This window comes from Pristiophorus japonicus, chromosome 6 (assembly GCF_044704955.1).
Source record: "Pristiophorus japonicus isolate sPriJap1 chromosome 6, sPriJap1.hap1, whole genome shotgun sequence".
NCBI classification, from domain to species: domain Eukaryota; kingdom Metazoa; phylum Chordata; class Chondrichthyes; family Pristiophoridae; genus Pristiophorus; species Pristiophorus japonicus.
Genome location: NC_091982.1, coordinates 16,782,564 through 16,854,652, shown reverse-complemented (window position 1 = coordinate 16,854,652; position 72,089 = coordinate 16,782,564). Strand labels below are relative to the sequence as shown.

The following is a 72,089-nucleotide window of genomic DNA, read 5'->3' as shown; positions in this document are numbered from 1 at the left end:
AGCACCGTTCAAGCCTGCATCCAACGGGCAAGCAGAACGTGCAGTACAAATTATCAAGTAAAGCATGAGGAGAGTAACCCAAGGGTCACTGCAGACCCACTTGTCCTGCATACTGCTGAGTTACAGGACAAGACCTCACACACTCACAGGGGTCTCTCCTGCTGAACTCATGATGAAAAGAGGTCTTAAGACCAAGCTATCTCTGGTACACCCAGATTTAAATAATCATGTTGAATACAGAAGACAAAGTCAACAAGGGTACCACGATCGCGCAACTGTGTCACGCGAGATTTCTGTTAATGATCCTGTATATAAGTTGAACTATGGTCGGGGTCCCAAATGGATCGCTGGTACGGTCATGGCCAAGGAGGGCAACAGAGTATTTGTTATTAAGTTCAAGAATGGGCAAACTTGCAGGAAACACATGGATCAGACAAAGCTGAGGCACACAGACGAGCCAGAGCAGTCGGACGAAGAAACCATCGACGACCAACCAACCTATCAGCAGCCTTCAGAGGACTCAAGGGTCATCAGTGAACCCGGAATTTCCATCACGGACTTGTTCAATAAAAATGGACTTGCAATTCCTGACTTGGCCACTGCCACCTCCAACAAGTCAGTCATCCAGCCATCAGCCACAACAGACTCCGCACACTCACCCAAGGCCGGAATCGAACTGAGACGGTCAACCCGGGAGCGTAAAGCACCGGACCGTCTCAACCTGTGAAAGACTGTGATAAGATCTCAGAGGAGGGTATTGTCTTGTATGTACATTCTGTTTGCAGCCATCAGATGGCGTCATTGTTGGAGGTCTCTGAGCAGCACGCACATGGTGCTGCTCTGGTATAAAAGGTCAGCCATGTTGTGAGTCAGGCACTTTGGGACTAAATAAAGCAGACGCAAGGTTGTACCTTGCTTAGTTAAACAGTACTCAGTTTGAACCTTTATTGCATACATAACAGATACAAAGGTGAAGTTCAGATTATATACCGGGCCCAGCACGAGTGTACCTAAGACCCTAGGACCTCCGAGGGTAGTGCCCCCTGTTGGTGGGCAGACCTTATGTACATACATTACACAAACATGGACAAAAGAGTTGAATTCCAGAGGTGAGGTGAGACTGACTGCCCTTGACATCAAGACAGCATTCGACCAAATGTGGCATCAAAGAGTCTTAGTACCATTGAAGTCAATGTGAATTAGGGGGAAAACTCTCGACTGGCTCGAGTCATATCTAGCACAAAAGAAGATGGTTGTGATTGTTGGAGGCCAATCATCTCAGCCCCAGGGCATCGCTGCAGGAGACTCTCAGGCCAGTATCCCAGGCTCAACCATCTTTAGCTGCTTCATCAATGACCTTCCCTCCATCATAAAGGTCAGAAGTGGGGATGTTCGCTGATGATTGTACAGTGTTCAGTTCCCTTTGCAAAATCTCACGAAATGAAGTAAATCCTGGACAACATTCAGGCTTGTGCTGATAAGTGGGAAGTGATATTCGTGTCAGGCAATGACCATCTCCAAAAAGAGCGAGTCTAACCACCTTCCCTTGACATTCAATGACATTACCATCATCGAATCCCACCATCAACATCCAAGGGGTCACATTGACCAGAAACTTAACTGGACCAGCCACATAAATATTGTGGCTACTAGAGCAGGTCAGAGGCTAGGTATTCTGCAGCGAGTGACTCACCTCTTGTCTCCCCAAAGCCTCTCCACCACATACAAGGCACAAGTCAGGAGTGTGATGGAATACTCTCCACTTGCCTGGATGAGTGCAGCTCCAACAACATTCAAGAAGCTCGACACCAGCCAAGACAAAGCAGCCCGCTTGTTTGGCACCTCATCCACCACTTTTCACATTCACTCCCTCTACCACCGGCGCACCGTGGCTGCAATGTGTGCCATCTACAAGATGCACTGTAGCAACTCGCCAAGGCTTCTCCGACAGAACCTCCCAAACCCACGATCTCTCCCACCTGGAAGGACAAGGGCAGTAGGTGCACGGGAGCACTACCACCTCCAAGTTCCCCTCCAAGTCACACACATTCCTGACTTGGAAATATATCGCTGTTCCTTCATCGTCACTGGGTCAAAATCCTAGAACTCCCTTCCTAACAGCACTGTGGGAGTACCTTTATCACATGGACTGCAGCGGTTCAAGAAGGTGGCTCACCACCACCTTTTGAAGGGCATTAGGGATGGGCAATAAATGCCGGCCTTGCCAGCAATGCCCACATCCTGTGAATGGATGTTGTAATTACCTGATAAGGCACCAAGGGAACCTTATTGTGCTTTATTTCCAAATTATAATCCAGAAGCAATCCCATTGTCAGAGCTTGCTTGTTCCCTTGCTATTGAGTATATACTATTTATATTGCAATGGGATAACTGCATGTGCAAGATATGCACATGTGCATTTGCTTAGAATTTACAAATATGACATTAATGCAGCATGTGCAATTATTGCAAAACTGCATTTGTATTTTCATACCTGGCCAGCACTTTTCCCAATGTCAGGACTTTGATGGTACAAGGTAGCATTGATAAAAAAAAAGCATTGCTTGAATGTACAGACAGGCTAAGTAGCCAGAACCAAGATGATGAATCCAATACCAATTCTGGAAACAGATATTATTTACCTTTCAACTGGCAGTGCGCAGTAATTTGAGGTTCCCCACCACACCTCCTTTGATGGATAGTTTCAATGCCTCCAACACCTTTACGACGGGGTTATTTGCATTATAAGGTTGCCTTTAATGGCACTCTTGCTGTGGGGTATTAAAGCTCCATTGGGCCAAGAGCCATCCCAATATAATTACTTCGCCCTCAAGAGTTAAATTCACAGGTCAACGAAGCTGAGTGACTTTAATTAAGTTTCAGATGGGGTATCTGAATCAGCATGCTGTTACAATGGAAGATAGTTTGATATTCTAGTGATCATTCACAATCATTGCTACTGCATGAACTCTATAACTATTCATTTCAACTCAGCAGGAGTCATGGACAACTTAGGCTGGTGGATTCCACTGGGGCGGAGGAGGAGGGGGAGGTGTAATCAATTTTGCTAAATGCCGACACTGGAGTTAGGCTCACTTTGCGCATTGTGGCAGGAATTTTATGAGATTTATTACCTCAAGTCTCAACTATTCAAATGCTCCCCTGGCTGGCCTCCCACCTTGCACCCTCCGTAAACCTGAGCTCATTCAAAACTCTGCTGTACATATGCTAATTTGCACTAAGTCCCGTTCTCCCATTGCTGACCAACATTGGCACCCGGTCCGGCAATGCCATGATTTAAAAATTTTCATCCTTGTTTTCAAATCCCTACATGGCCTCGACCCACCCTATCTCTGTAACCTCCTCCAGCTCTACAACTATTTTAAGTCGCACAAGTAAATCAAGTGTCCCTGGTTAAAGGGGGGCACTAAAACTAACACAATTAAACAAATTAAACTTTGGACAGTCAACTTGATCAAATTAAAATTTGCTGGTGGAAGAAAACGTCGCCAGCACACACCATCTAGGAGGGTGCTCGACATTCGGGTATCTCTGCAGGGTCTGAAGACAGAAAGTCGCAGCCTGGGTGCTAACGTACACCAACGCCTGACCGCCCTCCCTGAGCGGGTGACTCAGAACCACAGCAGAGACCCAGTGCTTCCTGTTGTTCCGGAAGAAGTCGACCAGCTTCTTCTGTATCTTGGCGACAAACGCAGGGGGAGGGGTCAAAGTGACCAGCCGGTACCACAGCATAGCGGCCATCAGCTGGTTTATGATTAGAGCTTGACCCCTATAAGACAGCACTCAGAGCAGTCCTGTCCAGTGCCCTAGGCGAGCAGCGACTTTGGCCTCCAGCTCTTGCCAGTTCGCTGGCCAGGCTTCCTCGTCAGGGGTACCTCCAGCTCTACAATCAATGTTCCGTCAATTTGTTTTTGCTGCGCGGTCCTTTTAAATTTGCTGCGCAATATGTTTTCCAGCGGCAGCAGCTGATGAGCGGTTTGCGCGTGACGTCCCGATTGGTGCGTGGCCGCGCATCTTGGGGGAACATTGCCTAAAACTATTTTGTTGCAACCAATCAAGTGCCCTCTGTTTAAAGGGGGCTCATACTCACAAGAACTTTTCAAGTGCCCTCATGTTTTTTTTTGAAGGTACTAATAACACAAATTATACAAGTGCCCCATGGCTAAAAGGTGGGGGAGCCGGGGGGGGAGGTGCGTGGTGGCGGGCACTAAACCCGACACAATAAACAAATTAAACTTTGGCAGTAATTTAAATCAAATCAAAATTTGGTTGCCGGGGATGATGATGCACTCCAGTCCCTCCGGCGCTGGTGGACACCGCGTGCTCCATCTCCAAGGATAGCCTGGCTCGGATGTAGCCGCGGAAGAGAGGCAGGAGTCAGGCTGAACGACCCCCTCGACTGCCCGCTGCCTGGACCGGCTGATGGTCCCCTTGGCCATGCCCAGGAGCAGTCCTACGAGGAGGCCTACCGACCTGCCCACTCCCCTCCGCACAGGGTGCCCAAAGTTCAGGAATGTGTGACTGAAGTGCAACCAGAATTTGAGGAGCAGCCCCTTCAGATATTGGAAGAGGGGCTGCAACCTCGCACACTCAATAAACACGTGGAACACGGACTCCTCTAGACCGCAGAAATTCCAGGCGACCTGGGAGCCCGTGAACCGACTTAAAAACTTATTGCATGGGACTGCTCCGTGCGACACCCTCCAGGTCAAGTCCCCAATAAATAGAGGGAGGACTCCCGCATAGAGAGCACTCCATTGGGGACCCTCGCCTCCTCCGGACGGCAAGATGGTGCGCCATGGCGTGTCCGGACGGCAGACGAGGATGGCAACGTGGAGAGTGTGCAAGAGCAGCCCGTACAGGAATCCTCTCCGCGCAGGACTGAAAGGCACGGAGGGGATTTCCCGGAGGAGACTCAAGTTGTGAGGCGTCGACTCCCGAGGGAGGTTTCGGGGCTTGGCACCGATGAGGAATTCCGTCCGGATGGGGGTCAGTTCGGACGGGATCGCCCACATGCTTGAGCCTCCTCGACTCACCTAACCGAGTCAAGGCCCAGCGCTGTTTTTAGTGACTCGATGACATCGGCGGCGCGCCATCCAACCCGCTCCTCCGCCATCGAGCAGGTCCCTGACCCTGGTCATCTTGCCGGTCCCTGACCCTGGTCATCTTGCCGGTCCCTGACCCTGGTCATCTTGCCAGACACAGCCCTCTCGTCCGCCTGCCACCTAAAACCGCGGTCGTGGAGGTACGGATTCCTGAGCAGCGGATCCCGAAGGACAGCCGCCACTCCGGACAGGGGGTGGGGGTGAACTGCACTTGGTGGCGACTCTGTTCCAAACCCTGATAAGTTCCTGGTAAAAGACAGGTAGCCCCTGCATGGCGGTCCTGACGCCCCCCAGGCTCACAAACAGGAGCTGCGTGTCATAATTGAGGCAGTACTGCTGGCGGAAAAAATACGTCGCCAGCACACACCATCTAGGAAGGTGCTCGACGTACAGGTATCTCTGAAATCGCAGCCTGGGCGCTAACTCAAACCACGCTGACCGCCTTCCCTAAGTGGGAGACTCAGAACCACAGCAGAAACCCAATGCTTCCTGTTGTTCCAGAAGTCGACCAGCTTCTTCTGTAGCTTGGCGACAAACGCAGGAGGAGAGGTCAAAGTGACCGGCCGGTACCACAGCATAGCGGCCACCAGCTGGTTTATGACTAGCGCTCGACCCCTGTAGGACAGCACTCGGAGCAGTCCTGTCCAGCGCCCTAGGCGAGTGGCCACTTTGGCCTCCAGCTCTTGCCAGTTTGTCGGCCAGGCTCCCTCGTCAGGGCTACCTCCAGCTCTCCAACCAATGTTCCGTCAATTTTTTTTTTGCTGTGCAGTATGTTTTCCAGCGGCAGCAGCTGATGAGCGGTTTGCGCGGGACCTTCCGATTGGTGCGTGACCGCGCACCTCAGGGGAACATTGCCGACAACCCTCTGAGATCTCAGTGGTTCTCCAATTCTGGCCACTTGCTAATCCCCAATACGCCACCATTAGTGTCCTATGCTCTGGAATTCTCTCCCTAAACTTCTCCGGCTCCTCTAAGACGCTCCTTATAACCTACCAATCCTGTCCAAATATCTCCTTATGCAACTCGGTGTCAATTTTTTTTAAAATTGTCAAATTTTATATGTTACAGGCGCTATATAAATGCATGTTGTTGAGATTCGGAGCTGCCCAGACTCTTAACAAAATGCAGACACAAAAATGTATACAAGAAATTATCCGGGCCAGGTTAAGTTTATTCGGAAGTTGGCATTCAAAAAAAGCAACTGATTGAGAGCAGTGAACGGATGGGACTTGGGAGAAAGCAGCTCACTCTCCCGACCTTCGTCTCAAGGCAGCGACACCCAGTGCGAGGGAAACAGCCCACAAACCCGGAACCACCGTCTGTGGCGGCCCGGAAGTGAACAAGCCGGAGCACGGAACTGGAGGGACCGGAAGTCCCCAGAGTTGGCGCTGGATTTGTATTAAATGTTTATTTTCCCGCAGTGATCATTTATTCGTCGCTTAATATGGTGATGGCGGCGCACAGCAGGTCGGCTTCTCTCTCTCTCTCTCTCTCTGATATTCATGCCATTTATTCTGAGGGGACTTTACTGGGGGTTTTATTGTAGAAGTCTCTCCCGAGTGTCTGAGTTTGGACAGTGGCAGCTGTCCCGCCCCTCCCCCCGGCACAGCACCACTCACACCCCCCCCCCCCCCTCCTCCCCCCGGGGCAGCACCACTCACACCCCCCCCCCCCCCTCCTCCCCCCGGGGCAGCACCACTCACACCCCCCCCCCCCCCTCCTCCCCCCGGGGCAGCACCACTCACACCCCCCCCCCCCCCCTCCTCCCCCCGGGGCAGCACCACTCACACCCCCCCCCCCCCTCCTCCCCCCGGCACAGCACCACTCACACCCCCCCCCCTCCTCCCCCCGGGGCAGCACCACTCACCCCCCCCCCCCTCCTCCCCCCGGCACAGCACCACTCACACCCCCCCCCCCCATCTCCCCCCGGGGCAGCACCACTCACCCCCCCCCCCTCCTCCCCCCGGCACAGCACCACTCACACCCCCCCCCCCCCATCTCCCCCCGGCACAGCACCACTCACACCCCCCCCCCTCCTCCTCCCCCCGGGGCAGCACAACACAACCCCCCCCCCCTCCTCCTCCTCCCCCCGGGGCAGCACAACACAACCCCCCCCCCCTCCTCCTCCTCCCCCCGGGGCAGCACAACACAACCCCCCCCCCCCCCGGGGCAGCACCACCCCCCGGGGCAGCACAACACAACCCCCCCCTCCCCCCATCTCTCCCCCGGCACAGCACCCCCCCCTCCTCCCCACCCCCTCCTCCTCTCCCCGGGGCAGCACAACGCAACCCCCCCCCCCTCCTCCCCCCGGGGCAGCACAACACAACCCCCCCCCCCGCCTCCTCCCCCCGGGGCAGCACAACACAACACAACCCCCTCCTCCCCCCGGGGCAGCACAACACAACCACCCCCCCCCTCCCCCCATCTCTCCCCCGGCACAGCACCCCCCCCCCCCTCCTCCCCCCGGGGCAGCACAACACAACCCCCCCCCCCTCCTCCCCCCGGGGCAGCACAACACAACCCCCTCCCCCGGCACAGCACCCCCCCCCCCTGTCCTCGATCGCCGCCGCCCACAGACACGTTCGGATTCGGGCCGCGGCCTGGTGACCAGAGGAGGAAACGTGGCTGTTTTTATTATTCCCTCCCTCCAGGATGCCCTGGTGAAATCTAATTACATTTAAAACAAATAATTATTGTAATACTTAATTTGTTTTTTTTTTAATGCAAGATTAAGATTTATTTGTAAAGAGCCGTGACTTTCTACAAATTCAATGGTTAAATGCGCCAGCCAAAGCAGTGCAGGCAGGTTCAAACTGTGCTGATCTCAGCTGCGGCATTACAATTAGTCTCCAATGGGGAAGGCTAGGGAAGGGGAAATTCGCCAGGATGCCTGGTCACTGTTCAAAGGTTTCTGCTGGAAAGTGCATCTCTGTGGATTTCAGATGATCAGGATTAGTTGTGATGCTTATGGTCGATCAGTCTACTGACACTCACGGTCTAGGCTCACGTGTGAAGAATGTCCACAAGAGGATGTTTCATGCCTGTTGAACCATACTCCTGCAACTTCAGGAGACCAGTGTAGGAAGGGGACAAAGTTGGAGGTCACAAGCAAAATCTATATTTATGGGTAATATTGCATCATTTAACATTCAAGATATGAGGTGCCACTGAACCTTTAAGAAATATTTTCTTGTACCATTTTTAATAATAACCCTTTTTTTTTAGATAATATTGCGGATGAATTGTAATTTTTTTTTAAAGTCAAGTTTTGAAGTGTGCAATGTTTTGGGGCTGGACGAGTGTGTTGCTGGCAGTTGAGCTGCAGTGCCATCTAATGCCAGCTATTAATACTGACCTAATTCAGCTATGGCTGTTTGATGACAGAGTAAGTTTGAAAGGATCTTGCGGAGACATCGTTGGTCGTATTTCTCCAACGACTTGAGGTATCTGCTGTACATGGTCCATGTTTCTGAGCCATACACGAGGGCAGGTATTACTACAGCCCTATAGACCATGACCTTGGTGACCGTTTTGAACACTCTGTTCCTCAGGCGGCCGAAGGCTGCACTGGCGCACTGGAGGCGGTGTTGGATCTCGTCGTCGATGCCTGCTCTTGTTGATGGGAGGCTCCCAAGATAGGGGAAGTAGTCCACTGTGTCCAGGGTTGCGCCGTGGTTCTTGATGACTGGGGGGCAGTGCTGTGCGGCGAGGACAGGCTGGTGGAGGACCTTTGTCTTACTGATGTTTAGTGTAAGGCCCATGCTTTCGTACGCCTTGATAAATACGTCGACTATGTCCTGGAGTTCAGCCTCTGTGTGTGTGCAGGCGTCGCTGGAGAAATACCATTAACGATGTCACCGCAAGATCCTACAAATCCCCTGGGAGGACAGATGCACCAACGTTAGCGTCCTCGACCAGGCCAACATCCCCAGCATTGAAGCACTGACCACACTTGATCAGCTCTGTTGGGCAGGCCACATAGTTCGCATGCCAGACACGAGACTCCCAAAGCAAGCGCTCTACTCGGAACTCCTTCACGGCAAACGAGCCAAAGGTGGGCAGTGGAAACGTTACAAGGACACCCTCAAAGCCTCCCTGATAAAGTGCAACATTCCCATTGACACCTGGGAGTCCCTGGCAAAAGACCGTCCTAAGTGCAGGAAGTGCATCTGGGAGGGCGCTGAGCTCCTCGAGTCTCGTCGCCGAGAGCATGCAGAAATCAAGCGTAGGCAGCGGAAAGAGCGTGCGGCAAACCAGCCCCACCCACCCCTTCCCTCAATGACTATCTGTCCCACCTGTGACAGAGACTGTTGTTCTCGTATTGGACTGTACCTAAGAACTCACGTTAAGAGTGGAAGCAAGTCTTCCTCAATTCCGAGGGTCTGCCTATGATGATGAAGTTTGAAATCAGAAATGCAAGAGAAAAGAATAACGTTGATAAAAATTAGGAAATTAAGATTAAAATGGGGAGGTCGATTGGTCAGGTGGCCACATAGAATTTGTTACATCTCTGACCCTATTGTTCAGTCTGTCATACAAGTCATTAGATCGCTTTTCCAGTGCAATTTTGCATCTATATGGGTGTGTAAATTGGAACATTTGTTTGTGTTACCTCTCACACATTCCCATGATAATCCCAAAGCAACTAATAGATGCAACAACACATTGTGAACTCAAAACAACCAGTAAAAGCAGTCCCTCCAAGCACGACAACCATTTCAAGCTCACCCCGATGGCCTGTGGTAGTTGCAAAGGACAAGAATGTCCCAGGTTCGATCATTGGTCCAATCTCAGCTGTGCCATAATTGGATGTTGCAATTGATCATCGATGTTGGATTAAGGACATGAAAACAATGGCCATGGTTCCTGCTCCTTATTGTTTATTGCAGTGATCATTCTGGCTAAACATTGCATTGGGGTCATATGAGAAAAAGATTGGCCTGAGCTGTGATATTTATGCTGTGTTTGGATCCAGGTTTGCTATCTAGTTAGCTGGGTTTGCTGCTGGGTCACTACAATACCTAGTGAATGCCCTGTTTGTTACCTCTGCCTGGACCAGATTTCTGGGACCCAGGCCATGAGTGCAGGAGTTGTAATTGAGTGTGGCACTAGTAATAGTGTAAAAATGTGTGGTGAAGGAAAGATGTGAAATAAATGCTGCCTTCTAGTGGTTTAATTCAAGACTCGGTTGTGTTTCAGGGTGATGAATGAGCTTTGGACTCCGATTGCGAAGCAGTACAACCCACTAAAAGCTGGAAGCATCGATGGCACTGATGAGGAGCCGCACGACCGAGCTGTCTCGAGGGCAATTGCAGCCAAGTATAGACCAAACAAGGGAGTGTTAGGAGACCCCCACCTGACACTCTTTGTTGCCAGGTTGAATCCTCAGACATCTGAGGAGAAGCTAAAAGATACTTTTTCTAGATTTGGGGACATCCGCAGACTGAGGCTCGTGCGTGACATCGTCACCGGGTTTTCCAAATGCTACGGCTTCATCGAATACAAGGACGAACGCTCATTATTAAAGGCACATCGGGACAGCAATAAATTAGTGGTGGACCAGAATGAAATATTTGTGGATTTTGAATTGGAGCGTACTTTGAAAGGATGGCTCCCACGGAGATTCGGAGGGGGATTAGGGGGTAAAAAAGAATCGGGCCAGCTAAGATTTGGTGGGCGAGATCGTCCGTTTAGGAAGCCTATCAGCCTCCCAGCACTGAAAGCGGAACTGTACACGGAGGGGCAAGTAGACAAACTGGATAGGTCAAGTTCCAGAGAGCCATCAAGGGATAGTCGTCAGTGGGAGAGAGGTCGAGACCGGGAAAGACGAAGAGAAAGAGAGGAGAGAGGCGAGGAAAGAGAAAAGCGAGAGGGAGATAGTGAGCGATACAGAAGCAGGGAAAGAGATCATAAGCGACAAAGAGAGGAAGATCGATATAAAGATGAAGATAGACACAAAGATGAAGTCAGACACCGTCGCAGGGACAGGCATAAATCCCGTCGATAGAGGCTGTTACCAGAGGTTTACCCTCCTAGGGAAGGTTCAGTAATATTTTGACAAACACTATTCCACCACAGTCTGCCAAAATATTTATGACACACTCATATTTTACTTTACATTTTTGTTGTATGAAATAATGTTCAGAATTCACTTATAAGCTGCTGTAAGTTATTAGAGCGGGAAGGTTGTGTCAGTTGGATGAAAGTAATATTAAAAAAGATCATATACAAAAAATAGTTTCTCAACAGTTTGTGCCCTCTCCTCACTCCTAGAGTACCCTCTAGCAGCTCGCTCAACTGTCCATTTTTGTAGGACCCCAGGGAGTGGGAAGATGGTACTATCCTTGCTTAGCATCCACACATGGGCAACCTTCCAGCAGGGGTTACTAGACATGATCAAAAGCAGGAATGCTGCCCCCCGCCCGTCCGCCCCCCCACCCTCCCAACCCAAGGGAAATGAAGCCAATTGTGACACCTCAGCTGTTGCTGCAGGTGAACTAACGGTACCTATCGAGAAGGATCCAGGAAACTTCCTCATCTGTGTGGCTCAGTACTAGATTGTTTATCTACCCAGCGAGTCATTGTATGGAAGTTGTGGTCGGTTTTTTTCTTCCACATATTCATGCATTTCTCACTGAAACAGCAGATTAATGGCTCCTGTACTCACTTAAAAATGCTGATTTGTTTTTTTACACAGACCTACAAGGTTTATCGTATTGTACACTGTCCACTTGAAAAAAAGATCCTGTTTCTGTTCAGATTGAACAACTGTGAAGTGAGGTGTTAGAAATAGCCAAGTTTAAGGCTATCTCTGGTCACTTTAATAATCCAGATTGACTATAAACCAATCTGGTGGGTATATTGTGTTTAATCAAAGTTTAAGACAGAATATAACACATTAGTTACACAGCAAAAACATATGACCGTGATAAGTAGTTGATACCAATCCGATCGGACAAGCGACTGGCGCATGTCAGCAGTTCTCCTCTGGCTTGCAGCCTCTTTCTCTTCATCTAGAGCTTTCTTTGGTAAAGCAAGGGATCACTCGAAGAGTGTTCGACCAGCCCAACTTCTGTTTTGCTCCTCCCTCACACCATTTGTGTGGCCAACCATGAAGAGGCTACATTTATTCTCTTTTTAGGAGTGGGTCTGACATGTGATATTGACCAGACCTTTTGACCTATAGAGGTTCCTTTTAAACCTTAATACCGTATGAGGCTTCTAGTTCTTTGTCCTGATTCTTATGTCAAAGCCCGCCCTAAAGATTTTGGCCACATGTCTTGTTTATACTTTCCCGAAGATGCCTTAATTTGAAATTAATGTCTTACTTCTTTTGTTCCTATCCTGCCTTTGATCCCATGAGACCAAACCAGAACACTGCTCGCTTCTGAATGATACCTCCTTCATTTACATGAACTCTCACAACTTCCATCCATTCTCAGTGTCTTTCTATAACAAATTGTCTTAAAGATACATTAACAAAGTTGAAGTCCTAACTTGCGAACAACAGATAATGGTTGTCATAGTGCAAAATGCTATAACATCTCGGCAGGGTACCAAAACATTAGCATTTCTAAGCATCTAATACCAGTTTGAGGAGACATTTTGTTTCCAGTTCAAAACAACGTTTAAACACAGCATTCTTCATGTCAGTTTTATACATTTTGAACCCCTGATTTCTAACAGGTTTCAATGAAGAGTTTGTCTGATGTCTGATTTACATTCTGGGCTATGTGTACTTGAAGGAAAATTTGGATTATATTTCCATCATCATAGGCAGTCCCTCGGAATCGAGGGAGACTTGCTTCCACTCTTAAAATGAGTTCTTGGGTGGCTGAACAGTCCAATATGAGAGCCACAGATTCTGTCACAGGTGGGACAGATAGTCGTTGAGGGAAGGGGTGGGTGGGACAGGTTTGCCACATGTTCTTTCCGCTGCCTGTGCTTGATTTCTGCATTCTTTCGCCGATGAGACTCGAGGTGCTCAGCGTCGTTCCGGATCCACTTCCTCCACTTGGGGGATATCTCACTTTATCAGGGAGGCTTTGAGGGTGTCCTTGTAACGCTTCCGCTGCCCACCTTTGGCTCGTTTGCTGTGAAGGAGTTCCGAGTAGAGCGCTTGCTTTGGGAGTCTCGTGTCTGGCATGCGAACTATGTGGCCTGCCCAGCGGAGCTGATCAAGTGTGGTCAGTGCTTCAATGCTGGGGATGTTGGCTTGGTCGAGGACACTAATGTTGGTGCGTCTGTCCTCCCAGGGAATTTGCAGGATCTTGCGGAGACATCGTTGGTGGTATTTCTCCAGCGACTTGAGATGTCTACTGTACATGGTCCATGTCTCTAGGCGATACAGGAGGGGCAGGTATTACTACAGCCCTGTAGACCATGAGCTTGGTGGAAGTTTTGAGGGCTTGGTCTTCAAACACTCTTTTCCTCAGCAGGCATCTTCCACTCCTCTAACATGAAATTGTATTTCCATGATGCTGTTGACCAGCTTCCTTGCTAAAAGGCTCCTCCATTGGTACTTCATTGTATTCCAGCAGTTTCCTTTCCCTTCAATTTTCACTTCCCTTCTAAAGGTTTCTGACTGATGCTTGGATATGATTCCATGGGTGCCAGCTGCACTCTGCACTTCATCCAAGGTTGCAGAAGTTCAGACCGTGTGTGATGACAGACTTTTCAACTCAGGGAGTCTCAAAGCTGAGATTGATCCTGTCCATGGGCATACACTTGCCAGCAGGCATCACCAGTGGATAATATTCAGGAGAGAGAACACTCACTGATTTTTCTTCTCTCCAACCCAGGCGTGTTAAAAGTCCAATTGCAGCACCCCAAATGTTGTCCTGGCTCAGACAGACCTAGAATCAAAACCAACTCCTGCAATACAGCTTCTCAACATCCTAGTCAGGGAAGCCAATGTGTGCACCTTTACGTAGAGGGCACCTGCTCCCAAGTGGCTCAAAGCAATGTACTTGGGTAGGGATAACTGAGTGAGTCTAATGGTCAACATTAGATAAAAACAGACTGTGGCATTGGTTAAACCATTGCATGAGAAATCAATTGAAATACATTTTTAAAAAGGGAATCATGAACCTCTTGGTCAGGAGCTTATTGGTGGAAATCATGCAAAAGAGAGTTCAATAAAATTTTTAACAGCAGACATTTGAAGAACTCTTTGAGAATATGGTATTATGCCTTTTAAAAACAGACTTCCAAACTTTGCATATTTTATTAGTTCCTGAGATTATTACAACTGTAGTACAAAAAATGTTGGAAATACTCAGCAGGTCAGGCAGCATCTGAGAAACCGAGTTAACGTTTCAGATTGATGACCCTTCGTCTGTTCTGACGAAAGCTCATCGACCTGAAACGTTAACTGTTTCACTCTCCACAGATGCTGCCTGACCTGAGTATTTCCAACATTTTCTGCTTGTATTTCAGATTTGCAGTATTTTGCTTTTGCACTTTATTTTAAAAGTATTTGCCTCCTGTACTGTTTGACAAGGGGGCAGGGAGATTTAATGCATCTCATTGGAAGCAGTTTTCATTACAATTACAGTCTGAGCTCTACATAGTTACCAGTTGTCTCAGCAGTTGTTTACTGTTATAGCTCACCTCCGCTTTCTCCCAGCTCTACGCGTTGTCAACAGCTGCATGCACAGCGTGTTTTGGTGGGCGGTAAAAGGAGCTCCAAAATGGATGAGCGTGTGTCAATTCGGTGTTGCATGCCAATTGACATCACACTTCTGGCATTCATTGCTCATCCTTAGTTGCTCAAAGAAGGTGGTGGTGGGCTACCTTCTTGAATTGCGGCAGTCCGTGTGGTGAAGGTGCAGTTAGATAGGATTTTGACCCAGCGATAACGAAGGAATAGTGATATATGACCAAGTCAGGATGGTGTGTGATTTGGGGGAGGGTGGAATAGTGTTCCCATGCACCCGCTGACCAGGTCTAGGTGGTGGAGGTTGTGGGTTTGAGAGGTGCTTCCAAAGACGCCTTGGCGAGTTGCTGCATTGCATCCTGTAGATAGTACACACCATAGCCATGGTGTGCTGGTGGTAGAGTCGCCACTCAAGTGGACTGCTTTGTCTTGGATGGTGTAGAGTATCTTGAATGTTTTTGCAGCTGTACCCATCCAGGCTAGTGGAGGGTATTCCTTCACACTCCTGACGTGCTTCCTATCCAGTGCACATGTATGAACGATGGATGGGGAAAAGATAGGGCTCAGTGAGATGCCTGCTGAACTGCATTGTGAAACTTGTACATTTAAAATGGGGGTAGATTACTGTACACTTAACCATAGTCACCAAGATATTGATATTTTGGGGGGGGGAAAAAACAAAAAGGGAAATAGCAGTGAATTTATTTTTCCAACGTTGTTGTGACTTAGCAAACTTCCATGTTTTACAGAGCCATTGAGCTAGTATTATAGGGCCCAAGTTTCGGCCTCAGTTGCTCCTGATTTTTTGGAGCAACTGGTGTAGAACGGAGTATCTTAGAAATTCAAATTCTCGGCATTTAGTTTGCTCCAGTTCTAGTCAGTTAGAACAGAATTTTTTTTTTCAAAAGGGGGCGTGTCCGGCCACTTGCGCCTGTTTTCAAAGTTTAGGCAGTGAAAACTTACTCCAAACTAACTTAGAATGGAGGAAGTGAAGATTTTTGTATGTTCGAAAAAACCTTGTCTACACTTTAGAAAATTAGGCATAGGTTACAAATTAGGCGTAGGGAATAGTGGGTGTTAAAGGGAAGTTTACAAACATTAAACATTTCAGTTTTACAAATAAAGAGCAATCATCAATAATAAATGATTAAAAACATCAATAAATCAACCAAAAAAAATTAATAAAAAATAAATTTAAAAAAAAATTGTTTTTTACTTACCGATTGCAGCACCGGGAGTCCTCCAACAGCGTGCTGGGACAGCCCCCCCCCCCCCCCCCCCCCAGTGTGTGTCTGTCAGTGTCTCTATATCTCTATCTGTCTGTGTGTATGTCTCTCACTGTCTGTGTTTCTGACAGCGAGGGGAGGGAAGGAGAAGGGAAGGGAGGGGAGGGGAGGGAAGGGAAGGGAGGGGAGGGGAGGGAAGGAGAAGGGAAGGGAGGGGAGGGGGAGAAGGGATGGAAGGAGAAGGGAGGGAAGAAGGGAGGGAGAGGGGAGGGAAGGAGAAGGGAGGGAAGGAGAAGGGAGAGAGGGGAGGGAAGGAGAGGAGAAGGGAGGGAAGGAGAGGAGAAGGGAGGGAAGGGAAGGAGAGGAGAGGAGGAGGGAGGGAAGGAGAGAGGAGGGGGGGAGGGAAGGAAGGAGGGGGGGGAGGGAAGGAGAGAAGGAAGGAGGGGAAGGAAGGAGACTGGGGGGGGGGGGGAGCGGGGGGAGGAGGGAGAGAAGGAGGCTGAACGGCCGGGCTCAAGACCTCGGGCTGGATTTACAAGTAGGTGGCATCGGGTCTCGGGGGGGCGGAAGAGAGTCGCAGAGGTCCGGGGTGGGGGGGAGCAGGTGTCGGATCGGGTCGGTTGGGAGGAGCCTTATTCACGCAGCCCCAGTGAGGCTATTCGGCCAGAGCTAGGGGCTGCGTGCTTTGGGTGCCTGGAGCTACTGCACATGCGCGCCCACTGTAGCGCGCATGTGCAGAGGTCCCGGCACTGTTTTCAGCGCAGGGACCTGGCCCCGCCCCCTACAGCTCATGCTGCACCGCGCCCAGCTCGAGAGGGCCTCCAGGGAGCCGGAGAATCTGTAAGTTTTTTTTAGGTGCCCTTTCTGGCGCGAAAAACGGGCGTCCAGATCTGGCGGCGCGGCCCGAAACTTGGGCCCATAGTCCTGCTGACAAAAGTAAACTTATCTATTGGTCCTAGGACCAGAATAACCCAAACCATTATTATTGGATGAGAATGGTGTATATAACCGATGAAGCCTGGCTGCTAGTGTTCTTTACAAGTGTGACTGGAGTAATGCCAAATTGATGGTGCTTCACTGGTTAGTGAATAGTACTGAGAAATAATATTCATTTTTGATTCCTCTGGCTGGCACTCTGTTATACTGCTTAAAATTTAAAAGTGATGATAAACTAATTCAGATTTTAGTATTCTGTTTATATTGCAGAACCATTTCCAATATCATGCATAGGTTTCTTCTGAATTGCCCTGTTAATAGTGCTGGGAAGATTCACAGGCCATTGTCCACGCCAGAACTGCATAACAGCTCAAAGGCCATGTTTGTTATTTTATATTTCTGCCTGTGGACCTTTGCTAATGTTCGAGAGGGGCAGAGTAACATACCACCAGCAATATGAAAACTGCGAAGCTGATGACCAGAATAAAACAATGCTCCCCATTGCAAGGGGATATTTATGTTCACCGGTCCCACTTTGCACTGGAGTTGGGGAGCTAAACCATCTTTTGAGGTAGAATTCTGCACCTGTAGAGTGATTGGTAAAATAAAGCAGGCTTACAAGAAAATCAAGCAGAATGCACAAAAGGGTCAGTTGAATAAATAAATTGATAGATTAAAAAAAAATTTATTTAGATTTTTATTGATACAAGTAATCCACTACAAAAAACATTGTATGTACATATAAACCAAATGACAAACAGAATATATAGTTATATACACAAACATAAGCACACAAACCAGAATGTGTAATATTTACAAATAAGTAACTTTTTATCCAGTTTTTAAATAAGACCTTTTAAAAATTATTGTCTCAAGCTACCAATAACAAACTTTTATTTTATATATGAAAATCATTGAAGAAATCATATTAAATGAATAGCCAAGTGTGGAAGACATGTCACATAAAATACTCCAAAGAAACAAAATTGTCAATTGATAATATTTTCCTTTCTTTGGTCATGATGTAGGTTCACAAGTGCCATCACAAGCATCTTCCTATTTAAACAGCACATCCACTATAGCAAAGGCTAAATTAATAGAAATATGTTACCTGCTGAAATTCACGGTTAGCAATGTTAACTTTTCAAATCGTAAAGTTCCTTTACAGTAAAATTCCTCTGGATGAAGTCAATTGGACCGAGACAAATAAAAAAACGATTTCAAGATGAAGGGGATTGTCCAACACACAAGGGTGAATCCTTTGTAAAATCCTGTCTCCCACCACAGGTCTAAAACTGTTTTACCCATTTGCTCCTTTAGTTTATAATATTCAGTGTAAAATAAAATATATATATATATATATAATTTTTACAGCTCTTACAAAGGTCCATCTCTCCATTGTTGGGAGTTTCATGGACACATTGGGGTAGATTTTCATAATGCTGTCTCAGTGTAAAACTGACATTGCTGATTCGCTGCTAGTTATAAAAATCCTTAATTTTCATTACTATTGATTTCACTGGAAATGAAAGTTGGGCAGTTTTTATAACGGACAGCCGATCCGCAGGAATAATTTCATGCCCTGGCGGCAAGTTCAAAATCTATTCCATTCTATCTTAACCCCAGTCTTCTGCCTTAGAACTGACACTTGAAGAAAGCCAACTGCCTCTCGCACAACCACCCCGCCCCCAGCCAAGTCTTTTGGTTGTAATGTGTAAGATAACATTTACAAAATACCGTAACATTTACATAAAAAATTAAACAACCAAACTGGTGTTTCTGTGCTCAGAAAATCCACTGAGAAAGAAGGAACATCATGTGGAGCAGGACAAGGTTCTAATTTACAACCACAAACTGACGAGACATTTTCATCAAACCTCTCCCACGCTATGTAGTATTGCTACAGCACTGCATAGTCATGGCAGAGAGTATACTTATCTGCAAATCAATATATAAGCTTCGGGAGTGAATATTTATCATGTAACAACTTTGTATCACAAAGACACCCACATTTTACAGTACTGTAAAATAGCTGTGATATTCCACTATATTAATTATTTAACTGAATTGTAATATCCGTGCTGGTCGAATCACAAGAATAAAACACGGGAACCAACAAACAGCAAGGAATCTTTATCTATGTAAAGAACAGGCTCTAGTATGTGATTCAGGGAATTGACATGACACCGTTCAGTTTAATAATCCCATTTACATCACAAAACTCCAATCTGCCCCATTCATACTGCAAAGTGGATGCAGCAACAGCAGGTCCACTGCACATGCACAGGATGTACAGTTATTGTTAAGTCATATTTGTTGCCTTTCCCATTCTGGCCTTGGACTTTTCCCAAAGAATGGGGAAGCTCTTAGATGGTTTGCAATGTTAAAGACCCATCTGTGTAGGCAGAATGAGAGCTTGGTCACATTGTGGTCCTGATGCCAAGTGGTGTCAGGGGGAGTCATTTACCATTTTCATCACTGGTTCTTTGTCTTTGGGAATGAAACCATCTAGTGATTCCCCATCTCTGGGGGTCTGTACCCTACCTCATTTATATTACCTCTTTCAGTAGGTAGCACTATAATATAAACAGGGCATAAGATGTCATCTCAACTTCTTTTCTGCTACTACCTTTAACAAAATATGGATACTGTATTATCCTATATATACACACAATACTTTGATTATAGAAAAGATTAAAACAAGCCAAAGACCTGTTTTAATAGGTATCTTTATAAAAATTGAAAAATGTACTTGAACCGCCAGCAATAAGTCTTTGAAAAGCCATTCCCAGCAGTAGACTCCTCCAAGTACAGCTATGTGCCAGTTAATTAGTGGTCGCCGAAGTGAAATTTAGTTTGTAAAGCCTGATGGATAACCGGCTTATTCATTCCCACACAAGTAAAAATCAAGTATTAATGATTGTAACTAGGAAGGTAGTGTACATTTCAGCAATGGAACAAGGATCTCTCCTATCTTTGGTCTTTTTACTTTCATGCTGTTGATACTTCCTTTATTTTTTCTATAGAAAGTAAAGTGTTGCAGTCAAGCATTTTATCCATTTTCTCTTGGCTTTCTGAGTCCACAGGAGAGCCAGAGGAACTCTGGCCCTCAGAGCTGTTCCATATTCCATAACCAAAGTAGATGACAAAGCCTGGAGAAATTAAAAGATAAATGTAAGTTCACAGTAACATATTTTATAGCACCTACACCAGAGGAAGATGTCTCAAAATGCTTTACATTGATAGGGAAATATCAAATATTTTATAAAATATGAAAATGAAGTATTGAGGCACATCTGTCACACTAAAGGGGTCACATGCAAGTTTTTGTGTCAATGAATTTATTTTTTCAATCTATAGAGAAATTACACCAGCAACATAAACCACCTTACAATAACCTCAGACTGTCAACAAAATCTTGTATTTATATAGCACTCCTGACATAAGGGTAAACATTCTGGAACACTTTACACTGAGAAAATGGATACACTGGACTCCAAGGGGTAGATTTTAAACTCCCACCCCAGTAGGAATGGTCGAGGTGGGGGTTAAGATGGCAGGGGTCTTGCTGCATTCCCACCCTCCGCCATCATAATTCCTATGGTGTCGTACCTTCTCCCTTCCCACAATCCAGGGTCCCAAATACTCGGTCCAGTATTGTATTCACTGCTTATGACGCGGTCTCCTCCTTTATAGCACCTTCTCCAGAGGAAGATGTCTCAAAATGCTTTACATTGATAGGAAAATATCACATAAGAAATAGGAGCAGGATTAGGCTATTTGGCCCCTCGAGCCTGCTCTGCCATTCAATAAGAGCATGGCTGATCTGATCATGGACTCCGTTCCACTTCCCTGCCCGCTCCCCATAACTCTTCACTCCCTTCAAAATTCTGTCTATCTCCACCTTAAATATATTCAATGATCCAGCCTCTGCAGCTCTCTGGGGCAGAGAATTCCATAGATTTACAACCCTCAGAGAAGAAATTCCTCCTCATCTCAGTTTTAAATGGGCAGCCCCTGAGACTATGTTCCCTAGTTTTAGTTTCACCTATGAATGGAAATATCCTCTCTGCATACACCTTGTTGAGCCCCCTCATTATCGTATATGTTTCGATAAGATCACCTCTCATTCTTCTGAACTCCAATGTGTATAGACTCAACCTATCCTCATAAGTCAACCCCCTCATCTCCGGAATCAACCTAGTGAACTTTCTCTGAACAGCCTCCAAAGCAAGTATATCCTTCCTTAAATACGGAGACCAAAACTGTACGCAGTACTCTAGGTGTGGCCTTACCAATACCCTGGACAGTTGTAGCAGGACTTCTCTGCTTTTATACTCTATTCCCCTTGCAATAAAGGCCAACATTCCATTTGCCTTCCTGATTACTTGCTGTACCTGCGTACTAACATTTTGTGTTTCATGCACAAGGACCCCCAGGTCCTTCTGTACTGCAACACTTTGCAATCTTTCTTCATTTAAATTGTAATTTGCTTTTTTATTTTTTCTGCCAAAGTGGATAACCTCACATTTTCCCACATTATAGTCCATCTGTCAGATTTTTGCCCACTCACTTACCCTGTTTATATCCCTTTGCAGGTTTTTTGTGTCCTCCTCACAACTTGCATTCCCACCCATCTTTGTATTATCAGCAAACTTGGCTACATTACACTCGGTCCCTTCATCAAAGTCATTAATATAGATTGTAAATAGTTGAGGTTCCAGCACCAATCCCTGTGGCACCCCACTAGTCACTGTTTGCCAACTGAAAAATGACCCATTTATCCCGACTCTTTGTTTTCTGTTAGTTAGCCAATCCTCTATCCATGCTAATATAGTTCCCCCTCACCCAGTGAACTTTTATCTTGTGCAATAACCTTTTATGTGGCACCTTATCGAATGCCTTCTGGAAATCCAAATACACCACATCCCTTATCCACCCTGCTCGTTACATCCTCAAAGAATTCCAGAAAATTTGTCAAACATAATTTCCCTTTCATAAAACCATGCTGGCTCTACTTGATTGAATTATGCTTTTCCAAATGTACCGCGACTGCTTCCTTAATAATTGACTCTAGCAATTTCCCAATGACAGCTGTTAGGCTAACTGAGCTATAGTTTCCTGCTTTTTGTCTGCCTCCTTTTTTAAATAGGAATGTTACATTTGCGGTTTTCCAATCCGCTGGGACTGCCCCAGAATCCAGGGAATTTTGGTAGATTACAATCAATGCATCCAATTTCTCTGCAGCCACATCTTTTAAGACCCTCGGATGTAAGCCTTCGGGTTCAGGGGACTTGTCTGCCTTCAGTCCCATTACTTTACCGAGTACTACTTCTTTAGTGATAGTGATTGTATTAAGTTCCTCCCTATCTATAGCCCCTTGATTATCCACTAATTGGGATGTTTTTAGTGTCTTCTACCATGAAGATCAATACAAAATATTTGTTCAACATCTCTGCCATTTGCCTTTTCTCCATTATTAATTCCCCAGTCTCATCCTCTAGAGGACCAACATTTACTTTAGCCACTCTTTTCCATTTTATGTACCTGTAGAAACTCTTACTATCTGTTTTTATATTTTGTGCTAGTTTACTCTCATAATCTATCTTCCCTCTCTTTATCATTTTGTTTAGTCATTCTTTGCTGCCTTTTAAAAGTTTCCCAATCTGTGATTTGAAACTCAATCATGTTATATGATCACTCATTCCTAGAGGATCCTTTACTACGAGATCATTTATTAATCCTGTCTCATTACACAGTACCAGATCTAAGATAGCCTGCTCCCTGGTTGGTTCCGCAACATACTGGTCAACGAAGCTATCCCGGATACACTCTATGAACTCTTCAAGGCGGCCATGGCCAATTTGCTTTGTCCAATCAATATGAAGGTTAAAATCGCCCATGATTATTGCTGTTCCTTTATTACAAGCCTCCATTATTTCTTGATTTATACTCCGTCTAACAGTGTAGCTATTGTTAGGGGGCGTAACGACTATGTCCACCAGCGACTTTTCCCCCTTATTATTCCTTATCTCTACCCAAACTGATTCAACATCTTGATCCTCTGAGACAATGTAGTTTCTCACTAACGCACTAATCCCATCCTTTATTAACAGTGCTACCCCACCTCCTTTTCCTTTCTGTCTGTCCTTCCGAAATATCAAATACTCCTGAATATTTAGTTCCCAGTCATGTCACCTTGCAACCACGACTCGATAATGGCTAGCAGATCATACCCATTTGTATCTTATAACATTTTCGGGTTGGCAGGCTGTAACTAGTGGGGTGCTGCAAGAATCAGTACTTGGGCCTCAGCTATTCACAATCTATATCAATGATTTTGATAACGGGACCAAATGTAATATATCCAAGTTTGCTGATGATACAAAGCTAGTTGGGAATGCAAGTTGTGAGGAGGATACAAAGAGGCTTCAAAGGAATATAGACAGGCTAAGTGAGTGGGCCTGAACATGGCAAATGGAATATAATGTGGAGAAGTTATCCACTTTGGTAGGAAAAATAGAAAAGCAGAGTATTTTTCAAATGGCAAGAGATTGGGAAATGTTAGCATTCAGAGGGACCTGGCTGTCCTTGTACACGAATCACTGAAAGTTAACCTGCAGGTACAGCAAACAATTAAGAAACCAAATGGTATGTTGGCCTTTATTACAAGAGGGTTTGAGTAAGAGTAAAGATGTCTTACTGCAATTATATAGGGCCCTGGTGAGACCACACCTGGAGTATTGTGTACAGTTTTGGTCTCCTTACCCAAGGAAGGATATACTTGCCATAGAGGGAATGTAACAAAGGTTCACCAGCCTGATTCCTGGGATGGGGGGATTGTCCCGTGAGGCGCGATTGGATAGACTAGGCCTGTATTCTCTAGAGTTTAGAAGAATTGAGAGGTGATCTCATTGAAACATACAACATTCTTATAGGGCTTGACAGGAAGATGCAGGGAGGATGTTTCCCCTGGCTGGGGAGTCCAGAACCAGAGGTGAGGAGAAATTGCTTCATGCAGAGGATGGTGAATCTTTGGAATTCTCTACCCCAGAGGCCTGTGGATGCTCAGTCGTTGAATATATTTAAGACAGAGATCAATAGATTTTTGGATATTGAGGGAATCAAGGGATACAGGGGTACTGCAGGAAAGTGGTGTTGAGGTAGAAGATCAGCCATGATCTTATTGAATGGTGGAGCAGGCTCGAGGGGCCAAATGGCCTACTCCTGCTCATATTTCTTATGTTCTTATGCTCTCCTCTACACTGGGGAGACAAAACGCAGATTGGGCGATCGCTTTGAAGAACATCTTCGTTCAATCCATAAGCGGCCGCCGAGCTTCCGATCGCCTATCATTTTAATTCTCCGCTCCACTCTAACTCTGACCTTGGCCGCCTACACTGTTCCAATGAAGCTCACCGTAAGCTCGAGAAACAGCACCTCATCTTTCGATTAGGCACTTTACAGCTTTCCAGCCTCAATATTGAGTTCAACAATTTCAGATCGTAACATCTGCCCCCATTTTCTCCAACACCAGCTGTTGCTGATGATTCTGATGTTCCGATTTACACCTCCTCTAAACCCATCTTTTGTTTCTTTACTTGTCCCATTACCATCTCCTTTTGCCTTGCACCATCATCCTTTTTGTCATTTAATCTCTCCTGCCTTCCAACCTATCACAGACCTTCCCTTTTGGCCATTCCCCTCCCCTCTTTCCCCGCACCTGTACTTGCTTAAAACCTGTTGCATCTCGAACATTTTCCAGTTCTGATGAAAAGTCATCGACTTGAAATGTTAACTCCTTTTCTCTCTCTGCCTGACCTGCTGAGTATTTCTAGCATTTTCAGTTTTTATTTCCGATTTCCATCATTCACAGTATTTTGCTTTTGTATTAAACAGTCGACTTGTGAGCATGATGAATATTGTGGAATTCTGCTGGATAACCAAGAGGTGCAATAGGGGACGTTATCCATGATTGGCCTGATTGTGCGTGATCTGTGGCAGGAGATGGCTCAAAACTTTTTTTGGATCAGTGCTTTTTTACATTTTTCAATTAAATATGAAAGCTAGTCATGGTATAGCAGTAGTAATTTTCATGAAATGAGTTTATTCACTATTTTAACTGGAGTGTTAACTGTACACTTATTTTTGGGCTCAAAACTACAGTAAGTATATTTACCAATAAGCATCCAAATTCCAAACCGGGTCCAGGTGCCCATATCCAACATCACCATCAGGTAAACATTTACAAAGATACTGACGATAGGTAGGAAGGGAAGGAATGGCACCTGCAAATACAAATGGAATCTGTCAGCACATGTTCTACTGGGTGAGCTTATCTAAGCTGTAAGAACACTTTATTTTTTGTTGTTTCAATCACCCATGACAATCACAATTTTTCCCCCCTTTGTCAATTTTCCAGAAGGTGCTGAATCATGCTGGGGGACAGTTCCATGGTGACACAGCCCTCCAATTTCAAATCACATGTGGAATCTACACATGCCCACTCTCCAGCAGGAATCAGTGAATGGTGATCCAGATTGGAATGCCCCTCTCCCTAATTTGGGGTTACCAAGTTTAATTGCAATATCCCTGCTGTTGCTCCGGCGGAGGTCAAACCAGGGACTGAACCTGGGACCTTACAGGTCCGTATAGTCAAGTAGGCACATTTAAATCGGATGCAAAATCCATAATCATCCCAAGTGCTTGTGCAACCTCATGCCTGGTGTCTTTTAAGTATCTGGGCAGCCCTGTGGGATAACACATGGGCATTCTATACTTGGACAGGGGTGGAGGAAGGGAAGAAGGGCACAACTTAGTTCTTTGAGTTTATTGGCCATGTGCATTTCTCTGTCACCCCAAATAAATAATTACCAACCTCAAAAAAGGATGAATGCGCCACAGGTCAATTATGAAAAGTATTAAGAAAAGTGGAAGAGCATTGTAAAATAATGGCTAGTCACAGTATATTACACTCCCCTGACCAGAAAAAGTTGTGATGGCATGTTGGAGCCACAGTGTGCAGTGCATTATGGCTGAGGTAGTGGAGGGCAGCCAGTAGCTGTAGAATTGTACCCAAGCAGGAGTTAGTTCTTTTAGGAGAAAGGGAAAGACAAAATCTCTGCTTTTCCCAATGATTCATAGATAAAAGTTTTACCTTAAAAGTAAGTGCCACATCATTCTGTGGCTGCTTCCATATAATGAAAGTAATAACTGCAGCAACCAGGCTGAGCAACACAATTAGTATCACCCAGAGGAGATGTCCGTTGAATATTTCTTTGTGACATTTGGCCAGTACGATGCAAAGACAGATCAAAACAATTGCTAGAATGGAATAAAAAAAAATAGAAAACTTAAAAGTCAAAGTCACTGTATTTTATGAACCAATGGAAGAAAAGAAAGGGGACCATCTCTGAATTAGCCTAGGCAAATTGGATGAAAGTCTCTTCTTTCTGGTAGAGCACACGTTAGACGCAGAGCAAAGCTCCCTCTACTCGCGACCCAATTTACTTCCCAACCACACAAGAGCATTCTCTCTTGTGCAGTAGATATAGCTTATTTCCTTATCAACTGATCCCATGACTTCAGTGAAACTTCAAACTGGTGAGCAGTAATTTGCGCTGGCAGCTGTAAAGGCCCTGTGTGAAATAATGCAACTGCAGTCCTGTTTTTATTGGGCTCCAAATCCACTGCATAACTGGCCACATATGGCTCATATATATCAATGACTATATGTGCATAGGCATAATGAGGATACATTCACTGTAAGCACATTTAATAGTATAGCTGTCAGCCAAGTCAATGCAGTATCTTTGTAAAACTGTACAATGTTGGCAGGCACTTTAAAAAAAAACTGTCCCTTCACCCTGCAACTACTCCCTTTGTTCACCTCACCAAACTTCTTGATTAGCCTTCTCCTAATGTTATCAACCTTGATGGTGTCTACCACTATGAGTATGGACTTCATCCGGTTTCTCAAAAAGACCTGAGCAGCTAATATTTGAAAGCAGGACAAGTCATGTTGATCAAGGAAGATATGATATTAATTTCTCTGGCAATTATTCGATTAAGAGGCATAGGGGCTGAAATTGCCCTCTGCCCCAAACGGGGTGCACAATTCGAATTAAATGATTATTCTCTGCCCCAATCCGTGGGCAGAGAATAAAGGGAAATTGGCATCTTTAAATGTGTCCGGGCGGTGTTTGGGGCAGCTGAGCGGTGGAAGTGCTTTGGGAGTGTGACGGAAGGCAGGTGGTGTCACCAGCGTCGCGCTGAGCATGTCAACGTGCGTCAAAGGAGAGGGCTGCTGCGAGCTCTGCAGCCACTTTAGTGGTGCCCACTGGGCCACCAGGAAGGGTTTCGGCTGGGCCAACCGCCCGGTACCCAAGAGGGAGTGCCGGGCTGCATGTTGACGGCCCGGCCGAACCCATGGCCGCCATTGTCGGGCTGACTTCAGAGTCGGTCGAGAATTAAAATAAAATGGCGGCCGCAGCGGTGTGCCCTTCCCTTAAAGGGTGGATGCACCACCCAGCCACTGGCAGCTTCCCGCCAGGAAAAGCTGTCGGGAGCATCAAGTGGCAGCGGCTCCGCTCCTGCAGGGCAATTTCCCTCGTGAGGCTGTAAGGGGTTGGCATGTGCCCGATGGGGCAGGAACACAGGCGTGGCGAAAATCTGTTTCCACCCCCCCCCCCCCAGTCCGGGGGCCATTTCGCATGGGTCAGCTTATCCGCCTGCCCCCAGTCGGAAAAGCCTTACAGCCCCTTAGAAGTGATAATGGACCTGAAGGAGGGGGGTTATTTCGGCTTCATAACCTTCCCTGCTTCCAGAGTAATCATTTACACAGTGTCCAATGCACACACCACAACAATGTCAAAGTACATCAGTCCCAAGATACTCACAGAGGATTCCAACGCTGGTATAAATAATCATTCCAGAGCATTTTGTGGGTTTTTTCCCTCCTGGATAAAACAGTAGCTGTAAGGTCACTGAGGTTCTCTCTTCAGACTGATAATTCTCACTGTTGATTTGGCTTGCCAGGCTGCTTTTGTTTTCTCCAAATGGAGTCATTTCATACAAATTACATTTGAGGAGTTCAGAAGGCTGGTATCTGCAGACAGAACATAGCGAAAATTAAACCTTTATGTAATGTATCGAGTTTTAGCTAGGAATCTGAAAGAATGGCGTGGGATGAAAAATTGTTCAGTTCTCTCTACATGTGGAGAATAAAATTGCTTGTTCAAGGTGGGGGAGAAATCAATTGATGCCATCACACTCAGTCATGTGGTGTATTAGTACACCAATCTTACAAAGAGTGGAAGGAGCAGAAAGAGAAATCCCACCAATAATATAACTCAATGTTTCCATTCGGCCCAAGTCCACTGCACAACAGATGACAACAACAACCTTCACTTACCTGAGGATAAGAACACAAGCTGCCACCAGGGAATAGGCAAGTAGTGTGCCAATTGACATGAGATCAACCAGAACCTCCAGGTCAAATAGCAAAGCCATGACAGCTGCAACAAAAACAAAAATAAATATGAATAAAATTGCAGGTACATCATACATCAACTCAACTTCCTATATATTCTTAGAAATGCTGTTCTCAGTCCACAGGAAAGCCAGTTTTGCTGTTCAATTTATTTGTCTCCCGCCATATAAAACCAATAAAGGCATTTTCCAAATCTCTTTTTGGATACACACAAAAAATGCCCCAACCAAATTCATCTCTCCCTCTGCCCCAGGTGTGTGGGCATCATTAGGAATATTTCTTCTTCAGTATTCTTGCCTCATCTGAAAGTGACAGTGACTTGTGCCAGGGGAAAGATCACAGAAGCTCAATGCTTTGTGATACCTCATCTAAGTGCACAGTCTGAGCCTCGACATTAAGCAGACTTAGCAGAACAACATCACAAGCAAATCCCAATATTTCTTCTTTTGATTGCCACATATATACACCTTCATTCACTGAACAGCCATCAGGAGGAGGGTCCCCAGCTAATTTTCCCACTCCCTTTCTAACATCCTTTCCTCGGGAATGAATTCAAATTGACAAATTGTCAGACCAGTAGTATATCGCAATAAAATGACTACCTACGACACTGGTAATAAACCGTACTCACCAGCAATAATGCCAGAAACGATGGTTGCATGCACTGGAGTCTTAGTTTGTTTGTGCATTTTCCCCAGGAAACGGAAGAGCAATCCATCCTCAGCCATTGCGAATATGACACGTGGCATAGGGAACATTGAGCCCAGCAGACTGGATAAAGGAAAAAAGGACAATGACAAATTAATTACGAGCCACTAAGCGCCTAGATCACTTAGCTTCTTTTCTTCATGTGCTCTTAGTGCAGAGGGATTTATGAATTTTGCTGGTTTCAGAATGATTTTTGTGCCTATTTTTGAGCAGATTCCATATATACTATTTGCATTACTAACACTAGATGTTCTGGACTCAGTTATCGGTACTATTTGTTGATTACTGATATATTGGGGCTGTTGTGTGCCTCCTTCGGGGGGTGAGGGCGGGGCACGCTACCAGCTCCCGTGAAATTGCACAGGAGATAGCGGAGGCGCTGACACGGGAGCGCCGCGCTCCGGGCCACTGTGCAACCGCCGATGACATCATCGACATGCGCGACGGACCATTTGCGCTCCATGGCGGAAATTGTCCAGCGCCCCGCGAGGCTGCCGTGGGCAGTGTCAATGCCAGCCTTGCAGGTCACAAACTGGGCTGACGTCGGCTTGCAGAGCGGAAGTTAAAGGGGAGGTGCGCTGCGCTGCGCCACGCGCCGACATTTTCTCATTTTGGCCGACTCACCAGTCGGCTCGTCTCGAGTCTCCGTGGCATGGTCCGGGCCACCATCGTGCAGCCCGGCACTCCGTTTGGTCTATGGTCTCGGCACCGCGCCACCCTGGTGGCTATGGTCTCGGCACTGCGCCACCCTGGTGGCCGTGCGCAGCAATCCTACACCTTAACGGAAGGGGAGGGGCGTTGAAATGCGTCATCGCTTCGCATGGAAGCCACGTAGCGCTGCCGTTCCCGCTGGAGTAGCGCCCCAGATACCGCCCCAACAGGAAGCGGAGCGTGCAACATTGCGCTCCGCTTGCTGTGAGGGGCAGTAATCCCAATTTTATAGCCGGGGCAGGACTTCTGCATCGGGCGCAGGAAGTCCCTCCCCGCCTGGTTTACCGCCCCCAAAAGGGGCACTGGGGAATTTTGCCCCCATTGTGTTTATTCCCTTCACTGTTCTGGTTTGCAAATTTTATTTTGACCATTATAAAAATAATTAATTTTTGTCAATTTTTCTCCCATCCCCTCCTGAAGGTGCTGATTCTTGCTGGAGCACAAAGAGGTGCTAACTGTCTTCAATTACATTCCAAGAGGCCATTATTCATGTGCAAGCCTAGACAGTGAGTGATGGCAAACTACGTAACTGGAAAGGGCTGTATTAGTCTAGCTCAATTGTATCTTTACAATTTCAATATATGCACATTTCCAGCAATAGGCAGGGGAGACCTGTGGATAGTAATCAGGAACAAAAACGTTGACAAATTTCTCCACAACCTTCGCTCCAGAGGTAGTTGCATGCGTACTGCCACTCAGCTGAGCTCCAACAACTTAGCACAAACCAGGGTTTGTACACTTGATCTTCCTGGCCTGTATGGCTCAGCTCCTAATTGAGGAGTCCTTGTAACAAGCTTAGTTTGAAAAGTTTTTAAAAGATTCACCGTAGAACTGCTTGAACAAAAGCTCTAAATACCTGGTAGAGAGAGCACAGAGAGAGCCAACAGCCACAATGTAGCGCGCAGGTTCCCAGCCAACATGTAGGAAGGCCTCGGGCAGTGGGCTTTGCTTGTTCAGCTTGTAGTAAGGCATCATGAGTGTGAGAGCAGCAGACACACCAAAGTAGGCCACAAAACAGATCAGCAGGGAAACCACAATCCCAATAGGAATTGACTTCTGAGGATTCTTTGCTTCCTCTCCTGAAAATAACAGTAAACAAAGAAAAAATATAAAACAGCAGAACAATAAACAAGAATACTAGAAACCTGAAATAAAACAGAAAGTGATGAAAATACATAGGTGGGCCACCAGCATCTGAAACAGAAAACAGCTCAATCTTTTGGGTTCTGGCCTGAAACACAGTAGGACAGACTAATGACAGATCTAGCAGTCTGTAATATATTTGCTTCATGAGTTATTTGCTTAAGAATTCATTGCAACAATTGTTATTCAGAACAAGTTGGTTTATTAGGAAAGGTTTAACAATCACATTACACATTACCAGCTCATTCACCAGGCTCACAACCACCTGCCTCATCGTGGATCCCCTGAATCCAACTGGGGTTTTATTGAGTCTTGTGAACATCACGTGACTGGCTAAGTCACTCACAACTCAACAGCGCTACAACTATTTTAATTGCATCCGTAAATCTGTAAATCAAATGCCCCTTTTTTAAAGGGGTAAATTAGATGGCAATCTTTAATACAAGTGCCCCCTTATTAAAGGGGGGCACTAAAACCGACACATAAACAAATTAAATTTTGGCCATCAACTTAATTCAAATTAAAATTTGGTTGCCGGGGGTGATGATGTACTCCAGTCCCTCCGGCGCCCATCTCTCAAGGAAGGCCGCGAGCGTACCGGTGGACACCGCGCGCTCCATATCCAGGGATACTCTGGCTCGGATGTAACCGCGGAAGAGAGGCAGGCAGTCGGGCTGAACTCAACAGCTCTACAACTCTTTTGTTGCAAAACAAAAATAACGTTAAATCAAGTGCCCCCTTATTAAAGGGGACACACACACACACTCCAAACACTTTTCAGGTGCCCTTTTTTGGGGGTTTTTTGGTATTTTTTGTGGGGTTTTTTGGGGGCACCTAGAGGCAAATTATACAAGTGCCCCCTGACTGGGGGGACACTCTCAACAGCTCTACAACTTTTTTGTTGCAAAACAATAAATAAACATTAAATCACGTGCCCCCTATTAAAGGGGGGAACACTCCAAACAGTTTACAAGTGCCTTTTTGTTTTTATTTCTGTGTTTTTTTTGTGGGGTTTTTTTGTGTTTTTTTTTTAGGGCACCTAGAGGCAAATTATACAAGTGCCCCTGACTGGGAGGATACTATCAACAGCTCTACAAAGCTGTGAGCATTCTCACAGGTGCATACATTACACAGCCCAAAACTGGGCCTTCATGTGGTGCTGTGGGCCATCAGTCGCAGAATTGCATACCACCACAATCTGTAATCTCATAGTCTACCACATCTCCTACTCCTTGATCATGAAGCCAGGAAACAAATCCTGGTTCAATGCGGAGTGTAGAAGGGCATTCTAGGAGCAGCACCTGGCATACCCTAGAATGAAGCATCAACCTAGTGAAGGCACTACACAGGGCTACCTGCATGCTCACCAGCAAAAGGAGCTAAGCGATCTCACAACCAGCGGATCAGAGCAAGCTCAGTAGCCCTAATGCATCCAGTCAAGAATAGTGAACAACTCGGTAACTAACAGGAGCTGGAGGCAAGTCACCAAGATTATTTTGACAGCACCTCCCTCCCTTGCAATCTCGACCACCAAGAAAGACAAGAGCAGCGATGTTGCAGGAACACTGCCACCTCCAAGTTTCTCTCCACATCACACACTATCCTGTCATGGGACATATGTCGCTGTTCCTTCAGCACAGTTAGATTAATATCCTGGAATTCCCTATCTTACATCACTGTGGAGCACATCAGCCGTGCCAGCTTTACCCTCATCTATCTGGGTGATGTACCAGAGGCTGACACGCTCCTGGAAAGAGTAAGCACCTTCAGGAAATGGGAGAAAATTGAAATGTAGTTTCAAAAAAGCTTGGTCCTTACCTGTAGCTGCAATACAGTCAAATCCTACAAAGGCATAGAAGCATGTTGCCGCTCCTGTGAGAACTCCGAAAAATCCAAAAGGAGTGAATCCTCCGGAACCAAACTTTCCTGGTTCAGATTCAGTACTGAGTCACAAACATAATACGTTCATGAATAAATGTACATGAACAGTTAACAACCAAACAATCAGAAAATCATCCTTTCACATAAAAGGGGATCATTTTAACCCCCAATAACAAACAGGTGGATTTGGGTCGGGTGGGAAGTCAAAATGTAAAAAATTCAAACCCAACCCCAACCCACCCACGTCTGGTTTTAACGGAGGCGGATTGGTCACTGAAATCTTTTGAGGAGGCTGCATGCCTCCATATTAACATGATTGTTATTTTTAACTAATGTTGGACGGGTTTCCCAAGGCTCAGGAAACCCAGCAGGTAAAAAGAGGCGAGAAGGGCTGGATCCATCAGGTAAGTGCCTTTACAGCACTGCCTGTGGGCCAGAAGGAGCAGGTGTTTCCCCCAGGGCCAACAAGCTAACCTCTTTACAGACCCCACGATCGGCCGACCCATCTCCCTCCCTGACCACGATCTCCACCCCCACCCCAACCCTCCCTCCCTGCTCTCTGCTCCCCGGCTGCAGCCTTCTGCTGCAGGCTTTCCCGCCCAACAGGCAGTGTTGGGAAAATTTAAAAGACACCCTGCTGTTAAATTTCAGCAGGACATCCGGGGGACCCTTATTTCTGGGTTTCCTATGCAGAAATATTGGGGCCAGAGTTTCTTCAATAGACAGGGAACATCTTATAGTGCAGATTTTATGACAGTAACATTTCCAGTAGACAATTTTGCATTTCTAACATCAGTATGGGCTAGTAAAAAGACCAACAGGAAATGGTAGCTTTGTAAGATACAAAACATATTTAGGTTGGCTTCCCAGTACCCATGTAATCACTCTTCAAAGTAAGTCAGTACTTTCCAAAGAAGAGAAGCGGGTTGGGAGCTGTTGGAGAGAAAACCAATAATGACAAGTGAAAAACTCACACTTTGAAGGAGAAGGAAGTCACATACACACCTGTTGATGTAACTCTGCTTGTAGTCAGCCTCTGTCAGCTGCCAGTTCTTGATGTCACCTTTCACAAAGCCCGTTATAATGACGAAGCTCAGAACCATTAGGTTTATAGCGGTAAAGATTTTATTCACTAGTGCTGACTCACTCACTCCAAATGCCAAAAGACCTTTAAAAATACAAACATAACACAATTATACAGAAGCATTCACTTATCCACCCACTTAAAATTGTTTAACAAAACACACTTATTTTAATATTACTGATTTTCTTCTTATTTTCAGTTCATTTTTTCAGTGAGCTTGAAAAACTTCTGAGGGAGGAGGACATTGCAACACATGTGAACTGACCTACATTGGCTTCCAGTTAAGCAACGCCTTGATGTCAAAATTCTCAATCTTATTTTCAAATCCCTCCATGGCCTCGCCCCACCTCATCTCTGTAATCTCCTCCAGCCCCACAACCTCCGGAGATGTCTGCGCTCCTCTAATTCTGCCCTCTTGAGCATCTCCGATTATAATCGCTCAACCATTGGTGGCCGTGCCTTCTGTTGCCTAGTCCCAAAGCTCTGGAACTCCCTGCCTAAACCTCTCCGCCTCTCTTTCTTTCTTCAAGACGATCCTTAAAACATACCTCTTTGTTCAAGCTTTTGGTCACCTGCGCTAAATTTCTCCTTATGCGGCTCGGTGTCAAATTTTTCATCTCATAATACTCTTATGAAGTGCCTTGGGTCGTTTCATCACGTTAAAGTGGTATATAAATATAAGTTGTTGTTGTAGTGATGCAACATGAGTGTCCATGGTTTTGGAGCTTTCTTGGTTGCCTTATGGAGTCGGGAAGCAATTTCCCAGAGTTTTTCCTGAAATTGGTCATTAGCTTTTTCTTTTTTCCCCATCCTATCCTGGGAGTTAGCATTTCTAGCTGTTGAGGAGGTCAGTGTACAAGGTTGCACCATTAAGTGCTGGAGTGTCCAAACAGAGATCCAAGGGCTTATCTGGCCTGCAAGTTTCCGTGAAACGATTTCTATTTGCACTTATACTCATTGGTTTGGTCCATTAGTTTTGAACCTGACAGTTTGTAAAGGTTTGTGCTCAGTGTTGCTCCCTTATTGATGGAAATGTTTTAGTCAATATGTGACCTTGTTTGGATGCAGTGATTTTAAAGCAGCAGTGATGGATGGTGGCCCAATGTTTGTGTTGTGATTGTTTATATGATGGTCTGGTGAAATGTCTCCACCTCACTTCCACTCTTACTTCTGACTTTTAACGTGTTCTTGGTACTTGAATCCTTCACAACAGTTAACAAATTTGCCAGCACCAATTTTGTCAATTCATATTCTTACAAACTTCAACTAGGTCACTTCAGAGTCTTCGCTTTCCCAATGAAAACAAGACCAGCATCTTTTTATTATCATAACTTCAGTTTTTGACAATTAAATAATTAAGAAATACGGGGGCCTAAACTCCTTAGCACCCCAAACCTGATCGCGATTCCAGCAGCACGGAGCAATGGCACACCGGAACGGAGAGGCTCAAAGACCGAAGTATCTCGTCCGTGGGCCTCATCAGAGTAAATTAGGCGAGCGCCAATGCAACTTAGCTTGCCTGTCGGGATCTTTCAGTTTGCGCTGAAACCCAGAGATATGTCTGGGAAGGGGCGGGAGAGGGGACTTGAGGATTGACCGATATCAGCCTGCACTTGTATTCAGGAGCTAGGAGGAGCACTCCTGCACCTTCTGACTCCAAAAAATACAAAGATTACCAAGCTGTTGAGCTTTTTCTGATCAGCCTCCAGCAGTACCTTTGAGGATCGCTGGTTCGGCCACTCAGGCCCTGGAAATGCCAGCTGAAGCAAGCTCAGACTAGGGTAAACAAATTTAAAAGTCTGTGTCTGAAATGAGCACAAGCCCCATTTCAATATTGAAATGAGGCCTGTGCTGCCATCCAGAAAGCGATCCAGACCAATTTAGCAGTGGCCCAAACATTCATGCAGATTGGGCATGGGTCTCTGCATTGCTAAACTGGTTTTTGTTACATCCATTTTAAGTCCATAAAATGGGCGCAATGATCTGAAATTCAGACCTCACTGATCATTCATTTAATTTCCACAACTACGATGTATTGACATTGGTGGCTTACCTGTAAGAAGCAAGATTAAGGTGACTGCAAATATATCTGGATACTTTGCGAGCACTCCTGGACAATTCATGTTCAGGTATTTTCCAAAGAAAATAGAAATTTTTTGGCCAATGAGATTGTCAAATGTAGAACTCCAAGCTCGAGCAACACTTGCTGTGCCTGAGAAATAAGGACAAATGTTAGTTCAGGCAGGTTTCAGTTGGAACAGAGCAGAGAACACCATCTTCTGCGTTTTTCCTTATTAATACCCAACTAAACCTGGGACTGCTTGATGTGGACTTGGGTGGGTGACAGAGATGGAAAAATGTTCCATTCCCGAACACAGATATTCCTCTGGGTGAATAGCACAAAAATCCACCTCCAATGAACACTTACTATAATAAATTTTACAAAATTCAACTTGGAGTATAAAGAAATGTTGAATTTGCCTTTTAATATGGCATACCATTCCTTCGCTGAAATATATTTAGGAACACAGAAATGTATTGACAGGAATAGACAACCATTGTAGTCTATTTGCCCAGACCCAAAGTCAAAAATTCTGTCCCTTGTACTTCTCAATCATTGTGTTCACCAAACAAAACTATCAAACCTCTCCAGGTATATTCCAACACTATCCGTCTCCATGGTCTCCTTGGGCAGTCGGTTGCAGATCCACTCCCCTCTGTACGAAGTAATTCAATCTAAACTGTCTGCGCACCTTCCCTCTTCTGACCTAGAGTCCGTGCCCTTGGTTACAGAGTTTGTGGTTATGTCAAACAATTTATTGTGGTTCAATTTAACCTTACTCCATAGAACTGTGAAAAGTTCAGTCAGGTCTCCCCGAGTTTGCTTTTATATAGTATGAGAATTCCCATCTTCCATTGTCTCACCTTGTAATTCAGGTACCTAAGCCGTGAAATCAGTTTAGTTGCCCTCGTCAGTAAAGCCAAGTTGCCCCCATTGTAGTACAGCGATCAGAATTACAGAGTACTCCAAGTGGAGCAAGCCAGTGCTTGGTACAAACTCACAATTACCCATTGGGTCTTATGCTCAAACCCTCTGGTTATGCACCCTAAAATTGTGTTTGCACCTCCACTGATTTGATTCAAGAAAAGAACAAACAAACTTGTATTTATAAAGCACATTACATATCTTCAGGATGTCCTAAAATGCATTACAACCAATTAAGTACTTTAAAGTGTAGTCACGGTTGTTTTACAGGCAAACGCAGCAGCCAATTTGCATACAGCAATGTCTCACAAACAGTAATGAGACAAATGACCATTTAATCTGATTTTAGTGATGTTAGTTAAGTGATAAATGTTGGTAAGGATGCCGAATGGGCTCCCTGCTCTACTTCTAATAGTGCTTTGCGATCGTTTAACATCCATCTGAAAGAGCAAACTGGTCCCAGTTTAAAGTCCCATCCAGCAACACAGTACTCCCTCAGTACTGCACTGAAGTGTCAGCCTAGCTTATAGAGTCGAATTTCCATGGGGGTTCATCCACCATAACTTTGGCAGAAACCCTGGTGAAATAGCATAGATGGCCACTCATGCTGTTTCCACTGAAATTACAGTGGATGATTGGGAAAATGCTCACGTTCATGTTCGGTATTGGTGCCTGAACCTATGACCTTCTGACTCAAGAGACAAGTGTGCAAAACAAGACATTCATTCAACAGAAACTTTAAAACTAAACTTTAGCCCTTGGGCCAGTTTGAAAAGGAAGTCAAAATTAAACTCAAACTTACCCAGTACATAGGATAATATTAAATTCCAGCCGGTTATAAAAGCCCATATTTCACCCACAGTCACGTAGCTGTAGAGGTAAGCAGATCCAGTCTTGGGGACTCTGGCACCAAACTCTGCGTAGCACAAGCCAGCAAGTACCGAGGCAAGAGCAGAGATCAAGAAACAGAGGACAATAGCAGGACCTGCCTTGTCCCTGGCTACTTCACCTGCTAAAACGTACACACCTGCCCCGAGAGTGCTACCAACCCCCAGAGCAATTAGGTCCAATGTTGTCAGGCATCTGACAAAACGAGTTTCATCTGTGTTGCAGTCAACAATTCGTCTACGAATCAACTTCTTCCCAAAATTTCCCATCATCTTGCTTGCCATATTGATAGATGTGCTATATTTAAATAAAAAACATCCATTATAAAATGTTTAAAACTTACACAGCATCGGTAACACATTAAAACATCTCAAAGCACTTCAGAAAAGAGCTAGTCGAACAATGAGCAGGACCAGGGAGATGTTAGGCAAGGTTACACAAGGAGTGGTCGATAAGATAGATTTAAGGAGTTCTTTAGTAGGTGACAAGAGAAGCAGCAAAGTAGAAGAGAATTCCAAAAAAGAAAGACATGATGAATGGAGACCAAGGCAGAGCAGAAGCACAGTAGTTCGGTCGCAGAACAGTGGAGGGCAAGAGCTGGGAGGTAGTATTGAATGAATTTGTAGTGATAGGTATCTGTGAGGTTATGGACATATTTGTAATGAGGGACTGGGTCAGGGATGGACAGCCAGTACAGGACTGGGTAGTGGGTGAATGGGAATTGAAATAGGGCAGGCTGTGGGCGGTGGAGCTCTCGATGAGTTAAGTTTGTGTAGGAACCCCGCTAACTGGAAGTTGGAAAAGTCGAGATTGAACCCAAGTGGAGGTGACAAAGGCATGAATGAGTGGGCTTCATCACACCTGTAAAAACAAAACACACTTCCAAACCTAAACCAATTATCAAGGAGAAAAGCACGTGGAATAATACATAAATAAATCTCCTACATTTACAGGATAACTTGCATGTGTACATAGGAGGGAGCTGATATAATAAGTACTTGAGAGACCAGGTCATAGATTACTGATCAAGTAAAGCTGGATAAATATCAGTATTTTTTAAATTGAGAAGTCTAAGTTAGCAATGAACACCCATCACCAAAGTTGAGAATAGGATAGAATACAAGATAAATCAGCAACTAGCGATTAGGTGACACCCAAGGTCGGGCTCTAAAAGCCTGAAGGAGGTAGGATGAGGGGAAGAGGGAGATAAGCAACGCTACATTTTGATATATTGTTCCAGTGTGTGAGATCTTGCCTGTTTATCTTAAAAAGAGCACACGGAGGGAATGGAATGCATGTGTTTTAACTACAAACAGCAAGAGTTAAAATCTTCATGTTACAGAGCAATTGTTGGAATTGTAGAGCTTCTGATTAATCATTGAGGACAGAAGGACACAAGATACCAGAATACAGTAACCAGATACACAAAAGCAAAGAAAATGTCCATAGTTAATTTATTTTTAAAATACAGATGTCCAAATAACGAATGGATTTGATATTTACCTACCTGTTTCCTGGCTGCTATATATAAATTGGGCATCCGGCCAGTTCAACCCCTGCACAATTACCAAGCTCAAGGAACTTTGCGGACAAGCAGTTTTGAAGGGCACCTTTCTGATCAAACTACTCACTGCTCCACATTTACATCCTTCCGTCTAAATATGAAGGGCACAAGTGCCGCGGCATAACTTTTCCAGGGTTCACAAAGCCAAGTTACTCCAAACAAAACTCTTCGCTAATATTTTTTTACAATAGAGCCCAGTTTAAGGAACAATATAATGCTATTGCCCTCTATGCTCTCCAGTTGCTTCCAATCACATGGTTAGAAACCAGAGATGAATCCCAACAGTACATGTACATCGATCACGCGCTTCTCGAAGCCGCCCCAGCTCCAAACACCCAAAATATATTCCCAGAAAATGAGTAAAAGATCAGCTTCTTCAGCAATTATACCCATATGCCAACATTAATTTTGCACAGCTGAGCTCTATTGCCCAAGACGATTGGTAAGAAACATTTTAAACAATCCGAGGATACATCTTTATCCAAAAGCAATCAATATATGTGCTTTAACCACTAGTGCAGTGAATCCAGTAAGAGAAGTGACATTGTATCACGCGTCACTAATAGACAAACAGTCAGTTAGCCATGTTAGAGTCACACGTACGCTCTGTGAACTTTCACAACTTCCTCACATCACTTCTTTCAATCCGATGCTGCTATTGATGTTTGACCTGGTGAAAAGCTGGTGCCCACCGATACATCCTGATGGCACTGAGCGTGCTATCTGCTCCGTCTTCAAATGCCGAGTGTGGAGCTACTTTGCTAGCTTTGTCAGTGGTCTTTAGTAACATTTAAAAATATGGCCTGACCATTCACTGTCTTGATCTCCTTATACTGTCCATGATTTCATTTTTACAACTCTCAATTTGATCTTGCCAGCAAAGCTGCAGTACCTCCCTGTAGAGTTTAAATTCAAAATGAGGAAACCTTTTTTCTACAGACCAGCTGTTGCTTGGCTATACAAATGTGGCTCAGATCACTTGTCGTAATCAAATCCGAATTGTTACCTTCACCTGTCTATTATCTTATAACTAGTCCATTCCGCATTGCAGTCCATGGCCTTGTTCTTACCTTGACGCTCCAAATCAACAGTAATGCGAGAGGCTAGATACGTCTGTTTATATTTACAGCAAGAGGAAGTTCTGACTCACTAAAATCCACCTCTCTACAATAAGAGGGAGGGCACTTTCCGATTCATACGAGAACACTGAATTCATTGAGAAACATTTTAAAGCTTCCTTAATCCCTCAACAGTATATTTCAGTTAGTTAGATCCGATTACGCAGAAACTGCTTTGCCACCAGTCCTTTCAACAAGGAATGCACTGTTTCACCTAAAAGATTATAGCGTGAACACATGACAACATAGCACGATCGACAGTTCCATATTGATTTAACACCATTGTTGTAACAAAGCTTGGTATGCTGGACACCGTATTTAGATTTTATTCGAATATGAACACTGACTTAATTCAACATGTCAGATAATACTGGGAGGATATTATTTTGGGAAGGGGGTGAAGCCAGTTGTTCCTTTTTTTATTCCAACAGGAACCATTAGCCAAATGATCTTTTTACACTGACAACATTTCTAACCAAGGATTTTCTGCACTGTTTATTTTCTGGTGAGCCGTTTTCCAAGCTATAAATCAAGGGGATCATTTTCCAAGTACGCACTAGCACAGGAAGCCTTGCCTGCCTGCAGTGCACATTAGAAAAATGCTAGCAGCACAGCATGCCCACTGTGATTTTCTGATATATACCTCTGACAGGGGAGGCACTCTACCACCAATACATACGTGAACAAATACACCTCGGAAATCTCCATGAAGATCTTGCTTGTCAAATACTCCTTGTCTTGTGACTGGACAGTCTTCAAATGGCAGGAGATTGCTGCCTGTTCGGTGAGATAGATTTACAAGGTTTGGAACTCAGAGATGCAATCAATGCCTCAATGGAATTGGAGGGGAGAGATCTTCTAGTCACTTAGCAGATGTCATAAACATTGTGGCATGGCTTCCTTTATCAACTATTTCTAGGGAAATCATAAATTATTCTAAGGAACATGCTTACGATTTTGCTAAGACAGTGATTACAATTTTGTTAGTGATGGTGACCAGAGAAAATGTTCCGGTCTATCCAGAAACGGCAAACAAAATAAACAGAAAAATATAGTGCTGTAGTTTGTGCTGCAGAAAGTAGCAACCTTTTTGGCAAGGCAAGCTTACTTAAGGAGCCAACAACACAGATCAGTGCAGGCTGTGTGAGGAAAGGTTAGAAAAATTGAAACTAGAAATCTCAAAATACCAGTCAAGTGACTGTTGGGTAACTTGTGTATGTGAATTTTCCAATTTAATTATTGTGCAAAGTAACTATTTTAAAGGAAGAGCAAGTATTGTAGTTCATATTGCTTCACTTCTGGAAACAAAAACTTTAAAAAACCTTGAAGTATAAAATAAGTTTGAGAGTAATCTTCATTTCTAGGAGCATCACATGGATCAAGGAGTCATCATGATTAGGTATTTTCCTAGGCAATATACACCATCAGCCTGTGGTTAATGGTATCCAGTCATCAAACCATGGACAACTTCATCTCTGAGCTTCGACAGTACGAACAGGATATTTGACCAAAGTGGGGTGGGGAAATCACAGCCAAGCCTGATCTTGTCCTCACCAGGCATCAGCGCAAATGCACCTTCCGGCAGGGTTACTGGATAGTGATCAGGAACAGGAACCCTCTCTAGCCGAAGGGCACAGAAGCCAGTTTTAACCCCTTTTGCAATCAGCTAACAGCATAGACTAGAATTCAAAAGAGGAGCCGTCCTGGTCTGTATGCCTAAGCAATGAGCCTTAGGACAGCCATCTAAAGGCCTTGATCTGTTCTTGGCTGGACCATAACATGAAGTAATGTGCAGTGTTGAAACTCAGTCAATGGCAAGACCTACATGGTCCCACCCCACAGAAATTCACTTCCTGCCTGACAATCACGGAGCTTCATAGGCCATTCAGAGGAAGGTACTGTAACTTCAGAGGCTACACCAGTCTGGTATTACGTTTACACAGAGTCCAGACAATGCTTGTGACTCAGCCCCACGCTCTAAATTCCGAAAAATTACTAATTTGTCCAGATCAGTGTTTTGATTTTGTCATTTTTGAAAAACATTCCCAGGAAATTTGCACTGTTTATTTTGGTCCTTTCAAAAGTCAGTAAAAGTCAGAGAAGGGAAAAAGTCAAGCTTTCAGAGGAAAACAGTGGGAAAAAGTAGTGATCTTACAGAGCTGAAAAAAGGTTGTATATGTCATGTATTCAATTATCACTGTAACCCATGTATAAGCTGACCTAAGTTGTACACCTTGAGATCATTGACCACAAGGGGTGAACTTGTGGGAGACACTCCTAATCTGGACTTTCCGGTATAAAATTGGAAGCTCCACCCACCTTCATCACTTGAGGTCTTGGTAATAAAGGTTACTGGTCACAGAGTGACATTCTCTGAAGTATGGGCCTCGTGTGCATTTATACTGTATAGTAAGGACATATCATTGGCGACGAGAAAATGGGATTTAAACCACGTGAGCATGGCCACTAGCAGCACAGAAGAGAGGTACTGTGTTGGTGATGATTGGGACGACTTTATTGAGAGACTATAGTAAAGTTTTGTCACTAAGGAATGGTTGGGACAGGATTCGGCCGACAAACGCAGGGCTCATCTCCTGGATCCACAACGTACTCCCTGATGAAGGACCTTCTAGCGCCAGAGAAGCCGGCGGACAAGACGTTCGAAGAGCTCAATAAGTTGATCGGGGAACACCTTAAACCGGCGAGCAGCATACACATGGCGAGACACCGGTTTTACACGCACCGGCGGCGAGAAGGGCAAAGTGTTCCAGACTTCGTGGCAGATCTCCGGCGACTGGCGAGCCGATGTAAGTTCCCAGATGCATGCAGAGCGGAGATGCTGCAAGACTTTTTTTTATTGAGGGCATCGGGCATGCTGGGCTTTTCAGGAAACTGATTGAGACCAAAGACTTGACCTTGGAAGCCGCGGCTCTGATAGCTCAGACATTTATCTCAGGGGAGGAAGAGACCAGAATGATGTATGACAAAAATCTTGGCTCAAATGCGGCAAACGACCAGGGAGTCAACATTGTTAATGCAGCACACGGTTCTCTAGGCAGACAATGGCAATTGGACATGCCCCAGCATGCAGTCGAACCCAAAGGGGGAATTCAACAGAGACAATGGCTAGCTGAACAGCGATTCATGCCATCGCAATGGACAATGCGGCCAGTAATGGGGCCATCAACACCTGTTAATGGTGCACTTAAGGACAGTTACAGAGACAGTCAGAGACGATCGACTGGTAATGGACCTTTTGTTTCCAACAACAGGAGGTGTGGAGGCAAACACCCAGCCAGAGCTTGCAGGTATCAGCAATATACCTGCAGAAACTGCAACGTCAGTGGTCACTTGGCGCGTATGTGCAGGAAGCCTGCAGCCAGGTTGATGTACGAGGAGGACGGGCCCGATGTAAGCCCTATGAGGCCAAATGAATATCGGGGGAAATCGCTGGAAGCTGAAGTTCAACGAGTTCATGTGGAGCACATACACAGTTCATATACCAGGACGCCACCGATAATGATGAAAGTGCTCCTCAATGGCATCCCAGTATTAATGGAGCTAGACATGGGGGCCAGCCAGTCCCTGATGAGTATCAAACAGTTCGAAAGGTTGTGGGTGTCCAAGGCCAGGAGGCCAAAATTATTGCCGATTGACACACAGCTACGGACATATACAAAGGAGATCATTCCGGTGCTAGGCAGCGCCACGGTAGGTGTGACCCACAAAGATTCGGAGAACAGGTTGCCACTCTGAATTGTCCCGGGGGACGGTCTCGCACTGCTGGGGAGGAGTTGGCTTGCTGTCATGAACTGGAAATGGGGCGATGTCAATGCAATTTCTTCTGTGGAGCGAATATCATGCTCACAGGTCCATAAATGCGAACGCATCGGCCTGCATATAGAGGTGGGCACTCACATTAACCGCCTATGACTACACAATTCGGCACAGACCGAGCACTGAAAACTGCGCCAATGCACTCAGCATGCTCCCACGAGACACCACTGAGGGGGCAACTGAGCATGATGCTGAGATGGTCATAGCTGTTGAAGCTTTCGAAAGCGAAGGCTCACCTGTGACAGCCCGTCAGATTAAAGTCTGGCCAAATAAAGACCCGCTACTGTCTTTAGTTAAGAAATGTGTCCTGAATGGGGACTGGGCAGCCAGGTACGGGGCATGCCTTGAGGAATTTAAACCGTTTCATAGGCGCAAGGACGAACTCTCGATTCAGGCCGATTGCCTACTGTGGGGAAACCGAGTAGTCATGCCCCAGTTGGGCAGAGAGGTGTTTATCAGAGAACTTCACAATGAGTACCTGAGCATTGTCATGATGAAGGCAATTGCCAGGTCACACGTTCGGTGGCCAGGGATAGATGCAGACCTGGAACTTTGTGTTCGCAGGTGTAACACGTGTGCTCAGCTGGGCAACGCACCCAGGGAAGCCCCCCTTAGCCCCTGGTCCACCAAGCCATGGTCACACATCCATGTGGACTACGCAGGTCCTTTCATGGGAAAAATGTTTTTGGTTGTAGTAGACGCCTACTCCAAATGGATTGAGTGTGTCATTTTAAATTCAAGCACATCCTCTGCCATGGTAGAAAGTCTACGGGCAATGTTTGCCGCCCATGGTCTACCGGATGTCTTGGTCAGCGACAATGGCCCGTGCTTCACAAGCACTGAATTCCAGGACTTCATGGCAGGCAATGGAATCAACCATGTCAGAATGGCACCGTTCAAGCCGGCTTCAAATGGCCAGGCGGAATGAGCAGTGCAGATAATCAAACAGGGGATGCACAGAATCCAAAGGGGTTCCCTACAAAGCCTCTTATCACGCCTCCTGTTGGCCAATAGATCCCGACCACACCCGCTCACAGGAGTTCCACCTGCAGAGCTGCTAATGAAAAGGACGCTCAAAACCAGGTTAACCCTTATACACCCTATTATGAAAGAAATTGTTGAGAGCAGGCATCAGTCACAATGTGACTACCATGACAGGAATGCGAGGGCGTGATGCATTGATGTCAATGACCCTGTTTTTGTCCTTAATTATGCTGCAGAGCCCAAATGGCTTGCAGGCACTGTGATTGCCAAAGAGGGGGATAGGATTTTGTTAGTTAAACATACCAATGGACAAATCTGCCGCAAACATGGATCAAACTAAAAGGAGGTTCAGCAACCCCACAGAAGAAGTAGAGGAAGAACACGCTGTAGAGTTCACTCCACCACAGGTGACCAAACACCGGAGCCAAGTGGAGGAGAGCCCAGTCACTGTGGGCAGTCCGGACAGACCTGAGGCACCGCAAACAGCAGATACTCAGGCCAGTGCCCAACAACCGGAGCCCCAATTCAGGCGCTCTACAAGGAAGCAAAAACCACCAGAGAGACTTAACCTGTGATCCCAATAAGACTTTGGCGGGGGGGGGGGGGGGGGAGGTGATGTCATGTATTCAACTATCATTGTAACCCATGTATAAGCTGACCTAAGTTGTACACCTTCAAAACATTGACCACAAGCGGCAAACTTGTGGGAGACACTCCTAACCTGGACTTTCAGGTATAAAAGGGGAAGCTCCATCCACCTTCATCACTTGAGGTCTTGGTAATAAAGGTAACTGGTCACAGAGTGACCTTCTCTCAAGTATGGGCCTTGTGTGCATTTATACTGTATGGTAAGGACATATCAGTATACATGTTATTTTATTGGTATTCTCTATGTGTTCCACTGTGTAATATTTTTGCATTTTACATCGGGACTTGGTCAGAAACTTGATGTAGCATTTCTAGCTCAAATCAGGCAAAATAAAATGCCAAAACAATGGGGTTTTAAATTGGAGAATAGAATGCCAAAAAGGAAAAGGATGAATAATCAAGTGAAAATAGAAAAAGTCCAAATATCCCGAGGAGGGGCGGCGGGGGTGGGGGCGTGGGGGCGTGGGGGAAGAGAAAGTATTTTTTGTGAAAAAGACACAAATTGAAAAGCAGATCTAATAGACAATTGCAATAGCCCGGATTTTGCAGTTCGGATGGAGGCGAACTGGTTGTGTTCGCCATCATTCCACCTTTGAAGCTGACTGCAACTTTGGGATTTGGAGCATGCAGAAATCCTGAAGTTACAGTCTGTCATTCACTGCTCCTCCATAGGCTGCACTGTGCCCTCCCACCCCCCCTCCCCCCCGCCCCCTTCCACCACAGAGCCAGCAATCAGTGCAATCACTCAAATCAGGGAAACTTCAGCTCTTTCACAGTACCTGTAATTACAGTTAAATTCTCCACTAAAAGTTAGACTCAAGGGGATTAGGTGTAACCGGGGTTTTAACAGCTTATTGACTGATAAACAAAGGTTAAGGGCCTGAAAAACAAATTTTAATTTTGCGCAATGTGAAATTTTTCTATTTTTAATAAAAATTCTAATATTTTAAGAAACTTAAAATGAAATTTTTTTCATCTTTATTTCATTTTTTGCCTTTTCCTCATGTGAAAGCCCCAATCTTTCTTTTGCTCTCTCTAACATTTTTAAAAATGTTCGAATTTTAAGAGCTTACTCACAGATTTGCCGTCTGTGAGAATTCTGCGCTTTGATTGGCTGCTTAGACAGCTCGTTGACGTCACAGCAGCTCGCACAAGGGGATCCCCACTAATCTCTGGTGGCTTGAGTTGAATGTCAGAAAACCCTGAAGTTCTCGACACAGAGATCGCAAGATCCTTGTGCGAAGCGTACTTTGGGGCCCAGCGGTGAACGCCTTCGCTTCACCGCAGACCGTAAATTCCAGGCCTATCTTTTTAAAGCTGCTTCGAATGTGGCCTCAGACTGGTGCTTGTGCTGCTGGTTCTTGACGTGTATGGTTGGCTCGAACCAGCTGCTGGTAACACCTGGTAAAACAATGGTGCTCAAGACCCATACGCAAGGAACAGGCAGCACAAGCACCTCATGGACAATATCAAAACAGTGCAAGACTCTTTAAGTCACAACAACTATTCACTATTCTACACCTGTGGAAAGGAGTAGAGGTACATGATTGTTTCAAAAACAAAGATTGGATTTGTGTTTATTATTGTCAGTCTCTGTCCTCAGTAGGACATCCATCAAGCATGCTGCCTACGCACACTTACAGGAAATGATTGCCTTTTTTTTAAATGCATGATCTCCTCTCTCATTAATTCTGATCTAAGCCAGATCAGAGGCTGAAGCATGCTGTGATTTCCCCTGGTCTTGCGTGGCATTATTCAAGCATGAGTCATTTTTTTATAAAAAATCTCAGAAGGGTTTAGTCCAGAACTGTTTTGCAACTTTGGAAGAAAATTGTAACTCATGAGAACATCCCCCCTCATGCAAAGGCTATTTCGTTAGGCTTATGATTTCAGAGAAATGAGCCAGTAAATCCCATAGGAACAGAATGTTCAAGCAGCAACATGCACAGATCTTGCAACTTTCAATCACTCACATTACATACATTTGTTTTTATAATTGTTTTCCCTAATCTCTCCTCCTCCACCCCAAGGTCAGAAAGACAAGGCATGCTGCCCACTGGTCTCATCACTTAGCATAGCCCGAAACACACTCTGGTGTAAACATCGTTCCTGAGCTGCCCTGATCTGTGACAAACTCTTTTTTTAAGATCAGGTTGAAACACTCTACTGATGTCGGTAGTGAGCTATATGATTCTCTCCCTCTGAAACTGTCTCTACTCCTCCCCTGAAGGTGCTAACTTTTGCAATCCCATGCACAGCAGCACCTTGCCCAAACTTTTCATTTGTGAAGCCAAACAATGTCAATGGGCTAGTTAACACATGGAGGGCATTAGTCATGCCAAATTTTGTTCACACACACACATACTTCCCAGCAGGACAGCAGTAGCCAGCTTTCCAAAAAGGAATAATTTCTGCAGCCATTCATTTCACTCTGCAGCAATGCTCAAGGCTTAAGGCAGTACCCTACATATATTTAGTTACACAAGTATGAACATTTGCACCAGCATTCATTGGTCCATTGCAAACTCCCCATCACCATTAAAACTCATTATTCCTCTTTATAATGTTATAACCAGCAGCAATCAGAAGTAACAAATCCAAGTATTGGCAAGGGGGGGGGAGAAAGCAATTAATGCAGAGAGTAAAAGGCAGGAAGAGTAATTAGAAACCTTCACCAGATACTATTTCCATAGGATTTTAAATTTAAGAGCCCTATGTGGGCAGGGCAGATCCACAGACTCCCTTGTATCCAGTTATGGATGAGCAGCATGGTATAGATGGAATCTCACCCACAGTCACAAGATTTAGAAGTTTGGAACTTTCTTCCGCTAACAGCAATTGCTAGATCAATTGTTAATTTTAAATCTGAGATTGAGAGTTTTGTTAACCAAAATTATTAAGGGATATGGGGCAAAGGTGAGTATATGGAGTTAGGTCACAAATCAGCCATGATTTTGTTGCATGGCAGAACAGGCTCAAGGGGCTAAATGGCCTACTCCTGTTCCTATGTTGTAGGATTCTTATTAAGGCACATTTGTATATTAAAATGAGGCCAAGTATTTTGGTAGCGCTTTTTGCCCCCAAATTGCCCATTGGAACAGTGAATCAGTTGAGTATCCCATTTTCTGGTCCAATACAGGGCCTTGCAAAATAAGGTTTTTTTTTTTGCCTGCATAACAACAGTCACTACACTACAAAAAAAGCATTCTGCAAAGCACCTTGAAACATTTCAATGTGACAGATGTTATATCAGTACAAAAGAGGAAGACAGGGCAGTAGGAAAGAAGGAAAAATACTTTGATTAAATCCAAATTTGAAGCACAAATGCAGAGATTTTCTTTAAACTCAAAACAAACATGGCACAAAACCCATTTAGGGCACGAAATCACATGTATCAATTTCAAAAGGTGTATGCTCCATACATCCTATCTGTCTGCACGTCACTCATTTCCCTGACAATGGACAGATGCCTTAAAAAATGTTTTGATTTGATCGCTAGTCACTGATCAAATCATCTCCATTCCTGCTTTTCATAACTGATTAACTGTAATAAGCAGAGGAAACAAGTTTTTGGTGATCAGCCATGAGGAATTTAATTAAAGTTGGGCGTGTGCAACAAGCCCAATTCAATTACAGGAAAGATTTGCGCTCCAGTGTTTTTGATTCTCCCCATCTTTATCCTTCCTCTTCTAAAGCTGATGACTCATGCTGACATACTGAATTACCACCAAGATGCCATTCACAAGAGCTTTAGACGAAAAAGGCATGCCATAAAATAGAGGAAGTACTTGTACACTTGTTAGGTCCAAACATTTGATTTTATAGTAACTAAAATGAATATAAAAATAGCAGTCCGAGACCTCTCCAAAATAAAAACAGGAAAAACCACAGAGCCCAGATCATCATATTACATAAAGCTTGCACAATATGGTGAGGAAATAATGGAAATATCTGGGGCTGTGACTCTACAATTACCAGAAAGGAAGCCTAAGGAGGCAGGGAACACATGCAAAAATAATAGACTATTTCGGTCCAGGCTAGGACCATTGTTCACCAAGGGTTAGTTGCAGACACCGAAGTTGCCATCATTTATGCACAAGCCTAAACGGTGAATGTCGACAGACAATTCAGCTGTGGGATACACTGTATGCTAGGCTAAACCTTTGCTCATTCAACGTCTAAATATTTACATTTTCTAGTGGATGGTTGAACCTTTTTCCTGTACAGGGTAAATGTTATTTTCTGGAAAAATACCAATTTTCTCCCACGATGTTGACTCCTGCTTGCGGTGCAATTCTACAGGTTCTGTGTGCCTTCTCATACCTTACTCAAGAATCCATTGTTGGCAGACTTTTCAACCATCAGAGCCATCACAGCTGAAACGAATCCTGCTCTTACCTGACATTCACATATAAACAGCTTGCTGCAGAGATCACGCGTGATTTCTCCCTCCCTGGCTCAGCCTGGCTGAGATCAGCCAACTCGGACATAACTTGGGACACTTCTGGTCTGAATGGTTCAGTTACATGCCAGCTATATCAATCGCGTCATCGGGGAAGACTACTAATGAATAGCGCAATCTGGAGAGGACCCAAGTGTCTTTTTTGTATTTTCTCATCGTTCCAGTGGTTATGAAATCTGCCCTATATATAATATACATATAGGGGCAATGTAAAGCTCCCCTTATTTTGTCCTAACAACATGCCACAGACCCAACCTCAGGAAAAACACCATGTACTCCAGCCCATGCCACTTTTTCTATTTCCCCTCTCTGACTTAGATCCCTCCCCCAACCTCCCCATGAAGTTCCATTGCTGCCTTATTTATTTCACGGCACTGAAGTAGAAAGTGGGGTTACATGGTAATGTAAATGTGCTATGAATGTAGGCAAGATAATTTGCACAAATTTTGGACTTGAAGAATACAGCCATCTTGCAATAATTTATGGTACGTACCTATTCATCATCCCCTCACAAATTATGTACATGTTTCCTTCAATATTTAAGGAATAAAAGCCAAGAACAAATATTGCAAGAAAGTAAAGATCACCGTACAGTTTTGTGGCTTCACCAGAGATAATCCGGCCCATTTATTAACACACAGCTATCAGGAAGTAACTGAATAACTCAAACAATGGGGATATTTTTTCCATTTCTCACTTCTGGGAAACTGCTGCATCATTCAGAGCTGTCTCATGTGATGCAAACAAGGAGCTGAGTGATCGATTAGGTCAGCACACTGGCCTTTCATTTCTAGACTTTTATGTTGTTGCTGGGGAAGTGGCACTTAAGCAGAAAATCATGACCTCTGAGCCTCACAATCTGTTTATTAATTGCCAGTGTACCATTTTGGGACTGGTAGATGACCAATAGGAAAGAGCCTCACATTTTCCACTGCCTCTTGGGATCCAAAAGGTTGGATACCAGACATTATCAGATAAATGGTGTTTGTGTGACATAAGCTAACAATAGATAATTGATCTATGTAGCTCAGTTCATTTATTCAATGACATAGAAACATAGAAACATAGAAAATAGGTGCAGGAGTAGGCCATTTGGCCCTTCTAGCCTGCACCGCCATTCAATGAGTTCATGGCTCAACATGCAACTTCAGTACCCCATTCCTGCTTTCTCACCATACCCCTTGATTCCCCTAGTAGTAATGACCCATGTTGCGGGGTGAGATCTTAGGCATGCTAGTGGAATAAAGGTTTACTAAATCATATTAACTTATGTGTGCTCATTAAAAAGAAAATGGTTATAAGTTTCAAACCCATGTCTTAAGATATATATATTATGTGTGTACTGTGTATCTGTATTTGACACCAGATCAGTATTAGCAATGGCGACAACAACTTACATTTATAGAGCGCTTTTAATTTAGTAAAACATTCCAGGCTGCTTCACAGGTGCATAATCAGACAAAAATTGACACCGAACCAAAAAATGAGACATTAGGACAGGTGACCAATAGCTTGGTCAAAGAGATAGATTTTAAGGAGGGTCTTAAAAGGAGAGAGAGGTAGAGAGGCAGAGAGGGAATTCCAGAGCTTAGGGCCGAGACAGCTGAAGGCATGGCCGGCAATGGTGGTGTGAAGGAATGGGACGGGGGAGGACAAGAGCCAGAGTTGGGGAATGAAGAGTACTTGAAGGGTTGTAGGGCTGGAGAGGGTTAGAGATAGGGAGAGATGAGGCCATGTAGGAATTTCAACACTAAGATAAGAATTTTAAAATGTGCTGTGTGCTGGTTTTAGAAGGGTGACAGAAATAAACCACGAATGACAGATGAAAACTGACAGCTTATTTCTGATTACATTTTAAAAACAAAATGAATGAACGACTACAGCAGGTTGAATAAATCCAAAAGAGCAGTATATTCAACTATGCAGCCTGTGACCTGTACTCTCACAGAAGACCGAGTGAGCTGAGCCAGTGATAGCAATTTTATATTTTATATTTTGTGCTAAATCTTTCAATGAAAGTGCTGGCTCTCTCTCCACAACCTTCCAAGAGTTCATTCTTCACCTGTGCACCTGAACAGTGAATGTCAATAGGCTATCTGCCCAGAAGCAGCACAGCCAACCCCGATCATCTCCCTCAACATCTATATGCACAATACTGGGTACCAATCAGGAGCAGGAATACTGGCTGATTTTAGTTTTTTTGCTCCTCCATCCTAACCCCAGATGCCCAAACTAAGATCAGTTAACTGAACATTGACTGGGATTCAAATGAGGGACCTTCTAGTCCATGCGGTTCATTAATGCATTAGGTGGTGCATTAACTTATGTCATTAGGTGAGGTGTTAACTTTTTACACAGTTTCTCTTCCTTAGGAAGGAAACAAAGACAAGAGTAATGCTTTGTGCTACAAAATACACTCCTTGGTTAAAAACAGTATTTTGTAATGTTGCCACTGCCTCAGGAATGGGAGGAGTGATCCAAGTGATCTTTTGTTCATAGAATGGCACACTGAAGGCACATATTGTAACAGGTGAGAAACTTCTTTTGATCTTGTGCAACATCAGTTGTTTCCTGGTATATTGCAGCACTTCAGAATACCCGTAACAATTTAACTTCCTGAATCAGCTTCTGGCAAAATTAGTTTATTAGTGTAGCTGCAACAATTTTAGCTATGAGGCAAGATTGGATAGGCTAGGGTAGTTTTCTTTGAAACAAAGGAGGCCGAGGAAAAACTTAATTGAGGTGTATGAGGGGCCTAGATAGAGTGGATAGGAAAGATCTATTTCCCTGAGCAGAGAGGTCAATAACCAAGGGGGGATAGATTTAAAATAATTGATAGAAGGATTAGAGGAGAATTGAAGCGTACTTTTTTCCACCCAGAGGGTAGTGGGGGTCTGGAACTCACTGCCTGAAAGGAAGGGAAGGCAGAAACCCTCATCGCATTTAAAAAGTACTTAGATATGCACTTGAAGTACCGTAACCTACAAGACTACAGACCAAGAGCTGGAAAATGGGATTAGGCTGGGTAGCTCTTTGTCGGCCAGCATAGACACGATGGGCCGAACGGTCTCCTTCTGTGCTGTAAATTTCTATAAGTATCAAGACAGAGAGTGGAGAGCATCAGTTCAAACTGTCACAGGACAGAGAGTGGAGAGCATCAGTTCAAACTGTCACAGGACAGAGAGTGGAGAGCACCAGTTCAAACTGTCACAGGACAGAAAGTGGAGAGCACCAGTTCAAACTGTCACAGGAGCATCCAATCGTGCCCCGGTAACTGCCCCCAAAGGAAGTGGAGTGTGGGAAATTGCACTTCGCTTCCATTGAAGGGTGGTGAGGCCAATTCTGCGGTGGGAGCAGTACTTCCACTCTGGGGCTAAAATTCCCGGCCCCAGAATGTTACCGCCCCCAAGATGGGAGCCTGTGCGGGGAGGCAGAGGGAAGTGGAGGGGAGACGGGGGCGGGGGATGGAGGGGAGAGTGGTGGTGGGCGGAGAACCCCAGGTTGGGGGACGGGAGGGGCCACACTGCAGCGGAGATCTGGGGGGGGAGGGGGGGCGAAGTATGTTGGAGGGGCGGGCCTGGGGGCTCTGTGCCTCGGTGCGGGGAGTGTTCAGAGTGGGGTGGACGGGTTGACTGCGCAGATGGCGGTTGGTGGATGTGGTGTGGTTGGCGTCGCGGGGGCGTGGCTCCGGGGTGGCCGGTGCTGGGGGCTCGACATCCGGGGCTGTTCGGCATTTGGGAAGGATTCTGACGGGACGGGGCGGGTTGGGTGCAGGGGGGGGGTGGGGGGTGTTCCCGGTATTGGATGGGTCCGGAGCCGGGGGGGGGGGGTCAGAGGGGGCGCGGTCTTGGGATGGGGGGGTGGGCTGTTTGGGGCTGGGATGGGGAGAGACTTCTTCACTCGGGGAGTTATTGGACTGTGGGGTTCCCTGCCGCAGAGAGTTGTTGATGCCAGTTCATTGGATGTGTTCGGGAGGGAGTTGTTGGATGTGGTCCTTGCGGCTGGGGGTGTCGGGGGGCGTGCTGGGGTGGGTGATCAGCCATGATCTTGTTGAATGCCGATGCAGGCTCGAAGGGCCGAATGGCCGACTCCTGCACCTATTTTCTATGTTTCTATGATTCTTCTATGAAAGCCCTGTGTTGAAATTAGTCCAGCAGGCATCATGTCAGTATCTAATCCATAATCAAACATCAAACCTTTTATTTATTGAAGGAACATACTGCGGTATAAGACCATATCAAAACAGGGAAAATGGAGTACGAGAAGAAGCTTGCAGGGAACATTAAGGCGGATTGCAAAAGTTTCTATTGATATGTAAAGAGAAAAAGGTTAGTAATGACAAACGTAGGTCCCCTGCAGTCAGAATCAGGGGAAGTCATAACGGGGAACAAAGAAATGGCGGACCAATTGAACAAGTACTTTGGTTCGGTATTCACTGAGGAGGACACAAACAACCTTCCGGATATAAAAGGGGTCGGAGGGTCTAGTAAGGAGGAGGAACTGAGGGAAATCCTTATTAGTCGGGAAATTGTGTTGGGGAAACTGATGGGATTGAAGGCCGATAAATCCCCAGGGCCTGATGGACTGCATCCCAGAGTACTTAAGGAGGTGGCCTTGGAAATAGTGGATGCATTGACAGTCATTTTCCAACATTCCATTGACTCTGGATCAGTTCCTATGGAGTGGAGGGTAGCCAATGTAACCCCACTTTTTAAAAAAGGAGGGGGAGAGAAAACAGGGAATTATAGACCGGTCAGCCTGACATCGGTAGTGGGTAAAATGATGGAATCAATTATTAAGGATGTCATAGCAGTGCATTTGGAAAGAGGTGATATGATAGGTCTAAGTCAGCATGGATTTGTGAAAGGGAAATCATGCTTGACAAATCTTCTGGAATTTTTTGAGGATGTTTCCAGTAGAGTGGACAAGGGAGAACCAGTTGATGTGGTATATTTGGACTTTCAGAAGGCTTTCGACAAGGTCCCACACAAGAGATTAATGTGCAAAGTTAAAGCACATGGGATTGGGGGTAGTGTGCTGACATGGATTGAGAACTGGTTGTCAGACAGGAAGCAAAGAGTAGGAGTAAATGGGGACTTTTCAGAATGGCAGGCAGTGACTAATGGGGTACCGCAAGGTTCTGTGCTGGGGCCCCAGCTGTTTACACTGTACGTTAATGATTTAGACGAGGGGATTAAATGTAGTGTCTCCAAATTTGCGGATGACACTCAGTTGGTTGGCAGTGTGAGCTGCGAGGAGGATGCTATAAGGCTGCAGAGTGATTTGGATAGGTTCGGTGAGTGGGCAATTGCATGGCAGATGAAGTATAATGTGGATAAATGTGAGGTTATCCACTTTGGTGGTAAAAACAGAGAGACAGACTATTATCTGAATGGTGACAGATTAGGAAAAGGGGAGGTGCAACGAGACCTGGGTGTCATGGTACATCAGTCATTGAAGGTTGGCATGCAGGTACAGCAGGCGGTTAAGAAAGCAAATGGCATGTTGGCCTTCATAGCGAGAGGATTTGAGTACAGGAGCAAGGAGATGTTGCTACAGTTGTATAGGACCTTGGTGAGGCCACACCTGGAGTATTGTGTACAGTTTTGGTCTCCTAACCTGAGGAAGGACATTCTTGCTATTGAGGGAGTGCAGCGAAGGTTCACCAGAATGATTCCCGGGATGGCGGGACTGACCTATCAAGAAAGACTGGATCAACTGGGCTTGTATTCACTGGAGTTCAGAAGAATGAGAGGGGACCTCATAGAAACATTTAAAATTCTGATGGGGTTAGACAGGTTAGATGCAGGAAGAATGTTCCCAGAGAGTGGTGAACCTGTGGAATTCTCTACCACAGAAAGTTGTTGAGGCCAGTTCACTGAATATATTCAAAAAGGAGTTAGATGAAGTCCTTACTACTAGGGGAATCAAGAGGTATGGTGAGAAAGCAGGAATGGGGTACTGAAGTTGCATGTTCAGCCATGAACTCATTGAATGGCGGTGCAGGCTAGAAGGGCCGAATGGCCTACTCCTGCACCTATTTTCTATGTTTCTATTAAAACGTGTGTTTCAAAAATACAGCCATCTATTAATTAAAATATATTTTCATGAGGTGTTTTACCACAGTAATCGTGGACACCTGTCCTCTTAGCACTTTCAAGGGTCAGACTTTGAAACCCCTGGTATTCACACAGAGTAATAAACAGTGGGAGTTGAGGCTCAACAAAATAAATTACATTTCCATGGCCCACTTCAGAAAGCAGAGATGATAAAAACTTCTGTTAAGAAACCAGCTATTACACTTCAAGTTAAAATATTTTTCTAATTAAGCTTATTTATATGCATTTAAACTAAGCACAGTCTGTCTGTCTGTGTGTGTGTGTGTTCTTCTGAAGATGGTGAATCTCACGGTTCCATGCAGCCCTGCAGTATTTCAACCAAGAAGCTATTCTTCATATGAACCTCGATACTGGGTATCGGCAGGCAATTTAACACAGCCAAACCTGATCTTACCCGATTTGGAAACGCTGCCTGATTCCTTGGGCCAGGGGTGACAGAGGCCATGTTAAAGCCACAGTTCAGTCAGGGCAAGTGAAGATAGACCTCAGACACAATGGGCTCAATTTTGGCCGAGCCCATTTACCGGAGTTGCGCCGCTTTTGTACGTTCCCAGATACACCGAAAAAAAATATTGGAACTTTGGCCGCTGTCTGGCCTCTTCACTGCAGTCGCGCAGCGTGGCCAGTCGTTCTGTGCTGGAAAATGTGCCGAGACATCTGCACATGCGCAGTGGCGATTAGTGATGTCTGCGCATGCGCAGTAGCGCGTCTGCAACAATAGTCCCAATTTGTCAACATACTGATGTAGGTCTCTGTCAGTTTGAGAGTGTGGTGATGTTCTTCCTCCCTCTGGTCAGCCTTGTGCTGCTTCTCCTCATGCTGCCGCTATTTTTCCATCTCATTGGTGCTGAATTTACATTATTCCCTCTCTTCGAATCTGTGTTGCTTTTGTTATCTCTCTCTCGTTGAAACTGGAGCTCCTTTAGGTAAAATTCTCCATCTCATAAATTCTGCCTCCTTTGTTGGGCTAGGGGCGGGCAGGAGAACTGATATAATGCTCCTGCCTGACGGTGATTTCTCAGTTCTCCAGCCCGCCCCTTGCCCTGGCCGAGTGGCCTCCCGGTGCGATCGATCTCTTAGAAATCACCGGCAGGCAGGATCACTAAGAGATCGATCGCACCGGGAGGCCACTTGGCCTGGGCTCGGGGCGGGCATGAGAACTGATAGAAATCACCGGCAGGCAGGAGCACTATCAGTTCTGTTGCCCGCCCCGAGCCCAGGCCGATTCGCCTCCCGGTGTGTTGTCCTACCCCTAGCCCAGGCCGAGTGGCCTCCCGGTGAGTTGTCCTACCCCTAGCCCAGGCCGAGTGACCTCCCGGTGCGTTGTCCCGCCCCTAGCCCAGGCCAAGTGACCTCCCGGTGCGTTCTCCCGCCCCTAGCCCAGGCCCAGTGACCTCCCGGTGCGTTGTCCCGCCCCTAACCCAGGCCGAGTGACCTCCCGGTGCGTTCTCCCGCCCCTAGCCCAGGCCGAGTGGCCTCCCGGTGAGTTGTCCTACCCCTAGCCCAGTGACCTCCCGGTGAGTTGTCCCGCCCCAGCCCAGGCCGAGTGACCTCCCGGTGAGTTGTCCCGCCCCAGCCCAGGCCGAGTGACCTCCCGGTGCGTTCTCCCGCCCCTAGCCCAAGCCGAGTGACCTCCCGGTGCGTTATCCCGCCCCAGCCCAAGCCGAGTGACCTCCCGGTGCGTTGTCCTACCCCTAGCCCAGGCCAATTCGCCTCCCGGTGTGTTGTCCTACCCCTAGCCCAGGCCGAGTGGTCTCCCGGTGCGTTGTCCTGCCCCTAGCCCAGGCCGAGTGACCTCCCGGTGCGTTATCCCGCCCCAGCCCAGGCCGAGTGACCTCCCGGTGAGTTGTCCAGCCCCAGCCCAGGCCAAGTGGCTTCCTGCACCAGCCCGCTGCCTTCCCGGGCTGAGTGCAGAAAGGTGAATTGCAGTTTGAAGATGAAGGTAGGACATCAATTTTTTATTTCTTGTAGAATTGTTAGTAGTTTGTTTGCAAACATTGCTAAGGGTAAGGCTTGGTTGGTGTAGGTGCAGGTCCTCGCTGCTTCCCGCCCCATCTGAGGCCGAATGGCCTCCGATGTACTTACCTGCGCTGATTTATTTAACTCTCCGCAATTGTTTCCTGAAGTGGCCACATACGCTGGCCTAAGTAGATTTGGAGTAACTATTAGCTGGCCAAAATTACCTAAATGGGCAGAACTGGCATTGGTGGCTGGTAATGCCTCCTTTTGAGAAAAAAAGAACCTAAAAAAAAGTAACTAAGTGAGTTACGCTGGTGCAAATTGATTGGGGAAACTGGGGATTTTTAAGTTACGCCAGAAAAAGCAGGTTACTCCAAAAAAAACGGAGCAACTCCTGGACAAAATTGAGCCCAATATTACTGTTTGCAAATAAATGTTGTTGGGCTAATTTTGATCTAAAATACAATCAATGCTTACCACACTAATTAAGCTAGAATTATATTCTGACGGGGTTAGACAGGTTAGATGCAGGAAGAATGTTCCCAATGTTGGGGAAGTCCAGAACCAGGGGACACAGTCTAAGGATAAGGAGGAAGCCATTTAGGACCGAGATGAGGAGGAATTTCTTCACCCAGAGAGTGGTGAACCTGTGGAATTCTCTACCACAGAAAGTTGTTGAGGCCAATTCACTAAATATATTCAAAAAGGAGTTAGATGAAGTCCTTACTACTAGGGGAATCAAGGGGTATGGTGAGAAAGCAGGAATGGGGTACTGAAGTTGCATGTTCAGCCATGAACTCATTGAATGGCGATGCAGGCTAGAAGGGCCGAATGGCCTACTCCTGCACCTATTTTCTATGTTTCTATGTTTCTATACAGTTAGCATAACAGTGTGACTAACATTTCAATCCAGTGGCAGATGTTAATAAAGTTAATTTAAAAGTAAATTAGTTTATCCATTGTGTCCGTGACTCCAAATAAATTATCTTTTTAATCTAAGTGCTCCACTTAATTTAAAAATGCTCATAAGCCACTAAATTAAACCAGCTCTCTGCCATAAAGTGTAAAGCATTTTATTTCCTGTTGCAACTAATATCTTATTAGAAAGCAGTAACACACAGACTGTGTGGCTGGTAACAATTGAGTGCTCCCACGAGGAATGGTCAATTGGTTGAAGTACCAGAGGCTGACAGAACCTTTGGAGACATACTCCAGCATGAGTCAGCACCATCAGGGGAGAAGGCTGGAAAAGGAGAGAAAACTGGAGGAAAGATTTAATTCAAAGTTGGCCCCAGTAGGAATTCTGATGGACCAAACCAATTTCCCTTCTTGATCCAGGTATAAACAGTTTGAGTTCTAATGGATGGTCTCCACCTAAAAGATTAAACTATCTTTTCTTTTTCAGATAACGTTGGAACTGTTCTATTGTTTCAGATTTCCTGCACTTTCCCTTTTTCTCCCTCAAGTAAGTATGGTTTGTTTTATTTTACACAACGCATGTCACCTTAGTCATCCCTGCCTAAGTTAAGCAACATTCTCAGCTGAGAGGCTCAATTCTGGCAACGCCCACATCAGCTGGTTACTGAGAGGTGTGGCACAGTTGTGTGCAGTAACGTGGCCAATAAATTTCCATTGCTTTCTCTGTAAAAACACCCAGCAATCACTCGGTATCTGTCACTCCATTCACTGATTAATTCCAGGCTATTCAACTGGAAAGCAACATTGTGAAACCTGATTTTTTTAAAAATATTCAGCCAACACCCACTTGCACTTTTCATTGGGAGTCACTGAATAGCAATCAGCAGCAGAAATCACTGCTAATTTTCTCTTCCCTGACCCAAGGGCAGAGGCCAACTGTTGCACCAACAGAAATGATAGACTTGAAATGGATCAAAGAACTGAAATTATACTTTGAAAGTATATTATAGACATCACACTTTCAGAAACAGGTCACAAAAATCTGCAGCAAGGTAAAAGTTTTTTTATCTAAAATTAGAGATGTAATTGTGCTACACTATGGAAATGTGCTGGACATGTTCTAACATGGCTGACTAATGTAACAGCAACCCACAGTACTCACATAACAAACTGATCAAATATTTACTCCAAACCAATTACGTAGATAGACACTGGTACTTGTATCAAACTGGCTTAATTAATGTGATGTATTTTAAATAATATAAACATATTTATGTAATAGCAAACCAAATCTTCTCGGGAGACAGAACATATTTTCTGGATTATAATAAGCTGTATATCCTCACAGTTCTCAAAGCACATGCAACTGAGTCCTATTTATGCTTATATTTCTTGGCGGTTCAGAAAGGGCTGTTCTTACATTGTTGCTTCATTGATGGATAAATCTTGTATCAGAACACCAAGATCTGATAGTATAAGTAACTTGAAATATATGCACATTAATGGTAACATGGATTGAAACTTAAGATAGGGAATCCAAAGGCTCAATACTTGTGCAACCTTTAAAAAGAAAACTTTGACACTCCTCATCTATGATAACCACTGCTCATTGGTCCCTGGTGACCACAACATGCAATAACATCATAATGACAGTGATATCACATAGCAGTATCAGCTACCTTTTCTTGGGGTGACAATTTAAAAATATATTTTATCAAGATCATTAACAGGAGAAGGCAGTTGAACACTTTCTTCCCATTTATTAATAGACAATTTAGGCAAGCAATGCAATAAGCAGAACAGAAATAAATATATATATATATATATATATACCATTTTAAAACTATTTTTTGTCTGTGAGTAATGCAGCAAGAGATCAATTAACCACTTAAGAAAACTGCTTATACCTTTATTCCAGCCCAAACCCTCGGCTCTCCACTATAGTTTATTGCTTGACCCTACTCCATCGTCAGAAGCCAAACCTTCATTAATGATGCCTTTGCCGTATGGAACTCTCCCTTAACCACTTTCTTTTGTCCCACCTCATCCTTCCTTCATAAACCTTTTAAAGACATAGGCCCAGAATTTCCTGAAAACGTGTGCTGAAACAACAGCATTTGTCTGACATAGTGCCGGTTTTCAGTGCAAAAGATTGTAGAAAGTCAGGCATTAAATGACTTCGGCCATGATCTTGAGCGCCGATTCTGCGAAACAAACAGCAAAACCCGCTGCCGCTCGTGAGCATAGCTCCATCCCTGTGCAATAATGCACCTAAAGTCAGATTTTAGGTGTGTAATGGCGATTTTTAAAGCAATTAAAAAACACACATCTCCTCATTGAGACCTAAAATGTATTTTCTGTATCTTTGAATGCATCTTTATGGCATCAGAATGATTTGCATTAAAAATTGGAAACACTTTCACGATTATTATGCTTGCTGTGCCTAATGTGCATAAATGGTTTGATGGCTTCAAACTTTAACTAAAGAGGGGCATAAAGAATATGGCATACATTCGGAACTTCCATCGGGCTGGATTGTTTACGCCGAATTTCCACTCGTTATATGTCAGTTTTTACGTTCCAGCGTAGGCTGAAATTCTCAGGAAATTTCGGCATAACTTGTCGGTTAGATTGACATAGACCAGTTTGGCCAAATGGCCTGTTTCTAGGTGTAATTTTTGGCGTAATTCGCCTGTTATCAGGAAATTCTGGGCCAAACAGTTCGATACCCGCGGGACCCTCCCCCCACCTGCTCAGCTTCCTTTTCCACTCCCTCGTCTCCTGCAGCGTCCCGTTTTACCCATATTCGGACATTTGATTTATTATTATAACTATCTGGTTCAAAAGGCGACCAGACAGACACACACACACACAAACACATTTCACTGGCTCGAATTCGAGGTCCGGAATCCATTGCCACAATTGTTTCCCCTCCACTTCCCCTATTGCGTCAGACACTTTGCAGCTCGATCTGTAAACTTGAAACAAACTCAAATTCTCCATTTGCGGGGACTTCCCCTCCCCTCCTCTCCTCTCCTTTGAAGTCACAGATATGAATTGAAGAACTGGATCTCGCAAGGAGCTGCCCGGAGATTGAAAGATATTCGCATGGACGGGCAGCTCGCCAATGGAAATGCATTGAAAAGTGAGCCGACAACTTTGAGCGGTCGGCTGATGCAACAAGCTCCAGAGTAGCTCATCCCGCCAAATGGCTAGTGGGCATCCGCACTGACAGCCCAAGCCCAGTCTGCCGCACCGTGCTGCTGCTCCACCGCCAACTTCCGCGCCTCTTACAGCACGGGCAACTCGACTTCCCAAAAATAGCACGTTGAGTGTTTTTTCCATATTGTGCGGATATGTATATGTATATGTAAGGTGAATACTAGGAAACAACCGGAAGCGTATGAATGATTTTAGTTCCAATTCCATCCTGGTACCGGCTTTAATTAAAGTGCGTTATAGTTTAATCCTCTTTAATCCCCAGGCGATCGAAGTATTTTTTAAATACGAACTGAACGTTCAAGTATCATAAACCGACAAATAACCAGAACGCACAAATACATCACAAAGTATAATTTCGGCGCCAATCGCACGGTCCCCTCATAAAGTGCACCTTTATTCAGATGCAGAATCAACCATTTGTGTTTCTATTACCGCGCGAAGCTCTTAATATTTTAATCGGAATCCGATTTAAATATTTTATTACGATAATAATTCGTAGCCGCCACAGCACAAACCGCGATCCATTCAGTCCCTTTTATCCATGCCATGCCTTGGGCTAATTTCACTTTATCGCCACATTGTCAAGATAAAAGTAAGAACAAGAATCGCACCGATTCTTGCGACAGGCGCCAACTCACTGTTTGGTTTTCTAGGATGAAGTAGCCAGGGACAGTCGCCGCAGAAGAGCGCAGCCCGCGTGTCCTGTGTATGTCTGAGTGCTGAGCTGGCTGCTGCTGCTTGCTGCTGCTGCTGCTGCTGCCTACTAATTACTCATGTACGTCACGGATATGAGAGACATCCGTCATTGAACACCATACAGGAGGTCTGCGTTAGTGGAACACACAGGTAGCGGCGGTGTATCAATATATCACACTGAGCGGGGGCCTGGTAACAACAACATGCATTTATATAACGCCTTTAACGTAGTAAAACGTTCTGAGGCACTACACAGGAGCATTATCAAACAGCATCAAGCCACATAAGGAGATATTAAGGCAGGTGACCAAAGGCTGTGTCAACGAGATAGATTTTAAGGAACGTCTGAAAGGAAGAGAGAGTTGCAAAGGTTTAGGGAGGACATTCCAGAGTTTAGGGTCGAGGCAGCTGAAGGCAGGGCTGTTAATGGTGGAGTGATGTGAACTGGGGATAGAAAGAAGGACTTGGATGAAATATAGCACCTTTCACCACCACCAGACTTCTCAAAGCATTTTACAGCCAATGGAATACTTTTGGAGTATTGTCACTGTTGTAATATAGGAAACACAGCAGCCAATTTGCACTCTAGCAAGCTTCCACAAACAGCAATGTGATAATGGCCAGATCATTTGTGTTAGTTATGATGATTGACCAGGACACCAGGGATAACTCCCCTACTCCCTCAGCACTGCACTGGAGTGTCAGCCTAGAGTTTTTGTGCTTAAGCCCCTGGGGCTTGAACCCACGACCTTCTGACTCAGAGACAAGTCCCCATTCAGCCCCAGCTGAGACTGATGCACAAGAGGCCAGAATTGGAGGAGTGCAGAGATTTCAGAGGGTTATAGGGCTGAAGGAGTTTACAGAGAAAGGGAATGGTGAGGCCATGAAAACAAGGATGGGAATTTTAAAATTACAATTAAATATTGTGTATTATAGCAATCTACCACTGTATCTATTGGGGCTTATAATTATCCAAAAGGTATATGGAGGCTATGATAATATAACTATATTTAAAGCTGTATTCTGTAGCATTCTTTAAGTGCAGATAGTGCAGATTGGAAGGGAATAATCTGGCCTTCTTGGAAGAATTGCCTTAATCTAGTGATTCTTCATGATGCCATACTCGAAATCCACCTGAATTGTCATCCCTATTGTGCCAGACTGAGTAAAGGGCTAACTGACCAGGTGGACTCTGCAGGAAAGCAATGATAATTGGGTGTTTCTGGCTTCAGTTTGGTCCTTTCTGAGGTGTACGAATGTATGAAACTGAAGGATATCCTTATAAAGCGGGAAATTGTGTTAGGGAAATTGATGGGATTGAAGGCCGATAAATCCCCGGGGCCTGATAGTCTGCATCCCAGAGCACTTAAGGAAGTGGCCATAGAAATAGTGGATGCATTAGTGATCATTTTCCAACAGTCTATCGACTCTGGATCAGTTCCTATGGACTGGAGGGTAGCTAATGTAAAACCACTGTTTAAAAAAGGAGGGAGAGAGAAAATGGGTAATTATAGATCAGTTAGCCTGACATCAGTAGTGGGGAAAATGTTGGAATCAATTATTAAAGATGAAATAACAACACATTTGGAAAGCAGTGACAGGATCAGTCCAAGTCAGCATGGATTTGTGAAAGGGAAATCATGCTTGACAAATCTTCTGGAATTTTTTGAGGATGTAACTAATAGAGTGGACAAGGGAGAACCAGTGGATGTGGTGTATTTGGACTTTCAAAGGCTTTTGAAAGGTCCCAAACAAGAGATTGGTGTGCAAATTAAAGTATGTGGTATTGGAGGTAATGTACTGACGTGGATAGAGAACTGGTTGGCAGACAGGAAGCGGAGAGTCGGGATAAACGGGTCCTTTTCAGAATGGCAGGCAGTGACTAGTGGAGTGCCGCAGGGCTCAGTGCTGGGATCCCAGCTCTTTACAATATACATTAATGATTTAGATGAAGGAATTGAGTGTAATATCTCCAAGTTTGCAGATGACACTAAGCTGGGTGGCGGTGAGCTGTGAGGAGGATGCTAAAAGGCTACAGGGTGACTTGGACAGGTTAGGTGAGTGGGTAAATGCATGGCAGATGTAGTATAATGTGGATAAATGTGAGGTTATCCACTTTGGTGGCAAAAACACGAAGCCAGAATATTATCTAAATGGCGGCAGATTAGGAAAGGGGGAGGTGCAACGAGACCTGGGTGTCATGGTTCATCAGTCATTAAAAGTTGGCATGCAGGTACAGCAGGCGGTGAAGAAGGCAAATGGTATGTTGGCCTTCATAGCTAGGGGATTTGAATATAGGAGCAGGGAGGCCTTACTGCAGTTGTACAGAGCCTTAGTGAGGCCTCACCTGGAATATTGTGTTCAGTTTTGTTCTCCTAATCTGAGGAAGGACGTTCTTGCTATTGAGGGAGTGCAGCGAAGGTTCCCGGGATGGCGGGACTGACATATGAGGAGAGACTGGATCAACTGGGCTTGTATTCACTGGAGTTTAGAAGGATGAGAGGGGATCTCATAGAAACTGAAAAGATTCTGATGGAACTGGACAGGTTAGATGCGGGAAGAATGTTCCCGATGATGGGGAAGTCCAGAACCAGGGGACACAGTCTTAGGATAAGGGGTAGGCCATTTAGGACTGAGATGAGGAGAAACTTCTTCACTCAGAGAGTTGTTAACCTGTGGAATTCCCTGCCGCAGAGAGTTGTTGATGCCGGTTGATTGAATATATTCAAGAGGGAGTTAGATATGGCCCTTACGGCTAAAGGGATCAAGGGGTATGGAGAGAAAGCAGGAAAGGGGTCCTGAGGGAATGATCGCCATGATCTTATTGAATGGTGGTGCAGGCTCGAAAGGCCGAATGGCCTGCTCCTGCACCTATTTTCTATGTTTCTATGTTTCTATGAATGATAATCTGTGAAGAGGGATTGGAAGGGAGGTCCCAGCCTCAGTTTTCAGCCACAGGTTTTACTGGGGAGCTAGCAACCAGGCCACAATTACTTGAGTCTGGCCTTCCCAATAATAGTATATGAAATTAAGCATTCTGAACCCCATTTTGGGAGCTGGAAGCATCTGAGGTATATTCACGGCATGTTCTCGATCCAAAGGAACTTGTGACTGTCCAAGTCACGGAATTATTAAGCTAGCACCTCGAAAGGCAGCAACTTAAATCGGCAGAGAAGGTGGTGGAAAATATTCATCTTTATTGTATTCGCCCTAAACAGGAGTGACATAGGCAGGTTATTCCATTATATATTAGCTCTGAATTGGGACTCCTCATGGCTGATGGTGCAGAGGGGAAGGAGAGCAGTTCCTTTTGAGCTTGGATTTTCTTTAGATGGATGTTTGCCATTTATTCATGGCTCTCCTCAGGTGTAGGGTTGTACTGGAATGCTTTCTTGCAGTTATTCAGCTCGGTGGGACAGTAGACTAATAGCAATTGATGTAGGGGTCTGGTGTTGGCTGGCTGGGCTGTTGGTCACAGCATGGCATCAGTTTCTTAATTTCAACATGCTGTGGATGCTGGAAATCTGTAATAAAAACAGAAGTGAAGGTTCCCAGCATTTTCAGTTTCCTAACTTCCTCTTTTTTTATATTTTACTGACATCTTACTCCATTGCAGTTGCCCTTTTCCATTTGATGTAGCAATCATTTTTCATCAGTTTTTTCCTCGCACTGTTTTGTTTACTTTTTCTCTCCTTCCTTTTTTCTGATGTTTCTTTTTATTGCTTGTTTTTTTCCCCCAACTTCTAGCAGCAAGTGAACTTCTTTGTGGTGGGGAAATTTGGGTTACACGGCAGAAGGAAGATCAGGTGTAATGGGAGGCAGTAGATGTAGGCTCTTAAACCTGACAGTGGTGGTTAGGAACATAGGGCCCAAGTTTCGGCCTCAGTTGCTCCTGATTTTTTGGAGCAACTGGTGTAGAACGGAGTATCTTAGAAATTCAAATTCTCGGCATTTAGTTTGCTCCAGTTCTAGTCAGTTAGAACAGTTTCACTTTGGAACAGAATTTTTCTTTCAAAAGGGGGTGTGTCCGGCCACTTACGCCTGTTTTCAAAGTTTCGGCAGTGAAAACTTACTCCAAACTAACTTAGAATGGAGTAAGTGAAGATTTTTGTACGCTCGAAAAAACCTTGTCTACACTTTAGAAAATCAGGCGTAGGTTACAAATCAGGCATAGGGAATGGTGGGGCGGGGGGGGGGGTGTTTAAAGGGAAGTTTACAAACATTAAACACTTCAGTTTTACAAATAAAGAGCCATCATCAATAATAAATGATAAAAACATCAATAAATCAACCAATAAATCAATCAAAAAAAATTAATAAGAAATATATTTTTTTAAATCAATAAATAAAACATTTTCTACTTACCGACTGCAGCACCGGGAGCCCTCCAACAGCGTGCTGGGATGCCCCCTCCCCAGTGTGTCTCTGTCAGTGTCTCTATCTCTCTGTCTGTCTGTCTGTGTGTGTCTGTCACTCTCTGTCTGTCAGTGTCTGTGTTTCTGACAGCGAGGGGAGTGGGAGGAGGGGGGGGAGGCAGGGGGAGGGGAGGGAGGCAGGGGGAGGGGAGGGAGGCAGAGGGGAAGGGAGGGAAGGGGGAGGGATGGGGGAAGGGGGAGGGGAGGGGGAGGAGGAGAAGGGGAAGTGGGGAAGGGGAGGGGGGGAGAAGGGGAGGGGGAGGAGGAGAAGGGGAGGGGGAGGAGAAGGGGAAAGGGGGGAGAGGAGAAGGGGAAAGGGGGAGAGGAGAAGGGGAAAGGGGAGGTAGAGGAGAAGGGGAAGGAGAGGGAGGGGAAAGGAAAGGGGAAGGAGCGGGGGGGAAAGGAAAGGAGAAGGGGGAAGGGGGGAAAGGAGAAGGGGGGGTAAAAGGAGAAGCGGGGGGAGGGGAAAGGAGAAGGGGGAGGGAGGCTGAATGGGCTGGGCCCGGCCGGGCCCAAGACTTCGGGCAGGGCCCGTCACCAGCACCAGATTTACAGATAGGTGGCGTTGGGTCGGGTCCGGGGTCCGGGGTTGGGGTCGGGAGCGCGGGTCGGGTTGGGGGGGGCGGAGGGAGGTCGGGTCGGGTCCGGCGGGGGTGGTGGGTGGTGGTCGGGAGCACAGGTCGGGTCGGGGGGGGGGAGGAGGGAGGTCAGGTTGGTTCGGGAGGGGGGAGGGGGAGGGAGGGAGCGCGGGTCGGGTAGGGTCGGGTAGGGTCGGAGGGAGGTGGGGGCAGAGGGAGGTCGGGTCGGGTCCAGTCCGTGGGGCCGGGTTGGGTCGGGTCCGGGGGCGGGGAGGGAGCGCGGGTCGGGTTGGGGTAGTGGGAGGGAGGTCGGTTCGGGTCGGGGGGAAGGAGGGAGGGAAGGAGGGAAAGGGAGGTCAGGTCGGGTGGGGAGCGCAGGTCGGGTGAGGGGGGGGGGAAGCGCGGGTCGGGTGCAGTCCGGGGGTCGGGTCGGGTCGGGGGCGGGGGGGGGGAGCGGGAGTCGGGTCCGGAGTAAGCATGAGCTGGGCGTGGGAGGCAGCCTGATGCACGCAGCCCCAGTGAGGCCATTTGGCCAGGGCTAGGGGCTGCGTGCTTCGGGCCCCTCCCTCACAGTTTTGGACGCCTGGAGCTACTGCACATGCGCGTCCACTGTAGCGCGCATGTGCAGAGGTCCCGGCACTGTTTACAGCGCAGGGACCTAGCTCCGCCCCCTACAGCTCGTGCTGCACCGCGCCCGGCTCCAGAGGACCAGCAGGGAGCCGGAGAATCTGTAAGTTTTTTTTAGGCGCACTTTGTGGCGCGAAAAACAGGCGTCCAGGTCGGGGCTGCGCTGTTCTAGGCGCGGCCCGAAACTTGGGCCCATAGGAACAGGTGTAGGCCATTTAGCCCCTCGAGCCTGTTCTGCCATTCAATGAGATCATGGCTGATCTGTGACCTAATTCCATGTACCCGCCTTTGGCCTATTGGAGTTTAGTAAAATGAGAGGTGATCTTATTGAAACATATAAGATACTGAGGGGGTTCAACAAGATAGATGCAAAGAGGACGTTTCCACTCATGGGGGAATTTAGAACAAGAGGGCATAGTTTAAGAATAAGGGGTCACCCATTTAGAACTGAGTTGAGAAGGAATTTCTTCTCTCAGAGGGTCGTAAATCTATGGAATTTTCTGCCCCACAGAGCTGTGGAGGCTGGGTCATTGAAGGTGGAGAAAGACAGATTTTTGAATGATAAGGCAGTGAAGGGTTATAGGGAGCGGACAGGGAAGTGGAACTGAGCCCAAGATGAGATCAGCCATGATCTTATTAAATAGCGGAGCAGGTTTGAGAGGCCAAATGGCCTACTCTTGTTCCTATTTCTTATGTTCTTATCCCTTAATACCTTTGTTTAGCAAAAAGCTATCAATCTCCGATTTAAAATTAACAATTGATCTAGCATCAATTGGCATTTTTGGAAGAGAGTTCCAAACTTCTACCACCCTTTGTGTGTAGAAGTGTTTCCTAATTTCCCTCCTGAAAGGTCTGGTTCTAATTTTTAGACCATGCCCCCGAGTCCGAGAATCCCCAACCAACGGAAATAGTTTATCTCTATCTACCCGATCTGTTCCCCTTAATAGCCTGAAAACTTCAATCAGATCACTCCTTAACCTTCTAAATTCTAGGGAATACAACCCTAATTTGTGTAATCTCTCCTCGTAGCTCAACCCTTGAAGTCAGGGTATCATTCTGGGTTGCAGAGCTTGTTGCAGGAGCATCATTGGGGAGTTGGCTGGCCGCTGGTGAGCGGCTTACCAGAGGGTCTACACATGAAAAAAAATAAGAGAAAAGGAGAATCTGCCCTGTTACTGGCACAACAATACTTATCCCTCAATCAACACCGCTAAAACAGATCATCTGATCATTATCACACTGCTGTTTGTGGAATCTTGCTGTCTGCAAATTGGCTGCCGTGTTGCCTACATTACAACAATGACTACACTTCAAAAGTACTTAATTGGCTGTAAAATGTTTGGGACATCCTGAGGTTGTGAAAGGCACGATACAAATGCAAATGTTTATTTTATTTCTTTATCGTTATTCCATGCCAATGTTATTGAGAAGAATTCAATACTGTATCCAACAGGATTTATAAGACATGTACAGGTGTTTAATATGAATGGAAGTGGGATACTGAGATAATAAGAACAGTACATTACCATTCCCCACAGTGACTACTTATTGTACTGTAGGAGGAAATGAGTTAACTTTTTGGCATCTGGCAGGAAATGGTCTGTTGACAATATCATGATGCATCATTTTCTCTATGCGATTTAAAATCAGAAGCGACAATGCAGACCAAAAAAAAGGGAATGTGCAAATCAATAAAAAAAAGCTTGTTTTTTTGTGTATTTTTGGGGAGGATTTTTTGCCAGCTAAGTGGATTAATTCATACATCTCAGCACCAGTAGCTAGACTTATTGGCAGTAGAGCAGCTCAAATTTAAATCGTCTCAACCTGTTCAAACAGATCTATTATTGCAGTTGAGGCCAACAAATGATGTTGTACTCAGCCTGATTTGCCTGTGCTAGTAGCTGCATAAGTGATCCGGTCCAGTGCATCCGTACTTGCCAACCTAGAAAACTAGCAAAATCTGACCAACAGCTTCTCAAAAGCTGATAACTACATACCAAGGGGAATGGAGGGGTGGTTCTCACTTCAATACCACCACAGTTTTCAGTGGGACAGGGCCAGTAGAAAGATGAAAATTTGAAAGTGAAAGTCCTACTTATTTGTCGCCTGACGTTTGCTTCAAGTTTGGAGCGAACCTTGCTTTAGGTGGCCAGTGCTCCTGCCCAAAGCAAAGCGAGAGCTTCATTAATATATAGGTGGAACAGGATCGACTTGCCCCAATTTTGCAGTGAATTTTTTTTACGCCAAAGCTTAGTCCAACGATTCCCCAGTGTTGGGGCGTTGGTGTCTACTAACAGCGCCAGAATGTTTGGTGCCAAACATTCTGGCGCTGGAGTACCTGTAAAAGAAGGTTCTGCACCATTTCTTTACATAAGGCAAACCTGCTCCACCAACAACATTTTTTAAACCGGCGCAGCGACCCGAGAAGCACCGAAGGAAAAACCCTTACCTGCAGTTAGAGAATCCGCGCTGGCCCGTTCCTATCCCTGGCCAGAGGGACTTCCATTTATCTTACAATTAAACTTTGAAGCAATTTAAAAACCAAATTTTAACTATAAGCAGGTATAAAATAAAAAAATAAATATAAACTTACCCATACTGATGTTCCTGCGATGAAAAAAGAATGATGGCAAAAAAAAAAAATATTTACCTTTTCCTAACGATGGCCTCATGACCCAAAATACTCCAAATAGTTGAGGGAAAACATTTTAAAGTTCCAAAAATGAAGACTCAGCATAGCAATCCTCTTCTTCATCTAGGATCCAGTGCAGCCTTCTCCCCACTCTGTTGGATGTCGAATGGAGCTGCTGCTAGCCCAGGCCGAAGATCTGCACACAAAGGACAGTGCAAGACACTCCAGGCTCAAAGGCAAGCAGCAGTGATCTCTATTAAAGGTGGAACATTACATTGAAAAAAATAATCCCACCACAAATCTTTTAGGTTTTTATAGCGTATTGGAGTGCTTAAGTGGAAAATAAATAATTTATATTAAATGTTACCACCACAAATCTTTTATGTTTCAAAGGAGTGTTGGAGTGCTTAGGTGGTCATTACATAATGGTTATTAAATATTCCCACCATCAAACTTGTATGCTTTAATGGAG

At 45.4% G+C, this 72,089-nt stretch overlaps 2 protein-coding genes across 2 annotated transcripts; one reads left to right on the top strand and one right to left on the bottom strand.

Annotated features, from left to right (window-relative positions):
* Nucleotides 1–6,483: 6,483 nt before the first annotated feature.
* On the top strand, nt 6,484–11,361 carry snrnp35 (small nuclear ribonucleoprotein 35 (U11/U12)). The gene is made up of 2 exons (XM_070881989.1): nt 6,484–6,593; nt 10,326–11,361. The coding sequence occupies exons 1-2, from the start codon at nt 6,571–6,573 to the stop codon at nt 11,131–11,133; spliced, it is 831 nt and encodes a 276-aa protein (XP_070738090.1). The 5' UTR covers nt 6,484–6,570; the 3' UTR covers nt 11,134–11,361.
* Nucleotides 11,362–17,669: 6,308 nt separating this feature from the next.
* Nucleotides 17,670–63,427, bottom strand: LOC139265561 (cationic amino acid transporter 3-like). Its single transcript, XM_070882636.1, has 12 exons — nt 63,308–63,427; nt 37,753–38,135; nt 36,018–36,176; nt 33,886–34,048; nt 32,818–32,942; nt 30,713–30,935; nt 29,069–29,208; nt 28,360–28,462; nt 27,845–28,053; nt 26,104–26,270; nt 25,126–25,234; nt 17,670–20,098 (listed from the first exon to the last, which is right to left on the bottom strand). The coding sequence occupies exons 2-12, from the start codon at nt 38,120–38,122 to the stop codon at nt 19,938–19,940; spliced, it is 1,929 nt and encodes a 642-aa protein (XP_070738737.1). The 5' UTR covers nt 38,123–38,135; nt 63,308–63,427; the 3' UTR covers nt 17,670–19,937.
* Nucleotides 63,428–72,089: the final 8,662 nt, after the last annotated feature.

Excerpts from the sequence above, each read along its gene's own strand:
- snrnp35 (XM_070881989.1), top strand. The coding sequence starts at position 6,571 with ATGGTGATGGCGGCGCACAGCAG. Across the intron at positions 6,594-10,325 it reads GTGATGGCGGCGCACAGCAG|GGTGATGAATGAGCTTTGGA; the intron begins GTCGGCTTCTCT and ends GTTGTGTTTCAG.
- LOC139265561 (XM_070882636.1), bottom strand. The coding sequence starts at position 38,122 with ATGGCAAGCAAGATGATGGGAAATTTTGGGAAGAAGTTGATTCGTAGA. Across the intron at positions 28,463-29,068 it reads CGTTTCTGGCATTATTGCTG|CTGTCATGGCTTTGCTATTT; the intron begins GTGAGTACGGTT and ends TTTTTGTTGCAG. Across the intron at positions 20,099-25,125 it reads TGGAATTTGGATGCTTATTG|GCTTTGTCATCTACTTTGGT; the intron begins GTAAATATACTT and ends TAATTTCTCCAG.